Consider the following 72,089-nt stretch of genomic DNA (forward strand, 5'->3'; position numbering starts at 1 on the left):
AATTTTCTCTTATTTTGTTAATTTTCTCTTATTCTGTAACATTTAAGCATTTTATATTAAAAATACTATCACTTTAATTACTTATTAGCCAGTCTCAATTTATTTTAGTAAATGTAAAAAAAGGGGAAATGTGCCACAAGTCAGCCTAGGTATTAGCAACACTAAACATCACTAGCATTTTGTTTTCATTTTCCTCAAGTCAACCAAACATGTGTAACGAATAGGAAGATAGTAATATTGGTACAATCTTACATTCTTTAGCATTCAATTAACACACATGCAACAGTTCGAAGGGATTACTTGCTATTATGGTACTGACATAATAGACAGTACTGAATTCAGTCTCGGGCCCCATAAATTATCCTATACAGCCAAGGCTGCAATGGCCTGGCCAAGAATGTGAATTTGGTAGTGGCCGCCAAGATAAGGGAACGGAGCTCTTAACAAATGAGCACATTAGGGTAGTAGCGACACTTAATGTAGAAGGAAGATATCCCCACATTTCCGGCCATTCATTGTGAGGTTCATAATCTTTCACATACACTACTTGCATTCTCTTCATAGGACTCAGAACTCTGATATATTTATTTATTCCCTAATTTTTAGTTTATAAATAATAATTGTGTATATCTATTTTGTAGTTTTGAAATACATGTGGAATAGCTAAATTGAATTAATATATACATTATCGTACATATTTTTGTGGTGAGAACACTTAAAATCTACTCCTAGCAATTTTTAATAACTCAATACATTGTTATTAACTATAGTCACCAAGTTGTACAATAGATCTCTTCAACTTATTCTTCCTATATAACTGAAATGTTGTGTCCTTTGAGCAATATCTATCTACCCAATCCTGCCCACCAACTCCTAGGCCCTTGGTAACTACCATTCTACCCTCTATTTATGAATCTGAGTTTTTTTAGATTCTTCATTGAAGTTAACATCATGTAGTATTTGTCTTTCTGTGCCTGGATTATTTCATGTAACATAATGTCCTCTAGGTTCATCCATGTTGTCCCAAATGACAGGATTTCTTCTGCTTTAAGACTGAACAGGCCGGGCACGGTGGCTCACGCCTGTAATCCCAGCACTTTTGGGAGGCAGAGGCGGGCGGATCACGAGGTAAGGAGATCGAGACCATCCTGGCTAACACGGTGAAACCCCGTCTCTACTAAAAATACAAAAAATTAGCGGGGCGTGGTGGCGGGCGCCTGTAGTCCCAGCTACTCAGGAGGCTGAGGCAGGAGAATGGCGTGAACCCGGGAGGCAGAGCTTGCAGTGAGCCGAGATTGCGCCACTGCACTCCAGCCTGGGTGACAGAGCGAGACTGTCTCAAAAAAAAAAAAAAAGAGAGACTGAACAGTATTCCACTGGGTATATACACACCATATTTTCTTTATCCATTTATCCATTGGTAGACACTAAGGTTGATTCTATTTGTTGGCTATTGTGAATAATGCTGCAATAAACATGGGAGTAGAGATATCTTTTTGACATACTGATTTCATTTCCTTTGAATATATCCCTGGTGGTGGGATTGCTGGATAACGTACTTCTATTTTTAATTTTTTGAGGAATCTCCAAACTGTTTTTCATAATGACTGTACTAATTTACAGTCCAACCATGATGTGTTTATCAATCATCTATCAAAATTCAGGTTCCATGACATGAGGAATTAACCTGTCTTAACCTGTATACCTAGTATATGACCTAGTAAATAACCTGCATACCTAGTGTCTAGAATAGTAGTACCTAACACATTATAGTTGTGCAGAATGTATTTACTGAGTAATGAATGAGATCTTGCAAGTGGTTAAAAATAAATTACTTTCTCTGTCTGGGTAAATTTTATTGCTAACACCTTGTTGATAGTTATTGTCCTTTCTACCTCTCCACCACTGAGACGAATCTCCTCCTACCTCCATTTACAAGTGTATCTTGATCTGAAGACTCTTCCAGACAATGAGAGACAATGATTGTTTGGTATCCAGCAACCTAACCTGCTCCTGAGCTTGGCCGATGTTCGTCCTCATGCACACACCCTTCCTTCTGGGCAAAAGGCATTTCGGAGTGGTTCTACCTCTCCTTCTGAAATTTCCTGTCTTCTCATAGACTAGATGCTCTCATCTGGCAACATGAACTGTGCACATCTCCGTCATGCTTAGAGTTAGAAGTTTTCTTATGGATTGAGAGACTTGTGTCTCATAAGCATCTTCATCTCTCATTAGGAGATACATACAATGTGCACACTGACAGGTATCAGATGTCCTCCTACCCTGAATCTTTGCTTTCTGAATGAAAACCTGGGTGTCATTCGGTACTGTGAGATGGACAAGCCCACATCCACAACTTGCTTCAGATGCCACCCTCACCACATCCCTCCAGCCCCTGCACAAACCTGTAGTAGGTCTGGCAAGGCCCATATCTAAACCGCGCATGAAGGTACCAGGCTTACCATCAGGCTTTTCTACACTACAACGCCTCGTTTCCCTCCATTTCGAGGTAGATCCCATTGTGCTAAATCTGTGAGGAGGGCACCAGATGGCAACAAGCTGATACTTTATGCTGTAGCATAGTTTCTAAGACCAACCTTGACCTCATACTTTGGGAGTTTGTGAGCAGAAGGCACACGAAGTATCATATCCCTTTGATGGGACATGAGCAATTAAACAAATGGTAGCCCTGTTGCTATCACACTGGATCACCCTAGACTTGGATTATCATACTTCTTAGCCTGGTTATCCCCCCGACCGTATCCTAAATTTCACTTGAGATAATTTGAAATAGGCCTTTTTCTTGACAACTTTGACAAATCCCACCTTATCCCAAAGAAATCTGTATCTAGGCACAGACCTGCGGGCCTTGTAGAGCTCTATGGGAAAAGACTGTCCTTCAGGCACAGGCTTAGTAGTACCTAAGGTGCCTTTAAAATACAGATTCCTGAGCTCCAGTCTCAAGAAATTTTGATTCAGGAAGATTCAGTTGAGGCCTTAGAATCTGTATTCTTCAAAAGTTTATTTACTACTGGCTTTTCCACCCAACCATCACTCAACACTCCACCTCATTATATCTGAAGTATATTCATGTTAGGAGCTCATTGACCTAAACTGCACACCTATGAGCAATGCAGAAAGCTTCATCTTGCTCTCAGAATAAGGAAGGACCCATTCATTCATTCATTCATTTGTGCATTAGACATTATGCTAAAAGTCTATAGTGAAATAAATAATAAAATACAGTTCCTTTGGGCAGGACTGACTACATAATTTATAGGGTACAGTGAAAAATAAAAATGTGAACCGAACCGCCTTGTCCAATAACTTTTTTTTTTTTTTTTTTTTTTTTAAAGAGACAGAGTCTCACTCTGTTGCCCAGGCTGGAGTGCTGTGGCATGATCTCAGTTCACTGCAACCTCTGCCTCCTGGGTTCAAGTGATTCTCCCACCTCAATCTCCCAAGTAGCTGGGATTACAGGCATGTCCCACCACATCCAACTAATTTTTGTATTTTCAGTAGAGATGGGGTTTCACCATGTTGGCCAGGCTGGTCTCGAACTCCTGACCTCAGGTGATCCTCACACCCCGGCCTCCCAAAGTGCTGGGATTACAGGTGTGAGCAACTGTGCCCAGTGAAATTAAGATGCCTTTTCCCCTGTAAAATAGGGCTCAAGAAATATTAAGAATTTCAGGACAGCAACAGCAGAGCATTAAACGAAGCATGGGGCCCATCTGACCTTGGGCAAATCATGTTCATTTTGAGAATCCACTTATCTAAACTACATTCCTAGGAGCAGTAGAAAAGACAAGAAGTACTTCATTTTGCTCTCAGAACAAGGAGATCTCTTAGAACTATATCCATAATGCTGGCCCAGCCTGTGTAGGAAGAAGGAATCTAGAACATTCCCACCCGAGAAATGAAATTCCACTAACAGGCAAAAAGTGATGAGCCAATCAAAAAAAAATTAATGATCATTAAGAAACAGTCTCCATCTCAATCAATTCTCCTAGTTGAACTAGAGTTTGTACTTCTAATGAGTATGCTTAAAATAACAACAACAGAATAATAAATTAGCATTCTCCATTACTTTGCGGTTTTCCCAGGTACTATAGCTTTCTAGAAGCTGTAAAAACAAATCCTTAGAAATAAAATTCCCTCTTTGTTGAGCTGACCAGGGGATATGCAGGTGATATCCATGAAAAGGAAAGAACAACAGGTCTTCATTTCTACTTAACTCACAATAGCTTCTAATATCCTTTCTAATCTTAATAATATGCAAAAAAAAGTATGAAAAATTTCACTGAAGACAGCCAGGTTGAAACTCGAATTAATCCAAAGACACTTAATAAATGAGCTCTTTCATACTACAGAACATTATTCTTGTTAAGCCATTTGTCAAATTCATATGCCAACATTTCACATTAGTAATCATCATGATTCTATAATACAGAATTATGTAGTTTAAGAAGTTGATGGCTATTTTGTTGTATGGATTTGGGGATCTACACACCCAAGTCTTGGTATTTATTCCTATCCTTTTAAGATTAAAGAATTAAAAAAAAAATAAAGGATGCAGGCCAAAAGCATGACAGAAATGCTTGCTCTTCATAAACACAGTGCTTAACAGTTTTTTGTATGGATCATGACTGTTGAGGTTATTATATTAGCTGCCAAAGTGCCAAAGGCTTGGTTCTTCTACATTTACTGTTTCACTGTTGTTTTGCCTTATTCGTATTCAGACATAATACTTGGCTTCAGAAGATTATAAATAGCAATCAACAAAATTAAAATGAGCACAGCCAGCATACAGTATGTCGAAACTGTGGTAGAGGGGAAACAAGTTCTCTAAACAAAAGCACACACAGAGTAATAAAGGCTTTATAATGTTTAAAAAGGTACCGTACTCAGATGTTAAGGGATGTTTTCTCCTTGCACACAGAATAGGAAGAGCCAGGAAAGATGACCTCCCTAGCGCCGCAGCCATTTCTAGACAGCACTTGTACATTTAAGTTTCTTGCTCTGACACCATGTAAGAGTAGCAAAATGTGAGCCCTTCACATGTGACTGTGCAGTCAAAAGAAAATCTCACTGACTTTCAAGGAAAAGTAGAAAAGGGAAGTATCAGGGGAGTATCAGGTATAGAATCACAATTTTACACACTGAAAACAAATTTACAAACGAATGCAGTACTTGTCAAATTTACTAAAGAAAAATAATTTTGCTGAATTGAACACTATACTTTTTGGACTATAGTTTTATTGCAGTCCACTGACAAATGTAATATCCATTCGATAACAAAATTCCAGTTTATAGATTTTCTGAATACTGATAATATAACAAAATCTACGTCGAGTTGTTGTTTCAAACTTACCAAAACATCTCATACATACCTTAACCAGCAAAGCCTATATGACAGTTCTATAAACCATGACAGGGAAGTATTCTTCAGAATCATTCTTTTAAAAATACATTCAAGCCCTGGGACTTCCAAAGTGGTGAGCCTCGGGTGAGGGCCAAGCATGGTCTTAAAATAATTTTAAAACTCTCTGGGTGATTCTGAAACACAGCTAAGGCTCAGAACCACTGTTCCAGACAAATGGTTCTCAAAGTGTGGTCCCTAGACCAGACACGTCTGGGAACATGTTCCAAATGCAACTTTTGCAGCTCCACACACACATACTAAATTAGAAACTCACTGCGGAGAAGGAGGAGTTTAACAAGCCCTCCATGGGATTCTGATTCAACTTTGAGAATCGCTGTTTAGAGATGAGTTAGGTCAAAATCGTCTGTCTTGTAATTACTAAAACAAAACTACCAGACCTTTCCCCAGATTTTCTTGGATAGTTTCTATATTCATCATACAAATCAACATCAACCTTAGACATTTACTACTCCATATAAGGGCCTAACAGCCACTACTTTGGAAATGTTTCTACAGGCAATCACTTTTAGGATCTTAGCCTGCAGCTCTTTCCCTGGGTTAGAGCAGAGGTCAGCAAACTTTTTCTGTTAGGGTTAGACAGGAAATGGCTTCAGCTTTGCAGGCCACATGGTCTCTGCCACAAACAAGTGTCATATACAATACATATATGAATGGGTGTGGCTATGTTCCAATAAAACTTTATTTACAAAAACAGATGTCAGGCCAGATTTGGCCCAAGGGCTGTAGTTCTTAGAAACTCCTGAGTTTAAGAAATGATGACAGACTCGTCGGGAAAGCAAAACAAAACACAACATACCACTCCTCACCTATGAAGGCACACTCTTCTATGAGCACAAAACTTATCCAATCTGGAAGGACAGACTTCCTTCCAGATGAAGGACAGACTAAGGGAAAGGAGAGAAGGAGAAAGTGGTTCATTTACTCACTTATCCACATGGTAAACATTAAGTGCACAGTAATGTTTGGAACCAAACACCAAAGCCCTACCCTCACAGACCCAAGTTTAATAGAAGAAAAATACAGATTGGAGATGAATAAAAAGAAACAATGCTTTAATATTGATCAAATTGTTCTGAGAGTGTAGGGTTGATTGACAAGGTCTGAAGCAGCCATGAAACAGGTCACATTAGGCCTGGATCTTCAGGAATGAAGAGGATGATGCCTCTTGGAAAAAAGGGAGAAAAGTATTCCATGGGGAGACACCGAGTGCAGAGCCACAAAGGTCAGGATTAATACGTTAAAGAACAAACAGGAGATCAACATAGCTGGACCACAGGGACAATGGTGAGAAAGGGGAGACATAGGCAAATTGGAAAATAGGCAAATTGGAACATAGGCAAATTGGGATGTACCTTGTCTAAGAAGTTTGAAGTTTATGTGGATATGCAGTATTATAAAAGCTGAAACTGTCATAATCAGAACCTGTAGGAAAAAACACCCAATAGATCATTCTGGCTGTAGCATAAAGGACCAAATAGAGCATTGTAACTTCCTACAATATTAATTGACTAAACATAGGTCAACTTAAATAACAAACAGAGAGAGGCTCTCTAAAAAAAGAAAGATATTTTAGAAGAGAGCATTGCAACAGGAATACACTGCCATGGTAAATCATGTTTATATTCAGGGAGGTAAAGGAAGACAAAGTTTTAAAAGAATGAGGAGGATTACATAATTGCTTTGACATAATTATCCTTGGCTACAAAGATCAATAACAAGGGTGATGCCAGTCTAAGTTTGAACCGGCAGTTGGTGGGCAGATGTCCTTGCAGAAGTATTTTTTTGTAGAAGGTTTCAATGGCCTTTGTGCAAACTTGTGATTTCTTTGGTCTTTTGTAACTTTTTTTAAAATCAGGCATACAAGCATGAGAACCTTCCCTTCATAGCCTTCTGCAATGCTTAACAGACCCAGTGAAAGATAGAAGTTGATTGAACCGAAGTAGCGACTGGTAGAATGGATGAGAGGAAAAGTTTTACAAGGCTTTTCTGAACTTGCATAGACATACTTTCGTACTGGATGGAAGAGAAAGAGCTAAAAAAGATTCTCCTTGATCATTCGGGAGACTTTAGAAAAGGTCAGACTTAACTGAGACAGGAAATACAGCAGGAGGAGCAAGCTTGGATTACAAATATAAACCCTATTCTGTTATCAGTATGCTGAATTTCAGATGTCTGGGGACAGATAAAGAGGTGGTCTCAAATGTTTATTTCATAAAGTAACTTGTAGGGAAATCACTCTAAAAGCTTGGAAATAGAATGCAAACCAGACTAGTATTTTTAATAATCAAGTCATTACACACCTATTAAATGGAACGTATTTGAAACCAGAGTAAGAGGTCAAATGAATACATTCTTAGACAGTTATAAGGAGACTACTGCAAGATTTCTCCCTTCTATGTTTCAAGTAGTCCCTGTCTGGGGGTCTGGAGGAAGCCCACTTCCTCCTTTACTGATAAGTACGTCTGGAAAGATGAAGACTTATGAGCCAAACAACAAAAAAAAATTTGGTCCTCTCAGCCTTTAGACCTCTTTTGGTCTACTCCAAGTCAGAGTGGTCCTCCCAAGTTCAGCCTCTTCCTAGTCTACCTCTAGTGAAAAGACGCCAATGTCATGAGAGTACTAATACCCACGTCTCTGCTAAAGCAGGATAGTGAACAAGTACAACTTATACAGAAGGTCAAAGGGGAAAATTCAGGCTTCCTAACTGCAAGGAATGTAGGGCTAACAATTTAGGTTGTGAAAGGGGTTGGTTAATTGAGAAAAACAGACACCACATATCACAGAGCCCCAGCATCTGGTGTGCAGTAAAATATTTAATAAATAAATGAAGTAACTCTGTGGCACTTACGCTCACTTTCTCATCCAGTCTTAGAGCAGACATTTTCCATTTATTTAAGCCAGAAGAGATGTTAAATCAGAATAAACCAGTTTCTCTGAAAATGACAACACTGGTGTCAAAAAGGGTTCAAGGACAGATACCAAAAATATTACCTGTAAGTTTGGGTGCTAAGACTATAAAATACTTCATTCCTTTTGAAGACAGATCCCTGTATTTTCTACGTTTTCTGTAGGATACCAAAAATATTACAGCGATTAAGTTTGGGTGGAGGGATTATGATTTAATTTCTTTGGGGACATGTCTGTGTGTTTTTTAGGTTTTCTACAATGAAAGTACATTATGTTTGTAATTAAAAATAAAACATAACTTAGAGAAGGAGGTCTATGTGCTGGCTTCCACCTCCACTACTACCTCCTTAGTGCAAGTTACCAGTGTCTCCTGTCTACAGCAATGACCTCTTTCCTGATCTCCCAGCTTTCCCTCTTGACATTCTCCACATAGCAGACATAGTGCTCCTTTAAAATGCATTCTCCAGTGGGTTCCACTGCACTTTAAAAATTCAGTCTCAGGCCGGGCGCGGTGGCTCACGCCTGTAATCCCAGCACTTTGGGAGGCCGAGGCGGGTGGATCACGAGGTCAGGAGATCGAGACCATCCTGGCTAACAGTGAAACCCCGTCTCTACTAAAAATACAAAAAAATTAGCCGGGCGAGGTGGTGGGTGCCTGTAGTCCCAGCTACTCGGGAGGCTGAGGCAGGAGAATGGCGTGAACCCCGGGGGGGCAGAGCCTGCAGTGAGACGAGATCGCGCCACTGCACTCCAGCCTGGGCGACAGTGAGACTCTGTCTCAAAAAAAAAAAAAAAAAAATTCAGTCTCTATAGCCCTTGCCTATCTTTTTAAACTTCTCTCCTTCCTCCCCATCTCCCTCACACCCTAGTCCCCACCTCACTCCCACCCCCATACTCCATTCCTGCCATTACCCCACCACACACACACCCTCCGGTCCGACCACACTACTAAATATCCATTGGTAGAGCAAACCAAGCAACCAGAAACATGTCCCCAGACTTCAGCTCCATTCCAGGTTCAAATCATACATCATTTCCTCAGAGGAGGCTTCCCTCAGTGCCCTACCAGAAGTCACACTCTATACTATTTCTTTGTCTGCTCTCCATAGCACCAAGAAATGCAAATATTCAGATTCCAACTGGACTTTCACATTTGATAAGATGTCTGCCATGGCCCTCATTTAACCTCCATTGCTGAGCTACTTGGCAGAAACAATATCACAGAGAAACAATACCAGGCTTTGCCTCAAACCTCAGTATGTGTCTGTGTTCTCAAATTGTATTCCTAGCAGTGACGATCTGAAAATCACTGGCTGGGCTAAAAGCTAACTATACCCTTGAAGATGACACAGAATCCCTGGAATTTGGGGCATGAATATATCAATCCTAGAACTAATTTCATTTTTCTGGCATCTTGCCTAGACTACACATAGTTAATGTTTGAGGATTTCCAGTTCTCTCTAGGTACAATTATCCTTTCATTAAATTGCTAAAACCAAAGCTAGGAATCATGTAAGTAATGGAAAATTCCTTTATTACATCAAAACCAATCAGCGATTAGCACTAGGACTGAAACGTATCATGCTATACAAATATAGCTGAATAGCTATTTTTAGACTTATAAATTTGATGGAGGGAATAACTGAGAAAGTTCTCTATTTGATGGTGATGATGATGATAATGATGATTACTTAGAGACAGGGTCCTGCTCTGTCATCGAGGCTGGAGTGCAGTGGCAAGATCATAGCTCACTGTGGCTTGGAAGTCCTGGGCTCCAGGGATCCTCCCGCCTCAGCCTCCTAAGTAGCTAGGACTACAGGCATGTGCCACCACACTGGGCTAATTTTTTAAATTTTTTGTAGACAGGATCTCACTATGTTGTCCAGGATGGTCTCAAACTCCTGGCCTCAAGCCATCCTCCTAGCTTGGTCTCCCAAGTAGCTGAGACTACAGGCATGAGCCATCACACCCTATAGTGATGAACCATATAGTTCATCAATACACTTAATATCTATATTTATGTTATTTTGTTATAGTAGGTATAATTTATAGGAAAAATAATATATAACTTTTATATTAAGATAAAAACATTTCTGATCATGTAGCCATCTACTGAATGTTCTTGGGATATATTCTGGTCCCAGTTTTGAGAATAAACAAGCTATATAGCTGAACTATGTTCAGATCCTAAGCACTAGTTGAGTCCATCTCTAAAATATGTAGTAGAGAAATAAACAGGCACACAAAAGCTCTTAATGAAGCAAAAGGCAGGGAAAACACATTAGAACAGAAGTTCTAGGACTATTTGACTGTTAAAAGGGAATTCATTATATTCCAACCATGTGCATCACAGACTATCTCCCTCTAAGGGAGCTTATAAAATCTCAGTTATTTTCTAACAGATATGGAAGAGATATGGAGGGTAGATAGTGGGGTCTGGGACAGATTAGGGACAGAGGATGGGATGGCCCCACCACAATTCTTACCCCTTAAAATGGGAAATAAAATGACTTGCCCTGGAATAGTTTTACTCCTCATTGTGTCATAGTTGGGTGACAGAGGAAAGGAGGAGAGAAAGGAACAGAACAGTCTCTCTTTCTCATATTCAAATGCAGAAATCACTTTTTCCTGTTTTCTTCTTATGACTGATCATTAAGGCACTACTCTGGGTCACTGCTGAGTGTGGTACTCAGCATTAGAACACATTTTATGTCTAACTAGAATAGGAATGATCATTGCTAGTTAGGGACTTACCATCCCAGACCATGAGACCAGGACAGACAAGGGAATGGAAGACAGGTTTTCCTCAGTAAAATCCTGGGTCTTTGGGAGCTTCTGAGAAGGGCACTTCTTACGTTAATTTCACTAAGGGACACCTGGGTGGGACCTGAGCGGCTAGCAGCATGAACAGGCAAAGATCAGAGGTCAAACTATTAACACCAGAGAGCTCAGACAGCTTTTGTCTTCTCGTGAGTCCACTGAGGGCTCAGGAAGTGGAGTGCTACTAATCATGCTGGGGTGTTGACACCCAAAAAAGGAAGAAATGGGTTTCTCCAAGCTTTTGGGTAAGTAATCAGACTTCAAAGAACTTCATCCCTTTTGTAGAACAGTTTGTTGACTGTATGTGGGTTCTAGTCCCTACAGAACAAACTAGAAATAGGAATTTCTAGCCCTATACAAGCTTGACCCCTCACCCTTTCTTACTAGCGGATGTATCCTCAGGTTTGTCCCCTTCTAGCTTTGTTAGAATTTCCTGACTGGTTCCAATCATCTTTAACTCTTTTCAGGGCTGAGACGCACCTCCCTTGCCTTATGTACCTGCCTGAATTTCATATATCAGGCACGCCTTCATAGACCTGTGCAGATCTGCCACGGCAAGCTACGGAAAACAGCAAGTACATCAGTGAAGACTTGGATTACCAGTTATAAGGCAAATTTTGAACATATTTTACAGTTTGTCTATAAAGATACTGTCACTCATTCATGGTTAAATGGGCCTGCCAGGGTATGTGTCACAAATACTAAATTATGTTTAAAAGAAGGCTTTAAAAGCAATTATCTATCCAGAAATTCCAACTTTTTCAGTGAAGTATTCACCACTCAACAAGTATTTCCTTGTCTTTTTTCTTCCTCTGCATTACTGAAAGATTTTTATTCTTTTTATTTTGGTTTTGATAAGGAAAAATCCTTTGATGCCTCCGAGAAAGAATATTATTTTAAATGAGTTGTTTTTAATAAGTGTATATTTGAGCATGAAACAAGTCTAATACCAAACTAGGAAGAAGACATTTTTTCTGCCCCATTTGATTACAATTGCTAAATATTAGACAATACTTGTAGACCTACTATTATTACCTTGGGATTTACTTGGAAAAGTGCTTTCTCTTAAAACTGCTGGCCAAATTAATAGCAATGGAAATTGTAGCTATGATTACATGACATTTTGGACAGGTTTTCTTTGGTGGTACAGAGTTAGATATGTTTATGCAGCTGCTCTTGGCTTCAGTTCCTACAGACCCCTCTTTCGCTTTTTTTCTTTTATATGAGGAGCCATATGAAGAAGTTGACTTTCCACAATTTCTATCAAAAATGTTATTTTGCCAACACAAAACTACATTTTGAAAATGTTTCTTTACTTTTAAACCGATGCCTGATTGGAGAAGCCATCCTTCTCAGCACCCAAAAATGACGAGTACTAATTTTAAATTTTTGTTTAAATTTGTGTCTCCAATTTCAAGAGTAAATCCTGAACACGTTTGGGGTTGTGTTGCTTTTTCTTAACAAATAACCAGATAATCATAGTGTGACTATTTCCTCTAGTCAGTCTAAGTTCAACGCTGACCAAGGTTGATGTGAATGTCAAGATTAATTTTTCTCTCTTGGCTGTAACTGAAATCATAATCATCTCGAAAAGGCTATTAATTATGATATCAGTTCACCTACAAGCATAAAGTAGCTTTTCCAAGAATATCTCAGGAATTATTTTTAAAAAGAGAAAAGAAAGTACCCCTAACCTCATCTTGCAAATGGAGACCTAAATGTTAGGCTCAAGGCAAAATTCTACCAAGTAAACTTTAGAGTCAAGACCGAAGGTTAGTAAGAACACTAATTCTTGTCTTTAACCCCAACCTGAAAAGATTTTCTAAAAATCACACAAAAAGTCCTCTTCCCCGGTCTTCCTTAAGAACAAACTAGTAGAGTGAGGGCAAGGCTAGTTTAAAGACCTTTCCCAGCTGTACATTTCAAAGCTGATATGCATTGCAAAGAGAAAAGCATGCAAAGCTGCTCTCCTTACCGGAGGTTAAGGCATTGTGCCAGCTCTGTCACTACTATAACCATCTTCCGCAGGTGGAGAGCAGGGAACGCCAGGGTCCCAAGAAGTGATGAAAAGCGATAATCAGAGCTCCTACAAGAATCTTCCCTAAGCACTTTCTTCCGTGACACACTACTTTGTGGCATCTACGCGCTCTTCACGGCTAACCACAATCCTGTCATTTCGGCTCATTCATCCAACAGCTGCTGGAAGAACCGGGCTGAAGCGTGGGCAGGAGGAGGGGGATACCCGTGCGAGCGCTGAGCCGGCAGAGCGGCTGCAGCCCGCGGACTCCTCGGGCCCCGGCTGCTGCGCCGCTGCAGCTGACCGTGCGAAAGCCGCATGTTATTGGGTAGAGATCAGCTTTCCAGGAACAGGCATCAGCTGTGCACGAGCCCGGCAGCATCTCGAGACAAGTGCTAGCCGGTGTTGGTGCAAACCAAAGCTTGCTATGTGCTCAGAAACCGGCCCCAGCTACTGAGCATGCTCGGCTTCTTCCCAGCTGCTGTTATCAGAGCCCCTTAACTGTTGACTTCTGTTGATTTGAGAAAGGGAGAATGAAGGAGTGGGCACGAGGGTGCGATTCGGTGAAGGTAATAACTTAAATTTGCAAATGATCTCTTCCGTATCCCCGCCCCCCTTCCCCATCGCAAAAATAAAATTTAAAAAACAGAGTAAGGATACACTGCTCTGCACTTAAGAAATTTTGTATTGATAGGATGACAGAGATGTTTGAAACCTACCAGTAGCTTTTAGTCTTTAGCTTTCTCCCTGCCCAATTAAGTTGACTCCGGGATCCAGCTTGTGGTGTAAACTGCAAAAGGGTTTAATCCTAACAAATCACTGTTCCTCGAGGATTAAGTACAGAATTGCCTTCTATTTGAAGATCTAGGCAATGTGCCACAAATTAATTATCTCTGTACAATCATAATCTGCCTCCTACTAGACAACAACTTTCTTAAATATTTTATAAAGTAATTGTGCTAGTTTTGAAATTTAAATGTTAACCTATATTATAACATACATCTTGAAATTTAAGTCTTCCAGATGGTAAGCAAAATGCAAGCAAAGAATGCCTGGCTGATTCATGACTGTAAACACAAATCTTTTCTTGGGGGCTTGGTGGATGGCTAGTACCCCATAAATGTTCCTGTGATGATGAGTTGGTGAACGGATGGGTTAGATCATCTGTTAGTGGTGCTTACAGGAAAGCTGAAGTTCTTGAATTTGTTATGGACCCCTATACTAACTCTTGACCTTCTCAGCTATTTTGGGCTGGTCAATTATTTGAAGTTAGAAATACACTATACATTAGGTGTGCAATACGTAAGCAAATGGCCTTTAGGTACTATTTACATTTTATTATTTGTATTATGCCTCCTTTTCTTCTCTTTATTCAGCCCCCTAAGATGCCACTCTCTAAGTTGAGCCTAATTCAGAGCATGCTGTCTCAGCTACTACTGAAACCAGTAACATTAACTCTCTCCATGGTTTGCAGATAACAAAATTATTTCATTTTGAAAAACTTTTACCCAGTCATCTCTGCCAAGTATATGGAGGGTGAATCTGAGAGGCTTTCACAGCTGAAAGGGAGCCTGAAAGCTGGGCCTGTGAGAGCCCACACAGGACACGGGTGAGATGAAGTCAGGTATTGAATCCCTACCAGGTGTCTGTCTGGCCTGGCCCGTGAATCCAGTTCCTTGGGGCAGGAAAGTCCTCTTCTCCCCTTTTTCTCTGCCCCATCCTCTGGCTCTTTTGTTTGTTTTTTTGAGATAGGGCCTTGATCTGTTGCCCAGGCTGGAGTGCAGTGGCAAAAACACAGCTGAGACAAATGCTAGCTAGTGCAGTGTCAACCTCCCGGGCTCAAGCAACCTTCCTACCTCAGCCTCCCAAGTGGCTGGGACTACAGGCACACACCACTATTCTGGGCTGATTTTTTTTTTTTTTTTTTTTGTAAAGAAGGAGTCTCACCATATTGCCCAGGCTGGTCTCAAATTCTTGGGCTCAAGTGATCCTCTCTCCTTGACCTCCCAAAGCACTGGGATTACAGGTGTGAACCACTTACACCTAGCCTTCTTTCTGTCCTTTTAGGACTCAAGTGCTACCTGAGTACCTCCTGACTCCAGAGCAAGCCCACTCTGGCTCCCCTTCCCTGTGCCTTTTCAGTGATACTTTCTTCATTGTCTTCAGTTGAATCATACCCAACCATACCAGCAGCTTTGAATTTCTTAAGGGTAGAGACGATACTGGTTTTTTGGATCTCTATGTATAATTGTACACATACAATTACAACTATAATTGTATAATTGTATACATCTGTGCAGTTACTGGTTTCACATGTTATCAAGATTACATGGAGACACAGGAGGAAGTCCTTCTATTGTAATTACCACTTAGAAAATGGACAGAGTTAGTCTAGGGACATTTCATAAAGGAAGTGATTGCAGGAGGAGAAAGAACTTTTCAGTATAACCAAATCAAAGATTTTATAACTGGAAAGGAAGATGCAGACCTGCTAAGAACAGATAACTAGGGTGGGGCTGTTTTATAGGTTTCAATCCCTATTTCTCTGTCCCGAACAAAAATAGTAACAGAAGTGGGGCGACACAACTGTTCCTCCTATGGGCCCCATGGACTCATTCAAATTCATAGCAGAGATTCCTTATTCTATCTATCTCATTTACCATCTACCATTTCTTTCTTGCTATTTATTATATTGCAATGAACCTGGTTCTCAAGGGTTGCCCAAGGTGTTCTAATCACCAAAGCCAAGAATTTCTCAGTTTTGATGACAAAAATCATAATTATCAGTTATTTGCACCTTATTCTCTGCCAAGCACCACTAAAATCTTTACAACCATCACATTTAATTACCACATGAAGCATTTTTAGCAGCATTTATCACAATCTTACATTTTGAATTTATAGTATATAATAATGTGTTTGCTAACATCCAAACCATACAGGCACACAAACAATAATTGGTAATAGATAAGGACAGAGAATATCATCTTTAGCTGCCGATGAAACCAAGGCTTTGAGAGCCCAAGGTAAGATAGCTAATAGGTGGAACACGGTGTGAATTCCATCCTGTTTGGTACCAAAGTTCAACAGTCCTTAACCAGTCTAAATTATAGCCTCGCTCCACAAGAGCACCTTTTCCAAGAAAATATGGCTAAAGTTGAAGGCAGGGGCCAATTCCAAGTTGACTTGATGCCACTGGGACTCAGAAACCAATACCTCAAAATATAGCACTTCAACATGCTGAACCGAAGAGCCTCAAGGTCTGACCTTTCCCACCCCACCTCTAACCATCTCTCCCAAAGCACAGGATGGATCTGAAGTTCCTTTATCTGTTTAACATCCAGATCCATCAATGAGGATAGTGTTTTTTTTTTTTTTTATTCTCCACCCCTGGTAAGACCAAAAATGTAAACACACCCGAACAGACCCTTCACAAGATAATGTCTGCCTCCCAAGATCATTCAGATTCCAAAGTGAACTATTTACAAGTTAATTTCTGTTCCCAGAGTCATTCCTTCTCCCTCTGATACAGTTTGGCTCTGTGTCCTCATCCAAATCCCCTCTTGAATTATAATCCCCACGTGTCGAGGGAGGGAAGTGATTGGATCATGGGGGCTGTTTTCTTTCCCCCATGCTTTCTCGTGATAGTGAGTTCTCAAAAGATCTGATGGTTTTATAAGCGTCTGGCATTTTTCCTGCTTGCACTTCTCTCCCCTGCCACCATGTGAAGAAGGCCCTCGCTTCTCCTTCATCTTCCACCATGATTGTAAGTTTCCTAAGGCCACCCCAGCCATGTGGAACTGAGAGTCAATTAAGCCTCTTTTCTTTATAAATTACCCAGTCTCAGGGAGTACCTTTACAGCAGTGTCAGAACTAATACACTCTAGTAATCCTATTGCCTCTTAACAGAATTCCTCTTCATCCTGTTCCCATAACCAGTTTTGACAGGGTGGTATATAAGCTTTGAAACCCATTGGACGGTATGTAATCAAGCTGTGGTTCTCCTGTGTACATGTTAATAAATTTTGGATGCCTCTTCTCCAACTAATCTGCCTTCCTTGAGTTGAATTTTTTTTTTTTTTTTAGTGAACCTTCAGGGGCAAAGGGGCTTTCTCTTGGCGCCTACAATGCCAAATCCTGGGCTTAAACTCTGCTATTCTGTCCCACTCCTCTAAAAAATTCTTTCGCCTTTTGAATTCCTTGACATCACACTTTTCTAATTCTATGCCTTTCTTGTTTTTCCAAAAAAGTTAAGGTTTCTTTTCCATTCATTCATTCATCTCATTGTTGCTACTTGTAACAATAGTTATTACTTCTTGTGACTTCTGCATTTCTGTCTAACTAGTCACCCTGTTTTAATTTCTTACTCTTTAATCCTTCTTCCAAAAAAAACCCAAAGTCTCCTCCTAAAATTTCATTTACCATTACAATTGAGAAATAAAAGTAAAATTCTAAGCCATCCAGCTGACTTAATGGACCCCCCTCTCGGCCAAGGGGACCCCAAAGAAACCTTGAAAACTGAGTTTCCAGCCATGATGGGATGGGAGGTCAGACACCTTGTTATATCCTCCCTCACTAACTGCCATTAGGCTTTCATCCATAAGGGTGAAAAAGAAGCCAGCCCTCTCAAAAGACTCCACCACTGATATCAGCCAAATGCCTGGAGCTGCCCTTCGTGGTTTCCACAAAACAACTGACTAGCATGTCTTCCTGATAAGAGACAACCATCTATAGAGTGGTCTGGCCAGTCTACAGAGGATGCACGATGAGGGTTTTGATGTTCTCTGCTTCACCTTTTGACATCAGAGGGCCAGAAACTCTACCCTCAGATCATGCTAATGCTGCCATTTTTTGTAGATGGGACCCATGAAGAGGCATGAAGCTCAATTGGATATGCACATGCTTCTCCTTTCATAAGTATTCGTGACTCCTCCTATGGTTTATTGAATATATTTATACTGAATATATTTGCTCACTCCACCCACTCACTCCACCCAGCATAAATTCCTTTTCCCTTTGCCCCTCCCTCAAGTGTTTGTTTCCAGCTCCTGACCGGAGGCTACACTTCCCAGCCTGTCAGAATGGCCACCTGCAGGCTGCAGCCCTTTATGAAAACTAAAGCTCTCCTTTCTAAATTTACAAACCTCATCATTCTTCAGCTGACACAGTGAACACTGTTGATTGTCTTGAGAGAGTTGGCCTTTCTTCTAATAGATCCCAAATTAAGAGTCTTCATCTGTTCATATCCCCAAACAGTCTGTTTGCTCAAGGAAAAGTTCACTGGTCTGATTCTCATTGATCTAATAGCAATGCCAAACTCTTGCCATTCATTGGTTAAGGAATGGGTATGTAACCCAATTTTAACCGATGAAAAGGCCAGGAAAGTTTGTGGCAGGCTTCAGAAAGCTGCTTCCTTTTTCTTTAGTGGATTTCTGAGATTCCCTCTTATGTCTTATATTTAAACAAGGAAGTGTACAGCCCATAACACTACTAGAAACCATCTTTACACCTTGAAAAGAAGTCAACATTGTACAAAGAGCAGAGATTTAAAAAAAATGGGCAACTGTTGATATCATTAAATTGATCTACCCACCCAAGTGCCTACTTTATCTCTTGATTTATTGGATTGTGAGCCAATAGAATCTGCTTAGAACCACTTGAATTGGGTTTTCTATTTACAGTCAAAAAGCCTCTTGTCTGAGATATGCATTTTTTTCTTTCCTATTCAAAATGCTGAAATGATTAGGAATAAACTAAATTTTGTGGTATAGCATTCGAGAGTTTGTTCCTGGCCCCTTCTGTCTTGGAAACTTTGTCTCCCATTATATTCTGCTATGCACTTGACACTCTGGACATGCTTGGCTGCTTGCTCTCACCATGTCATTTGCTATCCCACAGGCCCCTGCATTTGTCCTGCATTTTCTCCTACTGAAATTCAGCTCTTCAAGATCCAGAGTAAAAGATACTTCCCTCTGAGATAGATTTTCAAAATTAGTATTGCTTCTTTTTATATATTCATACATGTTGCTTGTACTTGTGTGTGTAAATCTGGGTCCTCCAGGAGCCAGAGCAGCCAGGATAGAATTAAACTGCAACAGTGATGTCTGAGGAAATGTGTGGGAGAGAACATGAAGAGAGCCAAGGGAGGCTAGGGGAACTATCAGACTATGATGCAGTGAAGAAGAGAGAAAAGGGAAGGAAGCTGGATGCAGTGTAGTTATCAAGAAAGTTCAGCAAGGGTGGTGGTAAATCCTCAAGCCAGCCTTTCATCAGAGGAGTCTGACTTCTTCCAGAAACAGGCTGCCCTAGTATGGCTGCCACTCTCAGTCGTTGGCTGGGAGCAGCCTACAGGAAGCTTGGTTTCAGTGTAAAAGCTGCGATGCCTGTCATGAGAGGAACTTGTTCACTCCCTGCAGCTTTACACTATCTGCAGCTGGAGGGTAGGAAGGTACTTGCTCATAGCTGCCATACTCTTTATTACTCGTTCAGCTTGTCCTAAATTCTACATGTTATTTACATGAATCTCTTCCCTGCTGTATATAAACTCCTTAAGGGCAGGACCTGGATTCATCTTTTTGTCCCACTGTGTGTTTTCCATAGTATGATTCCAGTAGACTGCTGCTGTGTTACTGAACTGCATTCTGGAATATATTGCCTCAGACCTCTATATTTGCAATTCCTTAAAAAATGAATAGGAATAATACACCCTCTAAAGTCAATGAGAACTTGCTTTCATAAGATGTAAGATATTGTTCCATGATTAATAGTTTTAAAAAGTTTAATTCAGTCATACTCACCTGTCTTCTCCTACAGATCAATGTGTCTCCACAAAGAAGTTTGATTTTGAAATTTCAGCATTGATGAGGTAGTGAAGTAGAGCATTTGCTGATTAATACCCAATTTTTCATAAATTTAATCCCCAAGGCAGGTGGATGATTAAACTTGGAGTTAAATTTATAATGCACTTTAGTTTGGGCTGGAGAAAATTATTTCAGACTGGTATGATACACTCTACTATTTCTTCAACATTCATTTTTAGGCGACATGAAAATGGATCTTTCAGGTACATTTTTTTCAGATAAAAGGAAGATTAATAGTGGTCACTGAGGAATAAAGGAGATTAGAAAAATCTGTGATTATTTAAGGTATAATATGCATTATTAAGCAAGGAGGAAAAGCACGTAAATACAGGTATTTTGGCACTTCGTTATACTTTGTAATGTTCTATGTACTATCAATTTAGGGTCAATCAATTTATCTATGGTTAAGATATAATAAATAGTGCTTGTATCAGTTATGGTCCAATAAGGAGACAGAAACCACATAGTAATTTGAAAAGAGAATGCTTAATATAAAGAATCATTAACTATTTACAGAGAAAATTACAAAAAGGGAATAAAAATAAATTCAAGAATACCCCAAGACTAAGTGAGTTTACCCAAGGAAGGAGGCCCTCTCCAATACTGGGACTCAGAGCTCTTTGGAGTGGTTGCTGTCCCTGGGATGGTGGAGAAGTTCACCGGGTTGCCCAGGCTGGAGCTGGTCCACAATCTGCAGGCTGATACTCACAAGCTGCAAGTCTCCTGCTGAGGTGCTCATGGGCTAAGCTAGTAGGCAGGACACTGCCTTCTGGGATGCTGATGAGATTTTGTGGGGAGCTACCTGCTGGGCTGCTGTTGAACTGGCTGAGAAGAAGCTGGCTGGGTACTGACTGGAATCACCAGAAAACGAGAGTCACCTGCAAGAGGTTTTGTTGAACTCTCTGGGCACCCACAGAACTCACCAGAATCTACCTGCAGCAGTGTGCCACCGAACATACTGATGTGAAACTAGCTGGGGTGACCGTAGAGCTCATCCAGAAGCTGCTGCTAGGAGAATGAGATGCCTGGAGAGCCTGCTAAGATGACTGCAGCCCTCCCCTGGAAACTGCCTTGGGAAGTACTGCTGTATCTCACTCATTACTGGAAAGCCTCCTGGAGCACTTTTGGAACCACTGCAAGACTTCTACAGCGGTGCTGCTGAAACTCCCTGGAAGTGAGCGCCACTGGTTGTCCTGAATGCCAGTCCAGCGCTGCAGAAGCAAGAATGCTGGAATAAAAACACCGGAACCAGGAAGAGACATCCCATCCTCCCGCAGTGTCCCTCTAGCGCCCTCTACTGACAATGCCTAGCATCAAGCCTGCTGGCAAGAGGAATGCTTCAGTGTCAGGCGATAAAAGAATGGATTTGGAGCTGAGAGGTAATAAATTGATAACTGACACAGTCCTTTTGTCAAAATCACAACTTTGTATTAAAATGTTCTCTTTACTCACTTGTCTCTTCCATTAGTAGATGATATGTGTTTCAAAAGTAAGGATACTTTTTATATTTCATGTGTAGCACAGCTCCTGGCACGTATTATGTATTTACCAAACATTTGTGAAAATGTTGTACTGAATACGTAAATATTGCTTCTTGTGCTAAAAGATTCACTTGGTCTGAGAGCACTAGGTCTGTACAAATTTAGATGGCATAAAGGGAAGCTGTTGTTTTCATTGTTTGTACACAGAAGGAAAATGGCAGCAGTGGTGATTGACACATAGCACACCTGTAGAGTCACTATTTTCTAAAAGTGGGATTTTTTTAAGTTACTAGGAATTTCAGTTAGGGTTGACTGATTGGAAATCCTCCACAAATCTCTAGGGGCAAAAAATTCTCCTTTTTTGAGCAGCAGTACATTCTACTCAGAAATGTACTGTGAAAATGAAAAAAGCAGTTATACTAGTAAGCTGAATGATGTCCATTTCACACAAACTTTAATAACATGGAAAAATGAAATAAAATAAAAACTACTGGAATATACAACAAAAGTTTATTGTGCTTAAGTATATATCAACAAGACCCATTCCCTCGACATTTTGATTTAAGGACTGAATTTGTGTTGAAGGTTGAATTACTTGAATGAGTTTGGGAGTTGAAGAATAGAGAGATGAAATTATTTAGTCAATATCAAGCATCAAATAAATGCCTCAAGTAGATAGAATAAGAATAAAAGAGAAAGACAGAGAGATTTATTTTAAGGAATTGGCTCACACAATTGTGGGGGATGACAAGTCTGAATTTTGCAGGGCAGGCTTGCAGGCCAGAGACTCATACCTAATATCTCAGTTTGGAGGCAGAATTCCTTCTCCCTTGGGAGACTTCAGTGCCGTTGTTGTTTTTCTTTGTTTCTTTTTTGAGATAGGGTCTTGCTCTGTGGCCCAGGCTGGAGTGCAATGGCACGATCTTGGCTCACTACAGCCTCAAACCTCCTGGGCCCAAGTGAACCTCCCACCTCAGCCGCCTCGAGTAGCTGGTACCACAGGTGTGTACCACGACACACAGTTAATTTTGCTTATTTTTTGTAGAGATGAGGTCTCACTATGTTGCCCAGGATTGTCTCCAACTCCTGGGCTTGAGTGATCCTTCTTTATTTATTTATTTATTTATTTATTTATTATACTTTAGGTTTTAGGGTACATGTGCACAATGTGCAGGTATGTTACATATGTATCCATGTGCCATGTTGATTTCCTGCACCCATTAACTCGTCATTTAGCATTAGGTATATCTCCTAATGCTGTCCCTCCCCCCTTCCCCCACCCCACAACAGTCCCTGGAATGTGATGTTCCCCTTCCTGTGTCCATGAGTTCTCATTGTTCAATTCCCACCTATGAGTGAGAACATGCGGTGTTTGGTTTTTTGTCCTTGCGATAGTTTACTGAGAATGATGTTTTCCAGTTTCATCCATGTCCCTACAAAGGACACGAACTCATCATTTTTTATGGCTGCATAGTATTCCATGGTGTATATGTGCCACATTTTCTTAATCCAGTCTATCGTTGTTGGACATTTGGGTTGGTTCCAACTCTTTGCTATTGTGAATAGTGCCACAATAAACATATGTGTGCATGTGTCTTTATAGCAGCATGATTTATAGACCTTTGGGTATATACCCAGTAATGGGATGGCTGGGTCAAATGGTATTTCTAGTTCTAGATCCCTGAGGAATCGCCACACTGACTTCCACAATGGTTGAACTAGTTTACAGTCCCACCAACAGTGTAAAAGTGTTCCTATTTCTCCACATCCTCTCCAGCACCTGTTGTTTCCTGCTTTTTTAATGATGGCCATTCTAACTGGTGTGAGATGGTATCTCACTGTGGTTTTGATTTGCATTTCTCTGATGGCCAGTGATGAGGAGCATTTCTTCATGTGTTTTTTGGCTGCATAAATGTCTTCTTTTGAGAAGTGTCTGTTCATGTCCTTTGCCCACTTTTTGATGGGGTTGTTTGTTTTTTTCTTGTAAATTTGCTGGAGTTCATTGTAGATTCTGGATATTAGCCCTTTGTCAGATGAGTAGGTTGCAAAAATTTTCTCCCATTCTGTAGGTTGCCTGTTCACTCTGATGGTGGTTTCTTTTGCTGTGCAGAAGCTCTTTAGTTTAATGAGATCCCATTTGTCAATTTTGGCTTTTGTTGCCATTGCTTTTGGTGTTTTAGACATGAAGTCCTTGCCCACGCCTATGGCCTGAATGGTATTGCCTAGGTTTTCTTGTAGGATTTTAATGGTTTTAGGTCTAACATTTAAGTCTTTAATCCATCTTGAATTAATTTTTGTGTAAGGTGTAAGGAAGGGATCCAGTTTTAGCTTTCTACATATGGCTAGCCAGTTTTCCCAGCACCATTTATTAAATAGGGAATCCTTTCCCCATTTCTTGTTTTTGTCAGGTTTGTCAAAGATCAGATAGTTGTAGCTATGCGGCATCATTTCTGAGGGCTCTGTTCTGTTCCATTGATCTATATCTCTGTTGTGGTACCAGTACCATGCCGTTTTGGTTACTGTAGCCTTGTAATATAGTTTGAAGTCAGGTAGCGTGATGCCTCCAGCTTTGTTCTTTTGGCTTAGGATTGACTTGGCGATGCGGGCTCTTTTTTGGTTTGGCTTAGGATTGACTTGGTGATGCGGGCTCTTTTTTGGTTCCATATGAACTTTAAAGTAGTTTTTTCCAATTCTGTGAAGAAAGTCATTGGTAGCTTGATGGGGATGGCATTGAATCTATAAATTACTTTGGGCAGTATGGACATTTTCATGATATTGATTCTTCCAACCCATGAGCATGGAATGTTCTTCCATTTGTTTGTATCCTCTTTTATTTCATTGAGCAGTGGTTTGTAGTTCTCCTTGAAGAGGTCCTTCACATCCCTTGTAAGTTGGATTCCTAGGTATTTTATTCTCTTTCAAGCAATTGTGAATGGGAGTTCACTCATGATTTGGCTCTCTGTTTGTCTGTGATTGGTGTACAAGAATGCTTGTGATTTTTGTACATTGATTTTGTATCCTGAGACTTTGCTGAAGTTGCTAATCAGCTTAAGGAGATTTTGGGCTGAGACAATGGGATTTTCTAGATATACAATCATGTCATCTGCAAACAGGGACAGTTTGACTTCCTCTTTTCGTAATTGAATACCCTTTATTTCCTTCTCCTGCCTGATTGCTCTGGCCAGAACTTCCAGCACTATGTTGAATAGGAGTGGTGAGAGAGGGCATCCCTGTCTTGTGCCAGTTTTCAGAGGGAATGCTTCCAGTTTTTGCCCATTCAGTATGATATTGTCTGTGGGTTTGTCATAGATAGCTCTTATTATTTTGAGATATGTCCCATCAATACCTAATTTATTGAGAGTTTTTAGCCTGAAGGGTTGTTGAATTTTGTCAAAGGCCTTTTCTGCATCTATTGAGATAATCATGTGGTTTTTGTCTTTGGTTCTGTTTATATGCTGGATTACATTTATTGATTTGCATATGTTGAACCAGCCTTGCATCCCAGGGATGAAGCCCACTTGATCATGGTGGATAAGCTTTTTGATGTGCTGCTGGATTCGGTTTGCCAGTATTTTATTGAGGATTTTTGCATCAATGTTGATCAAGGATATTGGTCTAAAATTCTCTTTTTTGGTTGTGTCTCTGCCTGGCTTTGGTATCAGGACGATGCTGGCTTCATAAAATGTGTTAGGGAGGATTCCCTCTTTTTCTATCGATTGGAATAGTTTCAGAAGGAATGGTACCAGTTCCTTCTTGTACCTCTGGTAGAATTCAGCTGTGAATCCATCAGGTCCTGGACTCTTTTTGGTTGGTAAGCTATTGATTATTGCCACAATTTCAGAACCTGTTATTGGTCTATTCAGAGATTCGACTTCTTCCTGATTTAGTCTTGGGAGGGTGTATTTGTTGAAGAATTTATCCATTTCTTCTAGATTTTCTAGTTTATTTGCATAGAGGTGTTTGTAGTATTCTCTGATGGTAGATTGTATTTCTGTGGGATCAATGGTGATATCCCCTTTTTCATTTTTTATTGCATCTATTTGATTCTTCTCTCTTTTCTTCTTTATTAGTCTTGCTAGCGGTCTATCAATTTTGTTGATCTTCTCAAAAAACCAGCTCCTGGATTCATTAATTTTTTGAAGGGTTTTTTTGTGTCTCTATTTCCTTCAGTTCTGCTCTGATTTTAGTTATTTCTAGCCTTCTGCTAGCTTTTGAATGTGTTTGCTCTTGCTTTTCTAGTTCTTTTAATTGTGATGTTAGGGTGTCAATTTTGGATCTTTCCTACTTTCTCTTCTGGGCATTTAGTGCTATAAATTTCCCTCTACACACTGCTTTGAATGTGTCCCAGAGATTCTGGTATGTTGTGTCTTTGTTCTCGTTGGTTTCAAAGAACATCTTTATTTCTGCCTTCATTTCATTATGTACCCAATAGTCATTCAGGAGCAGGTTGTTCAGTTTCCATGTAGTTGAGCGGTTTTGAGTGGGTTTTTTAATCCTGAGTTCTAGTTTGATTGCACTGTGGTCTGAGAGACAGTTTGTTATAATTTCTGTTCTTTTACATTTGCTGCGGAGAGCTTTACTTCCAACTATGTGGTCAATTTTGGAATAGGTGTGGTGTGGTGCTGAAAAAAATGTATATTCTGTTGATTTGGGGTGGAGAGTTCTGTAGATGTCTATTAGGTCCACTTTGTTTAGAGCTGAGTTCAATTCCTGGATATCCTTGTTAACTTTCTGTCTTGATGATCAGTCTAATGTTGACAGTGGGGTGTTAAAATCTCCCATTATTATTGTGTGGGAGTTTAAGTCCCTTTGTAGGTCACTCAGGACTTGCTTTATGAATCTGGTTGCTCCTGTATTGGGTGCATATATATTTAGGATAGTTAGCTCTTCTTGTTGAATTGATCCCTTTACCATTATGTAATGGCCTTCTTTGTCTCTTTTGATCTTTGTTGGTTTAAAGTCTATTTTATCAGAGACTAGGATTGCAACCCCTGCCTTTTTTTGTTTTCCATTTGCTTGATAGATCTTCCTCCATCCCTTTATTTGGAGTCTATGTGTGTCTCTGCACGTGAGATGGGTTTCCTGAATACAGCACACTGATGGGTCCTGACTCCTTATCCAGTTTGCCAGTCTGTGTCTTTTAATTGGAGCATTTAGCCCATTTACATTTAACGTTAATATTGTTATGTGTGAATCTGATCCTGTCATTATGATGTTAGTTGGTTATTTTGCTCATTAGTTGATGCAGTTTCTTCCTAGCCTCGATGGTCTTTACAATTTGGCATGCTTTTGCAGTGGCTGCTACCGGTTGTTCCTTTCCATGTTTAGTGCTTCCTTCAGGAGCTCTTTTAGGGCATGCCTGGTGGTGACAAAATCTTGAGTGATCCTTCTACTTCGGCTTCCCAAAGTGCTGTTACAGGCGTGAGTCACTGTCCACAGCCAGTGTTTTTTCCTTAAGGCCTTCAACTGATTGGATGAGTCCCACTCACATTGTAGAAAGGTAATCTGTTTTACTCAAAGTCTATGACTGGTTTAAATGTTAATCATATCTAAAAAGAAAAATCTAGATTGATGACTGAATGTCTGGGGACCATAACCTAGCCAAGTTGACACATAAAATTAATCATCACAGCATCTAACTTCATTTACAAAACCACCTTAGCAATGATAACACCAAAAGCTGACAAAGATAATTGAGACAGACAGAAACTATTAGCACAGTGTATTAGTCTGTTCTCACATTGCTATAAAGAACTACCTGAGACTATATAATTTATAAAGAAAAGAGGTTTAATTGACTCACAGTTCTGCAGACTTTACAGGAAGTATGGCTAGAGGTAGGCCTCAGGAAACTTACAATTATGGCGGGAGGCAAAGGGGAAGCAGGCACATCTAACAAGGCTGAAGAAGGAGGAGGAGAGTGAAGGGGGAGGTGCTACACACTTTTAAACACCCAGCTCTCATGAGAACTCACTACCACAAGAACAGCAAGGGGGAAGTCCACCCCCTTGATCCAATCACCTCCCACCAGGCCCCTCCTCCAAAATTGGGGATTACAATTAGACATGAGATTTGGGAAGGGATAAAAATTCAAATCATATCATTCAGAAATCATAAAGGAAATAGTAACATAGAATTTAACAAAGCATTACTGGTATAAAATATTATGACCAAGTGGAGTTCATTGGATGAATGAAAAATTGGGTCAATGTTAGGAAATATGTTTAAACCCCTACATAGAGTGAAAGATTAAACGGAAATTGAACATGTAATTATCATAGCAGAAGCTTAGCAGAACCATTTTTCTGGCCAGAGGAATTGAGAAAAGGGAACTTTAGGAGTCTGAGAATGTGGGGGAATCCCTGAAATGAGAGAGCTGGGCAAGAGAACTCTCTAACTATGCAAAAAAATCTGACACAAGCCCCCACTTATAGCTTATCTCTGCGTGTACAGAACATACCCAAAGAAGCTCAGCAAAGGCTTTGGGAATGGAACTATGATATAAAACAGGGACAAATTCACAGACTGGCCCATGCACAGGGTGGATTCATACAGCATAGCACAGCTTTGAGAAATGAACTGACAGTGGAACCATAGTCTAAGATGGAACTTTTAGTCTGAACATTGACTGATAGCTGACAGCAGTTAACATTCTCCACAGGAGTTTAACAGGACCCAGAGTCTCACAATATAATATTCAAAATGCCTGTGATAAAATACAAATGTATGAACAGTATCACAAAAATCTAACCAATTAGAGTAAATGTTCATCTACAGATGCCGACTCTGAGATGACCAGATGCTAGAATAACTGGACAAAGGCTACTATTCAGGAATCAAATAGACTGAAGTGTTGATGTACTCAACAGAGTGGCTAAATCTCAGTTGCACGTGTTAAGTGAAATAAGCTAGACTAAGAAGGGTACATTCTGTATGATTCCACTTATATGGCATTCCAGAAAAGACAAAACTATAGAGATGGTGATCTGTTAAATCAGTGGGTGTTTACAGTTAGGCATGAGGGGAGGGACAGACTACAATAACAGTCACAGTGGAATCTGGGGGGCAATGAAAAGTTCTGTATCTTGATGATGGTGTGATTACATGACTACCTGCATTTGTCCAAACTCAGAATGTACAGCAAGCCAGGTGTGGCAGCACATGCCTGTAGTCCCAGCTACTTGGGAGACTGAGATGGGAGAATCGCTTGAGCCCAGGTGTTCGAGGTTGCAGTGAGCTGTGATCACACCACTGTACTTGTGGTGACAGAGTGAGACTCTGTCTCTAAGAAATAAAATAATTTTTAAAACTTAGAGTTTATAACAAATAGAGTGAATTTACTTTATGTAAATTTAAAAAGAAATAATAATTTTTTAATTACTCTTTCATGCTTCTGAAGAATGATTGAACTCTATTGATGCATCTCCCATCTTATATATTAACATTGTGGCAGCATTTTCGTATTCCCTTGTTTTTTATAGCTACAAACCAGTCATCACATGTATTATTACTTTATACATTTAATCTTTCATTTTTAAGATTTATCAAGTTGTAAAAAGTTCTTTTCTACTTCTTGCATCTCATTTTTTCCTGAAATTAATGTTCTCCTCTCTGAAGTACCTTTCTTAATAATTCACTCAGCTCCATTTGTAATTTCTCTCATGTTTTGTTTATCTTAATAGCCATTCATTTTGACCTGACATTTGAATGATAGTTTATGTGGGTATAAAATCTGGTTTCTCAGTTATTTTCTCTGAATATTTTGAATATATTATTTTACTGTCTTTTCACTGGTATTGATGCTGTTTATAAGTCATTATTTTACCACGTTGCTTAACATCTTCTCTTTTATATTCAGTCATTTATCTAAGTGTGTATGTAGTTTTGCTATCCTGTTGATTACTTGATTTGACTTATGAATCTTGGGTTCTATCTTTATTAAATTCTGAAAACTCCTATTTTACATCATTTATAAAATTTGCCTCTTTTCAATTTTCTCTAATGTCTTCTTATGTAAAACCAGTTATATGCATGTTGAACTTTCTCATTCTGTCTTTCATGTCTGTTCATTTTTCTCTCACATTATCTATTTTTTATATTGTGTTGCCTTCTGGATCATCTTCTCAGTACAATTTACCAATTCACTAGTTCTATTTATAAATATAATCATATGTTTAATCTATTCAATATTTAAAAAATTCTAGTGACTATAGATTTATTTTCTACAAACCCATTTTTTTTTGTTCTTAAAATTACCTGGTAACTTTCATAGTGATTTATACGTTTCTCATATTCTTGTTTGTTTAGTTTATACTACTTTAATTATTTAAACATAATCATTTTATAGCTTGTGCCTGATAATCTTATTCTTGATGTTATTCTTGGGGTTTAATCATACCTTTTTTTTTCTCTGCTGACTCTTTTTGTGGTGCATTGTTTCCTGTGTGTTTTAGAATTGTAGATTATAAACTTATCTTCCCAGGACTTTATAGTGAGAATCCTATGTGATGTGATTTGACATACCACAGGATTCTAATTAATCCAGGAATAAAATTTATGTTAATGTATACAGTTACCAGACTACAGAGATGATGGAAATTCAAACCTGAAACCTGTGTGATTGGGTTCATGATCATAAATTTATAAGAAATGTTTTTCTTTCTTGATTTTTTTCAACTACAGCCCTGGCTAAGACTAAAAGTTTTCCACATCACCTACCTGTGCTATGGACAGATAATTTTTAGTCTACTCTTCTCTATGTATGTATATAACTTCAATTGCTTATCTTTCTATAGACCCAGTTCCTTACATGCTATCTCAGCATGAAATTATGTTCAGTTAATTTCCAAGCCTCTAGTTTATCGAGATTCACATGCCCCTCTTAGAAGACTGAAGTATCAACTCACACTTAATCTTGTTGTCTACAGTTCTCTTTACATGTTTGTCTTCTGGAGATTTCCCTCACTTTTTTGTTAGGATAGCTATGTGTTTTTAAATTCTATATGCTATCTTTTATCCGTCACTTCTATGTATTTTTATATGAAAGATTTTTAGTTTATGTAGACTGCCCTATTTTCAGAAAACCTTCAACTTCCTTTTTACATTATATTTACATATATTAATTTGCCGACATTTTTATAAACACAAAATATTTGATATTAATTTTGAAGGCATTTTAATGGCTTCAGATCAGGACAAAAATTACATAACATGGCCAATAAATGGTTCATGTTAAAAGACTAAAAGCCTAATCACAGGTTAATAAAAAATGTAGTCATCTAGAATTTTTACAACCAATTTGAAGAAAACACTGAATACAGAAATGGTCAATGGGATAATTGCATAAATAACTTTTCTTGGGATAATTGTGTAAGTAACTCTTCTTCGCGGGCAAAATCTCTTACTAATAGATCCTAATTCTAGCAAGAAAATTGACATAGAATTTTGAACATCTAGTGTACAAATTGATGGTTTTGGATGTTTGCTGTTCATCAATTCTTAGAGACATAAAAGTGATTTAGCGTAATGTTAGCAGGCCTGCACGGAAATGAGTAAATGCTTTTATGGCTGATAGTAATATAAATTGGTGCCATTTTTCTAAAAAGCAAAAGGGCAGTTTGTAACAAGATCTTGAAAATATATTTGTATCATTTGACAAAAAGAATTCTACTTTTGTGTATACAGCTTTACTTTTTATTCATCTGTTTTTTTCTTCCTTTGTTCATTGACCAACGGTATTTAGGGAGCTGTTTGTATGCCAAGCATTATGATTATTCTGTGGATAAAAACATAATTCAGACATGCTTCTTTCGTTGAGAAACCACAGACCTAATTGTGTAACTCACTTCTCCTCCTTCTTTCACACTGCCACCCTGTTCCCCAAAGACATGCATTATCTACAAGTATATGTTAAAACTTGATAGTTTATTATGGCCATTATATTTCACATAAGCTCCTTCAATATTAATACAAAGCAATATAATGGTAACATGAATAGTGAATATGTCAGTCTACTTCTTCTATGAGGGAGTAATACAGTCCACAATTAACCTCTAGCCATAGATATCTAAATAATGGAACACTATAAAGAAAAAATATCTTTTATTATTTATTTTTAATTTAAACATATATATTCATTGAGTATAACATGATGTTTTGAATATGTATACTTTGTGGAATGGCTAAATCAAACTAATTAACAAACTGTCATTTTTTTTTTTTTTATGGTGAGAACACTTTAAGTCTACTCCCTTAGCAATTTTCAAGAATGTAATACATTGTTATTAACTATAGTCACTACAATGGACAATAGGGGAAAAACTATTTTTCAACATTGGAGAACATGCCACACAGGACTGTGAATTCTGAAGTGAGAATATTGATATTAGACCTCCCATCACCTACACTTTCTGCCCAGAGGCAATTCTTTATAGTGTAGATAGGAAAACCTAAACAGTCTGACAATTATTCTGAGTTGAATAGACCAAGGTTGAAGGTATAAAAAGATTAACCAACTAGAATTCATGGGGCAGATTACCCAAAAATCACAGGTACATGGATAAAATGTCCAGAAATCTAAGTATGGAACCCTTGACTTTTTACCTAAATATCAAAGTGTTTTTACATAGAGTGAATACTCCATAAGCCCAGACAAAAACAGCTTTCAAGAAATGAATAATTACTTACGACTTGTAAAACAAAATTTCCAGAGTTCACAGAGCCAGGAATAAAGTACTCACAATCCAAGTAGAGAGATCTCATTGAAGACATGAGGCTTGAAGGAGCTTCATTTCAAACTTACAATAATGACTACTCTAGACACAACTTAAAAGAGCTTAAATGGCCAGGTGTGGTGGCTCATGCCTGTAATCCCAGCACTTCGGGAGGCTGAGGCGGGCAGATTACCCGAGGTTGGGAGTTCGAGACCAGCCTGACCAACATGGAGCTTATAGGCGTGAGCCACCGAGCCCGAGATTGTGCCATTGCACTCCAGCCTGGGCAACAAGAGAGAAACTCCGTCTAAAAAAAAAAAAAAAAAAAGAAAAGCTTAAAAACAAATCTCAAAGGCAATATGCTAATCAAAAGAAACTTGATTGCTTTCCAGAAAATAACTAGAGTATTTTAAAATACAAAATCCAGCAGTCGACAACGTAAAATTCACAACATTTAGCATCCCATCAAAGCTCACTAGATATGAAGAAGGGAAATGTAACTCACAATCATGAGAAAAAAATCAGTTACAAAAGAAATGACAGATGATGAAATTTGCAGAAAATGATGTTAAAATATCTATTATAAATATGGTACATATGCTCAAATATATGAAAGATAGTAGAATCATGATGAGGAGAGAAATTGAAAGTGTAAAAAAATGGAATGTAGCTCCTAAAGATGAAAAACACAAAATCTGAAATGAAAAAGACACTAGAGGGGATGAACAGTATATTAGACTCTGCAAAAATAAAAGATTAGTGAACTTGAAAACCTAGCGACAGAATCTATTCAAAATAAAGTACAGAGACAAAAGACAGAAAATAGTAAACAGAGCAGAGTAACATGTGGAACAGTATGAATCAGGCTAAACACGTAATTAGAGTCCCAGAAAGAAGAAAGCAGACAGAAAAACAAAATCACTAAAAATGTAATTTAAATGCAGGGGAAAAATTATACTACTAACTAGAATCTTTACTCAGTGAAAATAGGTTTCAAAAATGGAGGTCATTCTTCCACAGTTCAGGTCTCTGAAAAACTTCCATCTCCCACTGAAAGTTGTAGTCTAAGAGTGAAGCCATCACATGCAAGGACTTCAGGGCTAACTGTAAAGTCAGTCTGAACACTTGCATTAGTTGATCTTATTTATTATCACAAGCCTGAAAACACACAGCTCTAGAAAAGGTGGCCTCCCCATGCATATATATAATTTTTAAAAAGGAGAAGGCACTTTGTGAGGCTGAAGCAGGAGGATCACTTGAAGCCAGGAGTTCAAGACCAGCCTGGACAATAAAGCAAGACTCTGTCTCTACAGAAATAAAAATTAAAAATAAAAAAAGAGGGCAATAAAAAAGGGAACAATCAGCACAAAGTGGGCTGAAACGTGCAACAAAAATCAGCACAATGAAAACGATGAATAACGAGCCCTAGAATTCAAAGAGATGGGGTACCAGTTTTCATTACATTCTGAACAACACACTACAAATAAACTATTTTTAAAAATAAAAGTGAAGGAAAAAGAAAAAGAATGGCAACCCATTGATTGAGCCCTTCATTTTCTCTTACAATTGTTTTTGATACATAATAGTTGCATGTATTTATGGGGTACATGTGACAGTTTGATACATAGATACAACGTGTAATGTTCAGATTGGAGTGAGATATCCATCACCTCAAACATTTATCATTTCTTTGTGTTGGGAACATTTCCAATCTTCTCTTTGAGCTATTTTGAAATATACAATGAATAATTATTAACTATAGTAACCCTATTATACTATCGAACACTACAACTTAATCCTTCTGTCTAACTGTATTTTTGTATCCATTAACCAATCCCCATATGTTCTTGATAAAGTTCAATCAAATCTTTTGTGAACACACATTCTCAGGTCTTTTGGGATATGATTATCAGCAATTCTCTGACCTTCAAAGAGAAATCTGAGTGAATTCACTGGAACTCCCAACGTTGGCAGTATACTTCTCTGAGTTTCCTGAGATGTGTTGCCATTTCCACTTTGAAGTGAATCTTAACAGCTATCTGACTTTAATGTATTCTCCTTCCTTCTTATTCCCCGACTCCTCGGTTAAAGAATTTGTCTCCTGGTCAGACAAAGTGATGGTGGCTTCACTCAGTGGTCTCCTCTGAACAGTAGGTATCAGCCTAGGATACGCAGAACCTTGCTCCAGGGTTTACAAATCCACCTCTCTTCCTCACAGCGCAATCAGGAAAACATGCTTTTTAGGTGGGCACCAAGACCCAACCTAAGCTAATGAATCTCTTTGTGCTGGGTGTTTGAATCTGCTGTGGAGATACAATAGGTAGGAAAGGAAGTAGAGTGAGTCATTTCAGATATAGGTGTGCATGAGTTTCCACTCAAATGTACTACTGGTGCCTATTCCCAGGAGTATGTAGGCTCTCTTCATCGGGTACTTTCCAGGTATGTTCCTCTTGTAGTCTAAAAACGTGCCAATTTCCAAAATAAAAAAGGTGAGAATGGGGTAGCCCCTTAACTAAAAATCAGATAACACTATTTGTTAAAAATCTAAAATGTAAAACAGGCCATATACACAATCTGTAATTATAACAACTCTACAAAGTTTATATTATGATCTTCCTTGCGGCAGAATGCAAATACTTCATCCCTTCTGCACCAAGAGTCTCATTATTCTCTCTCCCTCTCTCCCTATCTGACTTGATATTCATTCTATGATTTTGTCCCTGTGTCTCTCAGTTACATGTCTCCTGACTCAGAAGTATGGCACATCTTTATATTTTGTCTTGTATTTTGTCTTGGCTTATTCATAGATACTCCTTAATATTGCCCCTCCCAGGTCAGACTACCCCTTGGCTATATTTTTTTCTGACTGCAAGACGCATTTGTTCATTCAATAAATATCCATTAAGCCCCCACAGAATTCTAACTCAGCAGTGAGAAAAGTAGGTCTATGGACAGTACAGTGCTTATAACATTTCAGAATGAGTGCTTCTCCTCTGACCAAGGCCAAAGCCTATTAGTGAGCTTGATTAACTCCTTCACCTTAAGTCAGCAAGAAAAGATGTAGCAGAATAGCATAAGTGAGGCAGATGACTTCAGCGACAGCTGATCTGAGCACATGCTTTGGTTAAATTCTAACTTTATAAATATTTATTGAGCATCTAGGCAGAAGCCGGGAATGGGAGTATGGTGGTGAATAAGGTAGACAAGATCTAGAACTTACTGGAACATACACTTTAGTAAGACACATGGACATTGAATTAGTGCGTGATGAAAATCTTGTAAGTTGAAATGAAGGGCACTTAGCCTAGTGAGGAGTGAGGGAAGACGATTCCAGGCAGAGGAAATAAAACTCACAATGACTCAGAATTAAGAAAGAGCTTGGAATACTGGGTGAACTGAGGGTGGATGGAGGTGGTGGTCTGGAACAGGGATAATGGGTGGGGGGGTGGTAAACAGGTGGAAAGGTAAGCTTGATACTGAACTGGGAGCCTCTGGGGTCTTGTTAAGAATTTATCTTGAAAAACAAGGGAATCTTTAAAGAATTTAAATAATTTTAAGCAGGTGAGTAACATGATTAGATTTACATTCCTAACCAACACAGTGGATAAAATAAGCAGAATAGGGGACTTTGGTTCAAATATGGCAGATGGAACATGTACACCTCTAGCTGCTCCCCCAGTCCTTTCTAAAATAACAGTAAAGGTATTTTTTAAGAAAGCAGAAACCCTAAATGACAAGGAGAAGAGTAAAACTGATCCCATCAATAAGATTTTGGAAGCTGGAGAGCAGATGGCCAAGTGGTGAAGGATTTAATAGGCCCAAGAAAACCAAACCAACAGTGGAAAAGCAGAGAACCAACCTGATTTATACAATAGAATCCCCCAAAGCTTAGCAGCTGGTGCCACCAGCTGCTTCTAAATGTAGACGTGACAGGGACCAAGGAAGGCACCCGAGTCAGGAGCATTGGTCTAACGTCTGTTTAAGAAGCAGTCAATCTCTGTTCCACGTAGCTGGGCTACTGTGTTTCACTCATCCTGGGGAAAGACTGAAGGCTTATTCTCTGGAAAGGAGGTTTCTGGACTAGAGGACACCCAAGCATGGCCAAGAAGGAGGAGTAAGATAGATGTTGTCAACAGACCGGTACTGAGACCTGGCAACTTAATTCTCCACTCCTAGACAGCTAAAAGGCAAGCTTTTGTTCATAAGGCAAGAAATGTGGAATGATCTCCTTTAAAGAACCTTTTCAGCTCAGGGGAAATGTCCTAAAAATACTAACATCAGAGGCTCCACAGCTGCTGTTATTGCAAATGATTTTATTGTTATAAAAGTATTTAGTGAGATTTTATTTTCCCCAAATAGATTCCTTTAAATAATGTTATATTAAAATTTATATTAATAATTATAATTTAGTTTGCATTTTAACATTTATGTCATTTTGAATATTTTAGAATATAACTTTTTTGAAAATAAACAAAATTTTAATTTACATATTTCATGAAAATACAGTCATTTCATATTCAATGAAGTTAAGCTCACTTTAAATATAATTGCATTTTATTTCTTAATCCTTTAGTAAGAATGAGTTTAAATAGAGAAATAGAAAATATAAAATTAGAGCTCAGGGGAAAACTAAAAAGCATAAGGAAATAAGAAATGTTCAATGGGGCAGTCTGCTTAAGTTATTAAAAACTGGAAAGAACAAAAATAAGATTTATATTGAGCACGACCCACATAAAAATGGTAAACCGGCCTGGGCATGGTGAGTCACACTTTTGTAAACAGGGCCTGGGCGTGGTGAGTCACACTTGTAATCCCAGCACTTTGGGAGGCTGAGGCAGGAGGATCTCTTGAGCTCAGGAGTTCCAGACCAGCCTGGGCAACAAAGTGAGACCTTGCCTCTAGAAAAAAATTTTAAAAAATTAGCTGGGCATGATGATGCAAGCCTGTGGTCCCAGCTACTTGGGAGGCTGAGACAGGAGGATCGCTTGGGCTTAGTAGGTCAAGGCTGCAGTGAGCTGTGATTATGCCACTGCACTCCAGCCTGGATGACAGAGTTAGACCCTGTCTCAAAAAAACCCCACAGAATTGTAAACAAGATATTACATATTCTTTATTGTAATACATAAAGATTTAATTACTGACCAAATAATGAAAATGAAAAAAATTATTTTTATCAAGTCCACAACTTAAAGAAGTCAAATGAAATCCCTGCAATATTATATAAATAAAGATTTAATGAAGATATTACTGTAAGAGATGGTCAAAATCGCAACATAAGTGATAGACATATGCTGAAAATAAAATAAAAATTATGTTATAACTATGTTTAAACTTTGTACAATTATTGTTTCACTCCCAAATGTACTTACAGTGGCTTTTTCTTTTTTTTGGGACAGGGTCTCACTCTGCCCATGCTGGATTGCAGTGGCACAATCACAGCTCACTGCAGCCTCAACCCCCTCAAGGCTCAAGTGACCCTCCCACTTCAGCCTACCGACTAGCCGGGACTACAGGCACATGCCACTACGCCCAGCTAATTTAGTTTATTTTTTGTAGTGACAGGTCTTACTATATTGCCCAAGCTGGTCTCGAACTCCTGGACTCAGGCAATCCTCCAGCCTCATCCTCCCAAAGTGCTGGGATTACAGGCATGAGCCACTGCACCTGGCCACATATTGTGACTTTTATTGACAATTTCATTTACTATTCCTCAGGTAAGCAGCTTCACCAAATGTAAATTAATTAAAAAGTCTAAGAACTACACTGACCTAATTTGACATTAATATTAATAGAATACAAATCATGAGAAAATCCTAATTTTAACATAAGCAGTATTTTTAAATTTTTAAGTGTTTAGTTATTAGATGGCCTTTTGGCATCTGTTTATACTCTCTCACAGACCATCAAGTAGTTAGCAATGGACTTGAGACTGGTCAACAGTTGCTAAATCAGAACCCATCAACTTAACCAGGTGTGGACTCATTAACTTAACCGGAGGATACTGTAGACCTGATAACCACCCTTAATACTTCACTGGGATCATTTGGCAAGCAATAATGCAAGCAAATTAACCTGAAGAGATTCAGCTAGGGTGAAAGAAATCAGAAAGTACGCATGAAAGGAAGATGGTCTCTAAATCACTGGTTCACATCAGAATCACCTTCACGAAACATTGAATAGAGTAGACAGGGCTAATAAAATTTTTCACCCGGAAAAGGTTTGGCCAAATAGTTTCCAGACTATTTGCAAAACTGGAGTGGTAATGAGTTGCTTGTTTACTTTTGTTATTATTTTTTTCTTAAAAAATAGTGATTCTAATGTGTGGCAGCAATTGCAATAAAGTACTCTAGATGTGACTTAGTGGCATCATCTTCTCATTGAAAAAATACTCCAACCTCATCTTATCTGCAATGGAAATAGAGTGTTTCTTTAGTGCATATAATGAAAAAAATTACAACTGTCAGAAATGATAGCCTAGACTACTTGTAGAAAGCTTCCCTTAAAGCTGTAAATCACCAGTGTTAGCACAATTGAGTAAATTTCCTTTTTGTTCCTTTTTTATTCTTCTCCCTGTCTATATTTCCACCTCTCTTTATTTCTTTAATTGTCCACCTTGTGTTTCCCCATGTTGACATTTTGAGTAACGCTTCTCATTAAAAATTTAAAAATATTTTCACATTTTTGAACATATGAAGCATCAAAAATATGTGGCCTTTGTGATATAATTCTTTAGATTTGTGACAGATTTGGGAAGAAGATATTTTTAGTTTTGACATTTGAGAAAGTTTTTACCTGTATTAAAACATATGTTATAGTCTTCATTAGAATTCCTATTTGAACACAAAAAAAATCAGCAAGAAAACACAAATAGCAGCAACAGTGAAGAGCACTGGCTTAGGTCAAACAGACTTCAATTTAATCTGAGCTTCCCCTTTGCCAGCTGTGGGACATAAAACAACTGGCTTAACCTTCACTCGTCTAAATGTCCTCATCTGCCAAATGGGTGTAATAGTAGCTCCTATCTCCTAGAGATGTGAGAATAAAATAATCTGTGTGAAATCCTTGGAATTGTGTGAGGCACACAGACAAGCTTGTGGACGTTATTATTCATCCCACTGTTATTATTCATTATTTTTAACTGACTCTGATTTACTTTTATAAAATAAAATAATAAATGCGTGATATGGTTTGGCTGTGTCCCCACCCAAATATCATGTTGAATTATAGCTCCTATAAATCCCATGTGCTGTGGGAGGGACCCGCTTGGAGATAATTGAATCATGAGGGCAGTTTCCCCCATACTCTTTGTGGTAGTGAGTAAGTCTCACAAGATCTGATGATTTTATAAGGGGTTTCCCCTTTTGCTTGGCTCTCATTCTCTCTTGCCTGCCATCATGTAAGATGTGCCTTTGTTCTTCCCTCACCTTCTGCCATGACTGTGAGACCTCCCCAGCCATGTGGAACTGTGAGTCCATTCAACTTCTTTTTCTTTATAAATTACCCAGTCTTGGATATGTCTTTATCAGCAGTGTGAAAACAGACTAATACAATGCCCACAATAGAAAAATGTAGATTGTAGAAAAGCACAAAATAAAGAGTCTTCTTCTGACTGCTACCACCCACCTCTCTGTTAATGGCTTCTTATGTATCGTCTCTCAAATTATTTTAGGAACCAGCTTATATATGATCCTTTCTGAAGCTTCATGCAGAGCAATCAGACCTTGCCCTCTGTTTGCACTTTTGTCACTTAACATTTTATCTTGAATGGCTTTCTCTATCCACACATCTACATCACTCTCATTCTTTATAATAGCTGTACCATATTCCATTGTATACACGTACTACAATTTATATAAACATTCTTTTGCAGTTTTTTTTTTTTTTGCAATATGTCTGTTAGGAAATGTCCTAGTATAGTAGAATTTCTGAATTAAACTATGTGTATTTTCTACTTTGGTTTATTTTGCTGAATTACCCTCCCAAAAAGTTTGTATTAATTTACCTCAGTGGTATTTAATGCATTTGGGTATGGCTCTGAAAATATATATGTAAATAATCTGTTTGAAGTAGATTTTTAAATTAAATTCACTAGGGATATGATTTGCTTTAGCAGGCTTCATGACCCTTTGTGATAAGTTTTGAAAGATGTAGATTCTTATTTTTCTGATGATGTGCATTCAAGAAAGTGCTCAGGTGTACACATTTTTAGAGGAAGCATGTCTTTGGGAGAGTGAACAATGGCCAGCCAATAATGTTCACAACCCAATCCTTTGATTTCAGCCCAGTGAAACTCACACCACCAGACTTCTGACCTCCAGAGCTAAGATTATAAATGTGTGTTGTTTTAAGTCACTAAGGTTATGGTAATTTGCTACAGCAGCAGTAGGAGACAAACCATTCATGTATCCCAGATGAAGATTCAGCTGTGTGGGCACATGCCCTCTGTAAGAATGTATGAGAGCACAGCTTTAGAAAACCAAAAGCTGGCCAGGTGCAGTGGCTCATGCCTGTAATCCCAGTACTTTGGGAAGCTGAGGCAGGAGGATCACTTGAGGCCAGGAGTTTGAGACCAGCCAGGCCAATATGGCAAAACCCCATCTCTACCAAAAATACAAAAATTAGCTGGGCACGGAGGTGCATGACTGTAATCCCAGTTACTCAGGCAGCTGTGGCAGGAGAATCACTTGAACCTAGGAGGTGCAGTGAAACAAGTTGATGCCACTGCACTCCAGCCTGGGTGACTGAGGTAGACTCTATCTCAAAAAAACAAACAACAAAATCCAGAAAACCAAAAACCTTTAGTACACAAAGTAGAAAAACATTGAACCAGTCACATTTGGAGCAATACAACGGACCTGGAGGTCAGGATACTAAGCAAAATAAGCCAGACATAGAAAGACAAATACTGTATGATTTCAATTATATGCAGAATCTAAAATAGACAAACTCACAGAAGCAGAGACTGGGTGGTTCCCAGGGGCTGAAGGCAAGAAGGGGTAAATGGGGAGGTGTTGGTCAAATTGTACAAAGTTTCAGCTATGCAAGATAGATAAGTTCTGGAGCTCTTCTGTACAAGATAGGGTCTATGATTGACAATATTACATGGTATACTTAAAAATGTTCTAGGAGGAGAGATCTCACATTAAATTCTGTTACCACAAAAGGAACAACAAACTAACAAAAAGTAAAACGAACAGGAGGAAATTTTGTAGGCAGTAAATAAGTTTGTTGCATTGATTATTGGTAATGGTTTCAGGGGCATATCCTTATCTCCAAACACATCAAGTTATATACATTAAAAATCTACAACTTTTTGCCTGTAATCCCAGTTACTGAGGAAGCTGAGGCAGTAGGATCACTTGAGCCCAAGAGTTCAAGGCTGCAGTAAGCTATGATAGCGCCACTGCGCTCCAGCCTGGCAATAAAGAAAGACTGTCTCCAAAAGAAAAAAAAAATTTACAACTTTTTGTTATGTCAATCATACATCAATAAAGTGGTTCAGAAAGTGTTGAGCAGGCCACTCCACCTCTCCATCCTCCACTGCCCTAGACTCCAAGTGTCTCCATGGAGCACCCAGTGTTCCAAGAAGCAGATTGAAAACTATTCCTTCAGTAAATGAAACAAGCTTTCCTTTAAAATTTGGGCATATATTCATAAATCTGATCTTAAAAACAAACATTTATTTCACTTGGTAAGTTTGTTTTTGTTTTTTGAGACAGTCTCGTTCTGTCACCAAGGCTGGAGTGCAGCAGCAAAATCATAACTCACTGCAGCCTGGATCTCCTGGGCTCAGGTGACCCTCCCACCTTAGCCTCCTGAGTAGCTGCAACTGTGGGTGCATGCCACCACACTTGTCTAATTTTTTATATATGTATATTTTTTAGTAGAGATGAGGTCTTGCTATGTTGTCCAGGCTGGTTTCAAACTCCCAGGCTCAAGCAATTCTCTTGCCTCAGCCTCCCAAAGTACTGGGATTACAGGCATGAGCCACCATGCCCAGCCTTGGTAGGTATCTTTTTTTTTTTTTTAACTTGGTAAGTACTATTTTTTTTTTTTTCTATTTTCAGGGACGCTATAGTATGCTAGGCTCTGTGACACAGCAGTATACAAGACACACTTACTCTCCCTCCCACAACCCCCGCACCCCCCCCACCCCGCCCCCCAGCACAGGTTAAAGTGCAGTAAGGAATGTAGCCAATTCCAATGTAACATGACAAATGTTTTGATTGATAGGGAAAGAGTAGGGAGCTGTGTGGATGAACAGAAGGGGTACTGTCCATGGTCTCATATGAGGAGCAGGTTAACAGAGATCTTCCTGAAGATGTCCAAGCTGAGAACAAGCAGAGTGACCCAGCCTAGAATGACCCAGTGCAGGCATAGAGGAAGGGACTGGGTAAAAGAAAGAGGGTGGAATGCAGATAATTATTCCTACTGAAAGAACAGCATTTCCAGAGACTTAAAAGTGAGAGTCGGGTAAATTTGGAAAACCAGAAGTAGTTTGGCATGGCTGAAGCACAGAATGCCATGGAAAGATGGAAGAAAGTGAGGCTGAAGCTTCTGAGGGGCCTTGCTGTTTCTATAAAGGTACTTCCGGTTTATCATCTTGTCCAGGCAGCCCTGTAGGTCTGGGGTGGAGCCTCCTTTGCATTTTGAAGAATTACTCTGGCCAGAATGAGGAGGACAGGTGACAAGGAGCAGTACCGGAGGCGGGACAAGCAGTGAGGGGGCTACTGCAGGAATCAAAGCTCATCTCGGTGGATCTAGACCCAAGAGAATGACCGGAAGAGATGTTTAGGTCACATGCTTGGCAGGACCTGGTGATGAGTGGATATATAGAGAATGTGGCAGGAAGAGAGAAATTCAAAAAAGACACCCAGATTCTTGTCAGGTAACCTAGGAAGCTTCTATCCTAGAAGCTGAGTTTGAGAACTTGGAGGAGGGTATTCTCTCATAGAGGTCTAGTAAATCGATGCATAAATAGATCTGAAGGCCCAGAAATTAATTTGGGATGGAGCTAGAGACTTACGAATTACAATTCATTCCTGTTATACTTGTTACAAGCATAACAAGCGTAATGTAACAAGTTATGCCTGGTAAGTGTTGAGCAAAGCATGGTGGCTCATGCCTATAATCTCAGTACTTTGGGAGGCCAAGGAAGGAAGATCACTTAAGCCCAGGGGTTTGAGACCATCATGGGCAACATAGTGAGACCCCATATCTACCAAAAAAAATTAGCCGCTGTGGTGGTGCACACCTGCGGTCCCAGCTACTGGGAAAGCTGAGGCAGGAGGCTCACTTGAGCCCAGGAAGTTGAGGTTGCAATGAGCCATGATCATGCCACTGTACTCCAGCCTGGGTGACAGAGCAACACCCTGTCTCAAAACAACAACAACAAAAGCAAAGACAGTGAATTAAATTACCTAGGGAGAGGGTGTAGAATGGGAAGAGAGTTTAGGACAGAATTCTGGGGAAACCAAAGAATAAAGGACTAAAGGAAGAGAAGCCACCGTGAGGCTGAAGAGAAGCAGCTGCCAGGGAGGAGGAGGAAAGGCAGTCAAGTGTGAGGAAGTGGTTAGCAGAGCCAGATGCGGTGCTGTGGAGGGTTAAATATGATGATCACAGAAGATGTCTCTTGAATGTAGTACTGAGGGAGGTCTTGGTCTTCACTCAAATAGTTCCAATAGTGTGATGGGGGCAGAAGGGTGACCACAAGATTTGAAAGTGACTGGGAGCTGAGATCTGGTGATCAGGGAATGCAATTCAGAGCACAGGTGGAAGCACTAACCTCAAATGAGGGAAGGGAAACACTCAACTGTAAGAGAAGGAAAAGATGGGTGCATTTATATTTCCATTAAGACGAGATTTTGGCAAGAATTCAAATATTAGGGAATGACCCTCTGATATCCAAATTATAAGAAAGTGCAATTTGCATTCTTTTTTATTTTTATTTTGTTGAGATGGGGTCTCACTCTCTCGTCCAGACTGGAGTACAGTGGTGCGATCTCAGCTCACTGCAACCTCCACCTCCCAGGCTCAAGCAATCCTTCCACCTCAGCCTCCTGATTAGCTGGGATGACAGGTGCATGCCACCACGCCTGGCTAATTTTTTGTATTTTTGGTAAAGATGGGTTTTTGCCATGTTGCCCAGGCTGGAGCAATTCGAATTTTTGAGTTGTCTTATAGAGAAAGGACCAACAAAGATTAATTTTGGCTTTACCTAAGGAGGAACTTGTTAATAATTATAGCTACTAAAAATGGAATGCTTATGTTAGTAAATTGCGAGTTCCCTGTCACTGGTATGACTGAAACAGAGGCAGTAGCTTCTTTAAGAAAGAGTAAAGAGTAAAATGGGGATGGCAGGTTGGGGGTTGGAAAACAGGATTAACCACATGCTTTCTAATGTCCCTTTCTGTCTTTGACATTCAACCCTGCAAACTACAGCAAGCATGTTATGTATTGAGTCTCATCCCTCCTGATTCCTTTTGGCTGGTGGTTAACATTTCATCCTGCAGATCCAGCCTTCAGATCCAGAAGCAGTCCCAAATATTTCAGATGTAAAAACTGCATAGTCTCCAGGATGGGGACTGGAATTAGGCCTCTGACCTATGCTTAGTTTCCAGAGTGTCCAAGTTGAGCCTTGGGACTCCCTGGATGCCCGCAACACTGCAGCTTTCCTCCAAATCACCACAAGTGCCCATTCCAAGTGGCGTTGTCTCACTTATTGTTGAGCACCTGCTGTGTTCCAGATGCTGTGCTAAATGCTAAATATATGATGATGAAAGCACATTCCATGAGGACACGATTTTTGTCTAAAAGCAGTTCACTGATGTATCCCCAGCACCTAAAATGGTGCCTGGTACAATGCAAGTCTTGATAAGTATTTTTTCAATGAATGCCACAGACTGTCTTCTCGAATCCAGTGTACAAGACAAGCATATATACTGATAACTGCAGTATAATATGGCAAGTACTGTTATGGAAGCTCATAGGAAGCACAGAAGGGGAATACTTCCTTAGCCTGGGGATTTTTTTTTTTTTTTTTGGTATTTTGGTTCCCAACTAGCATTGGAGCACAAGCCTGAATCAAAATCTGCCTGCTGACTTGCCAGCCTTTGGCACAATTGTCTACCTGTAAAGCAGAACCACGTCACTCTACCCTAAACCAGTAGCTTCAGTCAAGGCACCCCTCCGCCATTGAGACACTGCCACCATCATGACCACGAGTGGATATTGCTCCTGACCAGAGGTAGGCACTCATACCTACCAGGTCAGATCACACCTACCGGGTCAGAGTCCTTAGAGAGATGAATGCCAGTCTCACTTGCAACATATTAGACATTGTATCTTGGACAGCTGGCCAAGCTCTTAGAGGGCAAGGCACATTGCCAGGAAAATGCCTCTAGCAGCAGCCACATTCCTACCCCTGTGCTGCCTACCTTAGAGTCCCAGTATGATTCACAGGATGTTCAAACAAGTTCTCTAGGAATTAACAATCCAGCCTCTAGCCCAGCTCATTTGCTTTCCAGCATGTGTTACTAGGAACACTGAAGTGTCATCATAAAGAGAGAGGGACATGGTGGAATGAGCATGAGCTTGAGACCCAGACAGCTTCTTTGCCTCCTTTGTATGACTTTGGGCAAGTCACCTTAATTCTCTGGTTCCCCATCTCTCCCTTCTTTTTTATTTTTTTTCCCTATTTTGATATATCAAGCGTACAGAAAAGTTGCAAGAATAGTAAAAAGAATTCCCAGAAACCCTTCATCCAGATTCCCAAAACAGCAACTGTTTCTGCAATTGCTTCATCCTTTCCTCAGTCGCTATCTGTGGGTGCTTGTGTGCACATATACCATGCATCTCAATTTTTTTCTGAACCACTTAAGAATAAGTTGCAGACACCCTCTTTCCCCTACATACTTCAATATGTATTTCTAAAAACAGGGAATTCCTCAAGTAACCAGAGTACAGTTTTCAAAATAGAAAATTAACATTGAAACAAATACTATTATTTAATCTACAGACCTGTTAAGGTTTTGTCAATGTTTCAAAAGTGTCCCTTATAGCAAAAGAAAATCCCAGATCATGCATTTCATTCAGTTGTCATGCTCTTTTTTTTTTTTTTCCACTCTTCTGCTGAAAGAGAAAGTTGTCATGTTTTTAAAGATTCCTTTAATCTGGAACATTTTCTGAGTCTTTCTTTGAATTTCATGATATTGGCATTTTTATAAAGTATAGCACAGTGATTTTGTAGAATGCCTCCAAGTTTGGGTTTGTCTGATGTACCCTCAAGAATAGATTCAGAGGCTGGGCGCGGTGGCTCATGCCTGTAATCCCAGCACTTTGGGAGGCCACGGCAGGTGGATCATGAGGTCAGGAGTTCAAGACCATCCTGGCCAACATAGTGAAACCCCGTCTCTACTAAAAATACAAAAAATTAGCCAGGCGTGGTGGCAGGCTCCTGTAATCCTAGCTACTCGGGAGGCTGAGGCAGGAGAATCACTTGAACCTGGGAGGCAGAAGTTGCAGCAAGTCGAGATTGCATCACTGCACACCAGCCCAGGAGACAGTGGGAGACTTCGTCCCCCCAAAAAAGAATAGATTCAGATTATGCACTTCTGGCAGAATGACACAGAGGTGATGCTGAGCTCCTCTCAGTGCATTGTGTAAGAGGTATGTATCAGTTTGTTTTCACACAGCTATAAAGAAATACCTGAGACTGGGTAATTATAAAGGAAAGAGGTTTAATTGACTGTGGTTCCACATGGTTGGGGAGACCTCAGGAAACTTACAATCATGACAGAAGGTGAAGGAGAAGCAAGCACCTTCTTCACAAGGCAGCAGGAGACAGAAGAGCGAAGGAGGAACTTCCAAACACTTATAAAACCATCTGGTCTCCTAAGAACTCACTCAATGTCATGAGAACAGCATGGAGATAACCGCGCCCATGACCTAATCACCTCCCACCTGGTCACTCCCTTGACACATGGGGATTATGGGGATTACAATTCGAGATGAGGTTTGGGTTGGGACAAGAGCCAAACCATATCAAGGTATACACTGCTGGTTTGTCCCATTGCTAGTAATGTTAACTTTGACCATTTTCTAATGTGGCATTCTGTAGTTTTCTCAACTGCTATATTTTACCCTTTGTATTTAAAGAAAGATCGTGTGGGGATGCCCATTACTCCTTAAACAAGATGAATCAGTTATTATACTGGCTGGCAAATGTTGATTTTTATAATTCCAACACTCTTTCTAGATGTATGAGTTGGCAGTCCCTTGTAAGAAAGAGTTTACCTTGTCCCCCAGTTGGCTTGTTTTACTTGAGACTCATGAAGTTTAATTTACTAATAGAGTAAAATCCTTTAATTTACTATCTTTATTTTGATACTCAAATTGTCCCTGGTTTTGCCAATGGGAGCCCCTTCAAGCTGGCTCTTTTATCTTTTTGGTATGTCCTCATCATCCTTTGGTATGACGAAATGTCCCAGGTTTTTCTTACTCTTTCTGTAAACTACCCCTGCTTAGCCATTTTTTTTTTTTTTTTCAGAGAAACCTGGCTGTTTTTAGTGAAGAATGGTATTTAGAAAACAAGATCTAGGGCTAAGAGGTGAACCCCATTGTTAGTGGGATTTCATCTTTTCTAGATACTCTCAGAGGACAGACCTGAGTGGGAAGGAAAAGGGGGAGTCTTGGAGTTGGGGGAGAGAGAGACAGAATATATACATACATACATATATACATACATATATATGTATGTACATACATATATACATACATATATATGTATGTACATACATGTGTAGGTCTGTATATGTGCGTGTGTGTCTTTGTGCACAGTATATATAGAGACAATATATACACACATACATACATACACATACATACATGCATACATACATGTATTCTGTACATACATGTGTATGTGTGTATATATTCTGTTTATATACATACATATATGTATATATTTTGTACATATGTGCATGAATATATATATTCTATCTACTGTACATATATACACACAGATATGCTTGTATATGCATATTCTATCTACTTTGGATATATGTATATACAGATATGCATATATGTATATACAGATATGCATATATGTATGTATATATTCTGTCTCTACTGTTTGTATATATTCTGTCTCTATATATACTGTGCAGTTATATGCACAGAGGCACACACACACATATACAGACCTACACATATATATATCCATTTGTACCAATTTGTCTATGTCCCTATGAGTCACACTGATATCTACAATTCTAGTCCCCTCTTCAGATTTATCACTATCTTCTCCAACAGTGAGAACTCTGGATCCCAATATCAACACTGTTTGTATTTATTTATTTGTTCAATTCTAGAATATACAAGTAGTTCCAGAATTACTAACCTATATTTCTGGAAAAAAAAGAGGTCTACTAATTAGAGTTCAATATTTTTTTGTTTTGTTTTGTTTTGTTTTGTTTTGTTTTTGAGACGGAGTCTCGCTCTGTCGCCCAGCCTGGAGTGCAGCGGCGCAATCTCGGCTCTCTGCAAGCTCCGCCTCCCGGGTTCACGCCATTCTCCTGCCTCAGCCTCTCCGAGTAGCTGGGACTACAGGCGCCCGCCACCACGCCTGGCTAATTTTTTTGTATTTTTAGAAGAGATGGGGTTTCACCGTGGTCTCGATCTCCTGACCTCATGATCCGCCTGCCTCGGCCTCCCAAAGTGCTGGGATTACAAGCGTGAGCCACCGCGCCCGGCCCTCAATATTTGTTTAGAGGTCTTTTTGCCTTTAGCCTGAAGGCAAGTAATCTAGATATTGTGTTCACCATTTGCTTGAGTTAATTTTTTCTCCCTTCTTGAGTGTGATTATTCATTTGATTTATGTAGGTCAATTCATCTGTTTCCAATTGTATTCAGTTTTATGCTATCCTCCCCTTCTTTGTGGGTTTTTACATTTTATTTATTTATTTATTTATTTGAATGTGGGAAACAGTAATATTACGGGTTAAATTGTGTCCCACCTCCCATCCCCTAATTCATTATTGAATTCCTAAGCCGCTGTACTTCAGGACTCACCCTTATTTGGAAATAGGGTCGCTGCAGGGGTAATCAAATAAGTTAAGATGAAGTCATACTGGAGTAGGTGGGTCAATATGACTGGAGGGACACTAATATGACTGGTGTTCTTATAAAAAGGGAGAATTTGGACCCAGAGACATCCGTACAGGGAGAACATCATGTGAACTGATGTTATGCTGCTATGGGCCAGGGAAATACCAGAAGCTAAGACAGAGGCCTGGAACACATTCTTCCTAGTGCCTTCGGAGGAAGCATGGCCCTGCTGGTGCCTGGACGCAGACTTCTAGGCTCCAGAACTGTGAGGCCACAAATTTCTGCTGTTTACGCCATTTAGTCTGTGGTACTTTGTTATGACAGCCCTAAAAACTTAATACAATTAATATAGTTCCAGAAGTCAGGTCTATGAAAAGAAGGTGTATTCAGAGAAATGACCCTTTCCGATTTTTTTCTTTACTTTCTACCCAACTCTCACCATGCCCAGTAGCAACCAATATCTTTATCTAAGTCTCAGATTTTTTCTTCTTGTGTTTCTTTTCACTCAAGCTTATAGTTAAATGTATATGTTTTTATTTTTTTCTGGAAATCACTCTATATTACTTCCCACAGATCTTATTCATTCTTTTGTATAGCTCCATAGTAGTCCATTTTGTAGATATGGCATTTTGTGTGTACATTGTGGGGAAATCCATTTTGTGTGTAGACGTGTCCATTTTGAAGAATAGTTCCTTCAACTATTCTCCTATGTGTGGGCATTTAGGCATTTTCAGTGCAAACAATGCTGCAACAAATAACCTTGTGCATTTATATTTTTGTATTGGTGAGGGTATATCTTTAGAGTAGATTTCTAGAAGTGGAATTCTTTGATCAAAAGGTAAATACATGTGTAGTTTTTTAGGTATTGTGAAATTCTCCTCAAGAAGGCTGCATTCCCTTTAGCAACATATGAGAGTTCCTGTTTTTCCATAGCCTAACAAATAGAGTGTGTTATGTATTTTTAAATGTTTCCTAATCTAATAATAAATGATATATCAGTATAGTTTTAATTTGCATTTTTCTTATCATGAGTGAAGTTAAACCTTTTTTCATCCATTTTATACCCTTTTGCGAATTGTTTCTACATTTCCTTACATTTTTCGTTTGGATTTTAAAAATCTTTTCACTCTCAATTTTGAAGAATGTTCTATACATTACAGAAGTTCACCCTTTTTCTGTGTGATAGAAGTGTTTTCATCCAGTAAGTCAGTGGCTTTTTTTGACTTTGTTTATGATGCTTTTTGCTGTCTAGGTTTTCTTTTTCATTTTTACATAGTTAAAATCATCTTTTTTTAAAAATTACATCCAGATTTGGAGAATCTGTTAGGCCTTTTCCAGCTTAAAGAGTAATTTATCCAGATTTTCTTATTGTACTTGATGGTTTCATTTTTTTTTTTTTTTTTTTTTTTTACCATTAGGTTCTTTATCTGTTTGGGGTTTATTCTTTTCTGTCATGTGAGTTATGTATCTGATGTTATCTTTTTTTCAAATGGCTACCAGTTGTCCCAGAACCATTTATTAAAATTCGTTCTTTGCCTTTTTGATGTAAGATGCTCCCTTTATCATATACTAAAGTTTCAAATATGCTTGGATTTGTTTCTGGACTTTTGTTCTATTCAATCTATCTGTCAACATCTAGTAGTAATATGCTTTTTTAATTATAGAGGCTTCATAATATGTTTTCTTTCTTGTTTTTTTTTTAGAGTAGAATGAGGCAAGTATGTTTTAATATCTAGTAGAGCTAGTATTCTCTCAAAGCTTTTTAAAAATGTTTTTCTGGATATTCTTGCATGTTTATCATATGAAGTTTGTGAAATTTTTTAGTGATATTGCATTAAATTTATAAATTTGCTTAAAGGAATGACTTATCCTCATTTTTATGATGTTGAGTCTTCCAATCCAAAAATAAGGATGTTTTTCTGTTTGTTCAATTCTATTTTTATATCTTTCAAGAGCGTTTAAAGTTTTGCACTATAGACTTTGTACATTAATTGTTAAATTTATTTCTAAGTACTTTATCTTCTTTGTTGCTAATGTTAGTGGGGCTTTCTCTGCCCTTGCGTTCTCCAACTGATTATCCTTTATGTAAATGATTGCAGCCTGCCCACACCACTGAGGCTGGCCCTGTGGACCAGTTGGCCTTATTTCTTCAGTGGAAACCTAGTCACTATGATGTGATAGTTGGCATGTTGTCACCTTGCTATAACCATAAACTTCAAAATGTGATAAGCAGCTGGCTGAATCATTGGATACAACATCCTGCATTAAGTCAACGTGTGCTTGTCAAGTTCATAATAGGTGCCCATGGCTGCTAAGTGCCTGTGGAAGATCAGGAGGATCCCTACTACTCAACATCACAAATCCAGCTTTGAATCAGGAAATTGAGGCATTCAGTCTTTCTGAAGACACTTCATCAGGGCTCGCTGAGGACCGAGTTGTCAGTGTGAATTTCCAAGTTCTCTATACGATCCTTATTACCAGTCTTGGGGTGTTCTACAATGCCTAGGATGCAGGTTTCCAGAGGAATGTCATTCTCAAGCTTTCTCAGGCAGAACAGGAAGAGGCCCCCTTCATTGTTCACTAGAGTCCTCCAAGCCATGGTGTGCAGGTGAACAAGTTGTGTACAAGCACATGAAACAATTCATCTTACCAGAGAGCTTTGAAGGTACAATCGTATGGGAGAGAGAAGACCTCCACAGCTTTGTGTTAAGAAATCTTCACAAAGTGACACTGAACATGGAGGGGGGATTCTTGGAGTCATTACAGCTGGGGAGGGTGCATTGCCTCATGAATTATTGGAAGGTATGGAGGGAGTTGGAGTGGTTTTAGATGCCTTATTGAAGGAGGAAAACAGCATCTATGATGATATTGTTTTTGTGGATGTTGTCAACTCTCATTTGAAATGTACCTGCAAAATTATTGAACTTTATAGATGGACTGTGGAAACAACCGACTTTGATTTGTTGCTAAGGACAGATGATGACTGTTACGTAGGCTTGAAAGCTGTATTTAATAGAATTCTCAAAAGAATCTGAATAGGTCTAATTTTGGTGGGGATATTTCAGACTGAATTGGGCAGTCGACAGAACCAGGAAGTGGCAGGAGTTGGAGCACCCTGGTCATGCTTACCCTGCCTTTGCTTGTGGGTCAGGGTATGTGATCTCCAGGGACATCATCAACTGGCTGGCAGGCAACTCCAGGAGGTTATAGACCTGTCAGGCTGAACATGTATGCATGGGCACTTGGATGGCAGCCACAGGACCTAACAGATATCAGCACAGCATGTGACTGTGTGAGAAGACTTGTCAGACAGGAATGTTGTCTTCCCCACAGTATTCTCCACAGGAGCTGACAGAACTGTGGAAACTGAAGGAATTCTGTGGTGATCCTTGTCAATCTGAAGCAAGATAACAGGATTTGAATTAGCAGTGTCTAAACTTGGGGTAGGTGATATGGTTTGGCTGTATCCCCACCCAAATCTCACCTTGAATTGTACCTCCCACATTTCCCACATGTCGTGGGAGGAACCTGGTAGGAGGTAATCAGATCACAGGGGCAGGTCTTTCCCGTGCTGTTCTCGTAATAGTGAATAAGTCTCTCAAGATTTGATGGTTTTAAAAATGGGAGCTTCCCTGCATAAGCTCTCTCTCTCTCTCTGTCTGCTGTCATCCATGTAAGACATGGCTTGCTCCTCCTTGCCGTCCACTATGATTGTGAGGCTTGTCCAGCCACGTGGAACTGTAAGTCCATCAAACCTTTCTTTTGTAAAATGCTTAGTTTTGGGTATGTTTTTATCAGGAGTCAATTGGTACCAGTAGAATGGGGTGCTGTTGAAGATACCTGAGACTGTGGAAGCAACTTTGTAACTGGGTAACAGGCAGAGGTTGGAACAGTTTGGAGCACTTAGAAGAAGATAGGAAAATGTAGGAAAGTTTGGAACTCCCTAGAGACTTGTTGAATGGCTTTACAAAAATGCTGATAATAAGGCGGACAATGAAATCCAGGCTGAGGTTGTCTCGGATGGAGATGAGGAACTTGTTGGAAGGTGGAGCAAAGGTGACTCTTGTTATGTTTTAGAAAAGAAACTGGTGGCATTTTGTCCCTGCCCTACAGATTTGGGGAAACTTGACAGAGATGATTTAGGGTATGTGGTGGAAAAAATTTCTAAGCAGCAAAGCATTCAAGATGTGACTTCGGTGCCCTTAGAGGCATTCCATTTTATAAGGGAAGCAGAGCATAAAAGTTCAAAAATTTTGCAGCCTGACAATGTGATAAAAAAGAAAATCCCATTTTCTGAGGAGAAATTCAAGCCAGCTGCAGAAATTTGTATAAGTAATGAGGAGCTGAATGTTAATCGCCAAGACAATGGGGGAAATGTCTCCAGGGCATATCAGAGGTCTTCATGGCAGCCCCTCCCATCACTGGCCAGGAGGCCCAGGAGGTAAAAATTGTTTTGTGGCCAAGCCCAGGGTCCCTGTGCTATGTGCAGTCTAGGAACTTGGTGCCCTGTGTCACACCTGCTCCACCCATGACTAAAAGGGACCAAGACATGGTTTGGGCTGTGGCTTCAGAGGGTGCTAGCCCCAAGCCTTGGCAGCTTCCATGTGGTGTGGAGCCTGCAGGTATACAGAAGTCAAGAATTGAGGTTTGGGCAGCTCTGCCTAGATTTCAGAGGATGTATGGAAATGCCTGGATGCCCAGGCAGAAGTTTGCTGCAGGGGTGGGGCCCTAATGGAGAACCTCTGCTAGGGCAGTGCAGAAGGGAAATGTGGAGTCAGAGCCCCAACATAGAGTCCCTACTGGGGCACTGTCTAGTGGAGCTGTGAGAAGAGGGCCACCATCCTCCAGATCCCAGAATGGTAGATCCACTGCTAGCTTGCATCATGCACCTGGAAAAGTTGCAGACACTCAATGCCAACCAATGAAAGCAGCCAGGAGAAGGGCTATACCCTGCAAAGCCACCGGGGGTGGAACAGCCTAGGGCCATAGAAGCCCACCTCTTGCATCAGCATGACCTGGATGTGAGACACAGAGCCAAGTGAGATCATTTTGGAGCTTTAAGATTTGTCTGCCCCGTTGGATTTCAGACTTGCATGGGGCCTGTAGCCCTTTGTTTTGGCCAATTTCTCCCATTTGGAATGGCTGTATTTACCCAATGCCTGTACCCCCATTGTATCTAGGAAGTAACTAACTCATTTTTGATTTTACAGGCCCATAGGTGGAAAGGATTTGCCTTGTCTCAGATAAGACATTGGACTGTGGACTTTTGAGTTAATGCTGAAATGAGTTAAGACTTTGGGGGGCTCTTGGAAAGGCATGATTGGTTTTGCAATGTAAAAAGGATGTGAGATTTTGGAGAGGCCAGGGGCAGAGTGATAGTGGATATGGTTGGGCTGTGTCCTCACCCAAATCTTATCTTGAATTGTAACTTCCTCAATTCCCACATGTTGTAGGAGGAACCTGGTGGGAGGTAATTGAAACATGGGAGCAGGTCTTTCCCATGCTGTTCTCATGATAGTGAATAAGTCTCACAAGATCTGATGGTTTTAAAAACAGGAGTTTCCCTGCACAAGCTCTCTCTTTCTTTGCTTGCTGCCATCCATGTCAGATGTGGCTTGTTCCCCCTTGCCTTCTGCCATGATTGTGAGGCTTCCCCAGCCATGTGGAACTGTAAGTCCATTAAACTTCTTTCTTTTGTAAATTGCCCAGTCTCAGATATGTCTTTATCAGCAGTGTGAAAACGGACTAATACAATAGGCAAATGATCATCCAAGTGTAAGTCTGAGGAAGCCCAAGGTTTAGCAATAGGTTTATGGTCTTTTGGGAGAGTTCTAGACTGGCACTTTCACCTGGAATCAATGTATTTCTTAATGTTTGAACAAATTTCCTTTTCAAAAATCAACTGATATTGTAGCATAAGAAAAGTTTTTATGTATCTATTGGAAGATGATTTGAAAAACACTAACTTGTTTTATAAACAAAAAAATATTTCTAAAAATAAAAAAATTGCTATTGGTTTCTGTATGTCAATTTAAAAGCCTGCAACATTATAAAGTTTTTGATTGAGGTTGCCATTGATTCTCTAAGATTCTTCAGGTATATGGTACATCTGCAAATACAAAAATTTTATTTCTTCTTTTCAATTCTCCTGGCTCTAATTGATTTCTTTTGTCTGATTGTGTTGGCTGACATTGCCAGTAGAATGTTGAGGATAGTGAAAGTAGTGGTCATCCTTGCATTGTGCCTCTTATTCAGTGTTTTCTCATTAAGTAAGGCACTGGCTTTAAGACTAAGGAATATGTATATTTTATCATGTTAAAAATGTATGCAACAATTCTTATTTTCTTGAGTTTCTTTTTTAAATCAGAAGAGGGTACTGACTTTTTTCAAAGGCTTTTTTCAGCATTTATGGAGATAATCATACTATTTTTCTTCTTTAAAATCTCAACATGGCATATTATACTAATGAATTTTTTATTTTTGAAACAACCTTGCATTCCTGAGATAAATTCTACTTGGTTGTCCTGTATTTTTTAAAATGTGAAGTTGGATTCTTTTTGCTAATATTTAGAATTTTTCCAACAATAAGTGAAACTGGGCTGCAATTTTCTCTTTTTGTACTGTCTATACCAGGGTGAAGTGTTAATTTTATACTTGCTTCATGAAAAATGAGGATGTTTTCCTTCATTTTCAATTGCCTGTAACATGTAACAACAGAGCATTGGGACTATCTGATCTCTGAAGATTTGGTAGTGATTTTCAGTCTCTCTAGCACAAAATGGGAACAATTATAATATTTCCTTCTAGGGAGTTGTCAGAACAATTGAGTTGATGGACTTGGAAGTGCTTTACAAACAGCACATCTCTTGTCATGTGTTGATTACTGTAACAGAGGCAACAACAAAATGTAGTGCAGAATGGGTAATTAAATCACTCTCAATTGGGAAAAAGACAGATACTGAGAAGGTTTCATAGAAATTATCTTTTAGTTCAGTTTTGAATGAGGAGCAGGATTTTACTGACCCAAGAAGTAAATATTCCAGATAAAAGAAAGAGCTTCAGTGGAGATATTTAAGCTTATGATTGCAAAATTTACCATATCCATGCAGTGATGTCCAGTTGACACTTTGACATAAATTTGTTTCTTTGATTCTTTGAGAATAGTACGTGATATGGTTTGGCGGTATCCCCATCCAAATCTCATCTTGAATTGTAACTCCCAGAATTCCCACCTGTCAAGGGAGGAACCTGGTGGAAGATGACTCAATTATGAGTATGGGTCTTTCATGTGCTGTTCTCGTGATAGTGAATGAGTCTCACAAGATCTGATGGTTTTAAAAATGACAGCTTCCCTGCACAATCTCTCTCTTTGCCTGCTGCCATTCATGTAAGATGTGACTTGCTCCTCATCGCATTCTATCATAGTTGTGAGGCCTCCCCAGCCATGTGGAACTGTAAGTCCATTAAACCTCTTTCTATTACAGATTTCACAGTATCGGGTATGTGTTTATCAGTAGTGTGAAAACGGACTAATACAGTAGGATAGATATTATCCCCATCTTAAGGTCAGAGAGGGCAACGACTTCACAAGTAAGGAACAGATCCTAGCACAGACACAGAGAGTAGGTGCTTGATAAATATTTGGGGCATTTTCTATTGATACAAAACCACAGTTGATTTTGTTTCATTTACCCTTCCTTCTGTTCGTCTCTTATTTTTGTGTATTATGCAATTAAACATGTATTACCAATGGCTAGTGTTGTTTTGCATGATCACATACTGGCCATTCATTACTTCATTTATGTATATTTTATCTTCACAACTAAACTATAGGTAAATTTGTGATACTGTTTGATAGATAAAGTAGACATTTGTTGCTTGAACTCCTTGTTGACAGAGACCTAATTTTTATTCTTGCATTCTGTTTCTTCAAAGAGCTCATGGGTTTCAAGGGAAGCTGACACTGTCTTCCACCCTTCCACTCTCTAGTCACGGGCGAGCTCAGGTTGTCTCAACACTAACCAAAACATTCCACTGCTCTGGTATGGCGATGGGCAGAGGATCCAGTGTGAGCTAGTAACAACAGAACTTTTTGGGAAAGAGACATCCTTGCCCTTTTTTCACTGGCTCTAACAAGAAACATGAGGAACCAGACAGAAAACACAAGAGGTGAAACCTGCCCCAAATGGAGCTCCTAAAGGGGAGCAGATTGAAAAATAGACATAAGCCAAATCTTTTTAAAAATTATTATTATACTTTAAGTTCTAGGGTACATGTGCACAAGGTGCAGGTTTGTTACATGGGTATACATGTGCCATGTTGGTTTGCTGCACACATCAACTCATTGTTTACATTAGATACTTCTCCTAATGCTATCCCTCCCCCAGGCCCCCGCTCCCAGACATGCCCTGGTGTGTGTGATGTTCCCCACCCTGTGTCCATGTGTTCTCATTGTTCAATTCCCACCTGTGCATGAGAACATGCAGTGTTTGGTTTTCTGTCCTTGTGATAGTATGCTGAGAATGATGGTTCCCAGCTTCATCCATGTCCCTGCAAAGGACATGAACTCATCCTTTTTTATGGCTGCATAGTATTCTATGGTGTATATGTGCCACATTTTCTTAATCCAGTCTATCATTGATGGACATTTGGGTTGGTTCCAAGTCTTTGCTATTGTGAATAGTGCCACAATAAACATACGTGTGCCTGTGTCTTTATAGTAGCATGATTTATAATCCTTTGGGTATATACCCAGGAATGGGATCGCTGGGTTAAATGGTATTTTTAGCTCTAGATCCTTGAGGAATTGCCACACTATCTTCTACAATGGTTGAACTAGTTTAGACTCCCACCAACAGTGTAAAAGTGTTCCTATTTTTCCACATCCTCTCCAGCATCTGTTGTTTCCTGACTTTTTAATGATTGCCATTCTAACTGGCGTGAGATGGTATCTCATTGTGGTTTTGGTTTGCATTTCTTTAATGACCAGTGATGATGAGCATTTTTTCATGTGTCTGTTGGCTGCATAAATGTCTTCTTTTGAGAAATATCTGTTCATATCCTTTGCCAACTTTTTGATGGAATTTTTTTTTTTTCTTGTAAATTTGTTTAAGTTCTTTGTAGATTCTGGACATTAGCCTTGTCAGATGGATAGATGGCAAAAATTTTCTCCCATTCTGTAGGTTGCCTGTTCACTCTGATGGTGCTGTGCAGAAGCTCTTTAGTTTAATTAGATCACTTTTGTCTATTTTGGCTTTTGTTGCCATTGCTTTTGGGGTTTTAGTAATGAAGTCTTTGCCCATGCCTATGTCCATGCCTAGGTTTTCTTCTAGGGTTTTCATGGTGTTAGGTCTTATATGTAAGTCTTTAATCCATCTTGAGTTAATTTTTGTATAAGGTGTAAGGAAGGGATCCAGTTTTAGCTTTCTGCATATGGCTAGCCAGTTTTCCTAGCACTGTTTATTAAATAGGGAATCCTTTCCCCATCTCTTGTTTTTATCAGGTTTGTCAAAGATCACATGGTTGTAGGTGTGTGGTGTTATTCCTGAAGCCTCTGTTCTGTTCCATTGGTCTGTATCTCTGTTTTGGTAGCAGTACCGTGCTGTTTTGGTTACTGTAGCCTTGTAGTATAGTTTGAAGTCAGGTAGCGTGATGCCTCCAGCTTTGTTCTTTTTGCTTAGGATTGTCTTCGCTATGCTGGCTCTTTTTTTGGTTCCATGTGAACTTTAGAGTAGTTTTTTCCAATTCTGTGAAGAAAGTCATTGGTAGCTTGTTGGGGATGGCATTGAATCTATAAATTACTTTGGGCAGTATGGCCATTTTCATGATATTGATTCTTCCTATCCATGAGCATGGAATGTTCTTCCATTTGTTTGTGTCTTCTTTTATTTCATTGAGCAGTGGTTTGTAGTTCTCCTTGAAGAGGTCCTTCACATTCCTTGTAAGTTGGATTCCTAGGTATTTTATTCTCTTTGAAGCAATTGTGAATGGGAGTTCACTCATGTTTTGGTTCTCTGTTTCTTTGTTACTGGTGTATAGGAATGCTTGTGATTTTTCCATGTTGATTTTATATCCTGAGACTTTGCTGAAATTGCTTATCAGCTAGGCTGAGACAATAGGTTTTTCTAAATATACAATCATGTCATCTGCAAACAGGGACAATTTGACTTCCTCTTTTCCTAACTAAATATCCTTTATTTCTTTCTCTTGCCTGATTGCCCTAGCCAGAACTTCCAACACTATGTTGAATAGGAGTGGTGAGAGAGATTATCCTTGTCTTGTGCTGGTTTTCAAAGGTACTGCTTTCAGTTTTTGCCCATTCAGTAAGATATTGGCTGTGGGTTTGTCATAAATAGCTCTTATTATTTTGACATATGCTCCATCAATACCTAGTTTATTGAGAGTTTTTAGCATGAAGGGCTGTTGAATTTTGTTGAAGGCCTTTTCTGCATCTATTGAGATAATCATGTGGTTTTTGTCATTGGTTCTGTTTATGTGTTGGATTACATTTATTGATGTGAGTATATTGAACCAGCCTTGCTTCCCAGGGATGAAGCCGACTTGATTGTGGTAGATAAGCTTTTTGATGTGCTGCTGTATTCAGTTTGCCAGTATTTTATTGAGGATTTTCGCATCGATGTTCATCAGTGATATAGGTCTAAAATTCTCTTTTTTTGTTGTGTCTCTGCCAAACTTTGGTATCAGGATGATGCTGGCTTCATAGAATGAGTTAAGGAGGGTTCCTTCTTTTTCTATTGATTGGAATAGTTTCAGAGGGAATGGTACCAGCTCCTCTTTGTAGCTCTGGTAGAATTCGGCTGTGAATCCATCTGGTCCTGGACTTTTTTTTGGTTGGTAGGCTATTAATTATTGCCTCAATTTCAGAACCTGTTATTGGTCTATTCAGAGATCCAACTTCTTCCTGGTTTAGTCTTGGGAGGGTGTATGTGTCCAGGAATTTATCCATTTCTTTGAGATTTTCTAGTTTATTTGCCTAAAGGTGCTTATAGTATTCTCTGATGGTAGTTTGTATTTCTGTGGGATCGGTGGTGATATTCCCTTTATCATTTTTTATTGCATGTATTTGATTCTTCTCTCTTTTCTTCTTTATTAATCTTGCTAGCGGTCTATCAATTTTGTTGATCTTTTCAAAAAACCAGCTCCTGGATTGATTGATTTTTTTAAAGGGTTTTTCATGTCTCTATCTCCATCAGTTCTGCTCTGATCTTAGTTATTTCTTGCCTCCTGCTAGCTTTTGAATGTATTTGCTCTTGCTTCTCTAGTTCTTTTAATTGTGATGTTAGGGTGTTGATTTTAGCTCTTTCCTGCTCTCTCTTGTGGGCATTTAGTGCTATAAATTTCCCTCTACACACTGCTTTGAATGTGACTCAGAGATTCTGTTACATTTTGTCTTTGTTCTCGTTAGTTTCAAAGAACATCTTTATTTCTGCCTTCATTTCCTTATGTACCCAGTTGTCATTCAGGAGCAGGTTGTTCAGTTTCCATGTAGTCGTGCGGTTTTGAGTGAGTTTCTTAATCCTGAGTTCTAATTTGATTGCACTGTGGTCTGAGAGATGGTTTGTTGTGATTTCTGTTCTTTTACATTTGCTGAGGAGTGTTTTACTACCAATTATGTGGTCAATTTTAGAATAAGTGTGATGTGGTGCTGAGAAGAATGTATATTCTGTTGATTTGGGGTGTAGAATTCTGTAGATGTCTATTAGCTCTGCTTGGTGCAGAGCTGAGTTCAAATCCTGGATATCCTTGTTAACCTTTTGTCTCATTGATCTAATATTAATAGTGGGGTGTTAAATTCTCCTGTTATTATTGTGTGGGAGAGTAAGTCTCTTTGTACATCTCTAAGAACTTGCTTTATGAATCTGGGTGCTCCTGTATTGGGTGCATATATATTTAGGATAGTTAGCTCTTCTTGTTGAATTGATCCTGTTACCAAAGAGACACTTTTGATCTTTGTTAGTTTAAAGTCTGTTTTATCAGAGTCTAGGATTGCAACCCCTGCTTTTTTTTTGTTTGTTTGTTTGCTTTCTATTTGCTTGGTAGATCTTCCTCCATCCCTTTATTTTGAGCCTATGTGCGTCTCTACACATGAGATTGATCTCCTGAATACAGCACACTGATGGGTCTTGACTTTCTCCAATTTGCTACTCTTGTGTCTTTTAATTGGGGCATTTAGCCCATTTACATTTAAGGTTAATATTGTTATGTGTGAATTTGATCCTGTCAGTATGATATTAGCTGGTTATTTTGCCTGGTAATTGATGCAGTTTCTTCATAGCATCGATGGTCTTTACAATTTGGCATGTTTTTGCAGTGGCTGGTACCAGTTTTTCCTTTCCATGTTTAGTGCCTCCTTCAGCAGCTCTTGTAAGGCAGGCCTTGTGGTGACAAAATCTCTCAGCATTTTCTTGTCTATAAAAGATGTTATTTCTCTTTCACTTATGAAGCTTAGTTTGGCTGGATATGAAATTGTGGGTTGAAAATTCTTTTCTGTGAGAACGTTGAATATTGGCCCCCACTGTCTTCTGGCTTGTAGGATTTCTGCCGAGAGATCCGCTGTTAACCTGATGGGTTAACCTGACCTTTCTCTCTGGCTGCCCTTAACACTTTTTCCTTCATTTCAACCTTGGCGAATCTGACAATTATGTGTCTTTGGGTTGCTCTTCTCAAGGAGTATCTTTGTGGTGTTCTCTGTATTTCCTGAATTTGCACATTGGCCTGCCTTGTAGGTTGGGGAAGTTCTCCTGGATAATATCCTGAAGATTGTTTTCTAACTTGGTTCCATTCTCCGCATCACTTTCAGGTACACCCATCAAACGTAGATTTGGTCTTTTCACATTGTCGCAGATTTCTTGGAGGCTTTGTTCGTTTCTTTTTACTCTTTTTTCTCTAATCTTGTCTTCTCACTTTAGACATAAACCAAATCTTGAGCCACCATTTTAAGCTGCACCTGAAGCCAGCAGACTTAGTTTTCAAGCACAGAAGCCAATAAATGCCTTTATTCTCAAAATCAGTTTCTGCCATTTTCAACCAAAGGCTTTAAAACTAATACAATAAAATAGACATGCTGTATATATCTGATATATCTCATTAATAGTAAGGAAGCAGGCAAATAATCATTTACTGAGTTTTTGTGAGAATATAAATGTAGTACAGTGTAGCCATTCATTTCTTCATTCAATACACACTAAGCATCTACAATGCCACTGGGTAATAGTTTTTCATGCAGAAAAATATATGTGAACTACCATTAATATTTTTATTAATGTAAAATAAATGTGCCGTTAGTGTTTTAAGATTTTTAGAGCTTTCTATGAATGATAGTTTATTCATTCATTCTCTCAATTCAACAAAAATATTTTCAGCACTTACCATGTGCTAGTCCGATATTTCTCAGAGATGCTTCCCCTTGTGATTAGCAGAACTCATTTGTAGAAAAGCATGTTAATAACTATGAAAATGAATGCACATTACCAGTCCATATTACAAAACCAGAACTTTGTACCACTTGCCCAATCTTGTTTACTATATTAGTAGAACCATGAAAAGAAAAATAAACTTATTAAGTTTTTATATATTTATCAAATTAGATTTAGTTTTGATTTTGTTAAGTGGTAAGAAAAATAGCATATTCTTTCAATATTATATTCCTTTATTATACAAATATATCCTGTAAAAGTTGAAGTATATTTAAGCCTGACTTCATAAGATCAAGTATATTGGTCAACAGAGCATTTGTCCTCACAGCACAAAAAAACTGTGCAATATTGACTGAGCTTCAGAAAATGAATCTCACCCATGTTTACTTTATATAGTATGATATATAATCCATCTTATTTGTACCACAACATTTTGAAGCTACATTTGGAACTGAAATTTCTAAAGATGAGATTCTTCAGTGAGTTTATAACTTTAGTTAACTCTTCAAATTATAATAGATACCTACAAATTGTCTTTTTGTTACACTAGTTTGATCAGTCATTAACTTTAAGTTCACAAGCAGCATTAGAAATGTTCTTTAAAATAGGCTGCCTGAATCCAGGACTTTGGGAGGCTGAGGCGGGGTGATCACTTGAGCCCAGGAGTTTGAGACCAGCCTAGGCAACATAATGAGACTCTGTCTTTATAAAAGATGTTAAAAAATTAGCCAGGAATTGTAGAATGCCTGTAGTCCCAGCTACTGGGGAGGCTAAGGTGGGAAAATCGCTTGTGCCCAGGAGATTGAGGCTGCAGTGAGCCATAATCGCACCACTGCACTACAGCCTGAGTGACAGAGCAAGACCTTGTCAAAAAATAAAATAAAATAAAGTGAAAAACAGGCTGCCTGATTCTTCGATTTGTACATTCCACTGCCATAAATGGATATTTCCATTTGAAAATCCTACTGTCAGCTCAAAAGCAGCATGCCCAGTGCTTAATCTTTCTCTGTTCTATTCCCAGCCATTCTCACCTTGCACCCCAGGCCATTCGTATCATGAATTTGATGCACATCACTGTATCAGTCCTGCCATACATCTATGTACCCACATATAATACATAGTAATATTTATGTGCATGTTAAAGTATCCATACAGAGATAAAAATGTGTTTCGATTTTTTCACCAACATGTTTTTGAGATACATCATGTTCACTTACAACTCCTTATTAATTTCTTTTAAGGACTATGTAGTATTTCACCTATTGATTCGTTTTTAAAATCTACCTCATATCAATGGACATTTATGTTGCTCTAATTTATCTCTATTGGAAACAATGTTGTAAAGTACATTTTTGTACAAATGTCCTTGTGCATGTGTTTTTCTGGGGTATTCACCTGTAAGTTGACTTGCTGGTTATGGGATACCACAGAGGCGCAGTTACTAGATACTGCTTTCCAAAGACAGGCTAATTTATCAGTGTTCGAACATTCTCTTTTCTTCACGTTCTTGACATTTAGTAGTTTTATCTGCATTTTCAACTTGAAATTCCTTAATCTCAAGCTACCTTTGACAAGTCCCCAAAATAGCTGCAAAATAATTTGATGTGCCACTAGATGCCTCTGTAGTGTTTGGCTAATTTCTACTAAAACTCTTTGCTACAAGACACCTTCATGACACACAGTCAATTTTAAAGATTCTAATTCCATATTCAACTGCTAAACTTCCTCTCAGAATTCCATCACCAAATTTTGGCAAATACTTTCAGTCCAATATAAATCTAGTCACTACAGAACTTTAGTTAGGCATGTACAACCTTTTGTGTAAGCCCCCAAAGGTCATTCTCCATGCAGTACAATTAACAGAACAATGAAGAGGAATATGTATTGGCCAGGGTGTGGGAACACAATCACTTTTACATATTTCTGATGGGAGTACAAAGTGATTGCTATATGAGCTTTGGTGTACCATTGACAACATCTAGTAAAACAAAAAAATACATGTTGATTGTACTGAGTTTTTATTTCAGCCAAATTCATTTGGTAAAAAGTAGTATTTTATAATTATGGAAAATTAACTTTTCTTCACAGGCCTATTGGCATTTTGTATTTCTTTTTAATATAATTTCTAGTTTGTATCCTTTGTTCACTTTTCTGTTAGGCTGTTTGTATTTCCTTATTCATGTGTAACAGTACTTTCTATATTCAGGATGCTATTATTTCATATAATTTTTTGTGTATTTACATAAATTGCAAGTAACTTCACACTGTATTGCTTGTCTTTGAACTTTGGTTATGATGTCTTTGTTCTTTTTTTGGTCTGAAACTTTCTTCTTCTTATAAAATATTGCTTAATCTTTTAAAAAGTTTATGTTCCTAATCCACTCGTAATTTTATTGTATTTTATTTTATTTTTGAGATGGAGTCTTCCTCTGTCGCCAGGCTGGAGTGCAGTGGCCCAATCTTGGCTCACTGCAACCTCCACCTCCCGGGTTCAAGCGATTCCCCTGCCTCAGCCTCCCGAGTAGCTGGGACTACAGGTGCAGGCCACCACACCCGGCTAATTTTTTTGTATTTTTGGTAGAGATGGGGTTTCACCATGTTGGCCAGGATGGTCTCGATCTCCTGACCTCATGATCCACCCACTTCAGCCTCCCAAAGTGGTGGGATTACAGGTGTGAGCCACCTCACCTGGCCACTTGTAATTTTTTATGATGTAAAGAACCCTAATTTATATTTTCCATATGGAAAGTCATTTATCAAATAATATATATTTTCTCTACCAATTTTTAATGTTACCACTGTCTTTACACTAAGTTCCAGAAGCTGCTTGGGTTTGTGCATACTTTATTCTGTTCCATTGATCGATTTATCTTTTCCAAAACCAAGATCACAATATTTTAATTACTGTAGCTTAATACTAAATCTTGACATCACGTATAGCAAATCCTTCCCCTGAACTCCTTTGAAAATTACCTGGACTATTCTTGGACTTCTACTTAAATATCAATTTTAGAATTAGTTTGGTAGATTTTTTTCATTGAAAAAATATTGATTTAAGAAATTAATTCACAGAGAATTGACTTCACAACATTACATCTCCTAGTCTATGGACATTTGCAATTATTCAGTGACTTTTTAACATGTTTCAACATAGTTTAACAAGTTTTCCACATATAATTGCTTAGTTTTATCATGATAATTTAAGATTTTGTTGCTAATTTAAGTAAGATCTTTATTTGTTTGGGATATTTTCTAATTATTTATTAAAAAGGGACACTATTAAATTTTGTGTGTTTATCTTATTTCCCACAACTTTATTATTTCATTGATTTTAATTAGATAGTTATTTATTTTTATTTTATATGTCATGTCATCATATACTCTTTCAATAATAGCCTATTAACCCTTTATTTGTTATTTTATCTCTTATTCAATTGGTTAAGATTTTCAATAGAATATTGAATCATGGGCAAGGGATGTTAGCTTTACTAATTTTGTTATTGACACTATTATTTACAAATCAGTGTGTGACCATTAAATATATAGTTTGCATTAGGATTTTATACCAGATAAATAGATTTTATTTGGTGTTTAGAATGAATTTTTTTTAAAAAAACATGAATCTTGAGGTGTCTGTTATTCTTTTTATAATGAGTACAGTTTTCTCCTTTAATCTGATATATGTTGACTTGTATTGAGAGACTGTCAAATGCTAAACTATTTTTATATCCTTAGGATAAAGTTTATGATAATGAGTTAACATTTTTAAAAGTACACAGTTTGGATTCATTTAGAAATATTTCATTTTTTATATTTTTTAAATATATCATTATAAGTTAGGTTGGTCTATTATTTTATTCTCACTTACATTTGTCAAATTTTGGTATCAATGTTAGGCCAAACTTGAAAACTAATTAGACAGCTTTTTCTTTTTCTGTTATGATAGAGATTACCTAGTCCTTAATCATTTCATACGATTTACAATCTGAACCAGATGTGCTTTAGGGAAAAGATTTTTTATTTTTACTACCAAATTAAGTTCCCCTAATAATTATTAATTACTTAGACTTTCTATATCTTCTATTATTAAAAAATTGTCTATTTTATCAAAATCTCAATTTTTAATTATATGACTCTAAAATCCTCTACTTCATTTGAATTATATCTACTATTTTATTCCAAACATTGTTCGTTTACATTTTTTCTTTTTCTTGGTCAGCAGTGGCACTTTCCACACAAGGTAGGGGTTTGACAGGTCTGGAAATATGAATTTATTTTAATGCCACTTTGCTTTCTTATTAAGAGATTTTGGTTTATTCACTATAAATGTATACTAAGTCTATTTGCTTCCTTTAAGGAAATTATTATAAACACCAGCCTTTCTGTTTTATTAACCAAATTCAGTGTCAGCAAGGCCAAATTCTCACCTGATCATGGGGAGGTTGGGACACAGAAGGTCAGGAGAAAGAGTCAGTCCCCAGATATTTTTGGACAATATATTTGCCTCAAGTTGACTAGCATTCTGAATAGTACCTTTTCCTCCATTGGATAACTTTTTAAATCTGGTTGTTTTTAAAGATTTTTATCTTTATCATCATTCTTCTTCAATTTCTGTATGTCTTGATCCAGGTTTAGGTTCTTTCATTTATCTGACTTGACATTTGGCACACCCTTTAACCTGGAAACACATATGCCTCTGCAGTTTCAGAAACCCTTCAGCTATTACATCCACATATTTTCTCTTCTTTATTTTTACTGGCACATGCTTGTAGACGCTGATTAAATGGGTGTTGAAGCGTCTCAATCTAGCTTCTGTGTTTCAACTTATCCATATTTTCCATCTCTTTTTCTGTAGTGAATTCTGAGTGAGTTGCTCAATTCTTTTTTCATGTCATTAATCTTTTTCTTCAGCCATATTTAGACAACTAATTATCTTGTCCACTTAGCTTTTTATAGCAATGACTATATTTTTCATTTCCATGATTTCTAAATCTGTTGCTTTTGTATGATTACCAACTGTTCTCACTGAAGAAATGGTGTTTCCTATTTTTCTGTTTGAGGGAAAATATGGACTATGTATATATTTGTTTTAAACTTGCTGCCTTCTTTTTCTCTCTGTGATTCTTCCATATCTTGAATATGCTCTCTTCCATAGAGGTATGTTTGCTCAATTGATTTGTCATTTTTGGAAGAACTATGTTGTGTAAAAAAAATGTTGTGCATGTTGTGCTCTGATTTGTGGGTTTGTGTTTTCCTTGGACCATATCTCTGTGTTACATAGGTCAGACCAAGTCTTTCATTAGAGCTTTTTGAGATGGCTCTTCTTCGTTGAGAGGGATAGGGGTGCTATCGGATCAGAGAGAGGCGAGGGGACACCCCTTAGGGACTCCTTTCCCAGGAGGCCACATCTGAGATCTCACTGCTTCCTGAAGACTCTTATTTCCTTCCAAACTATGTGGCTCCTCGAAAATGGAAAGCCCTTTATTCACTTTAGGTCCTTGGGGAATTCCCAGGCGACACCCAGGGCTGGGACCTGGGGTGATGGGAATGGGAGGAGTTAGATCATCCCCTCCACAGGACTGAGGCAGGGAGGCAGGTCAAGGCCGTCAGAGACTCTCTGCCCACAGCAGCACCTAGGAGGACCCCACATTCTAGATAAAGTGACGCTGTTGAGATGAGAGGCAATTGGATTTATATGATATCTTCCTGTGACCTTTGCCTGAGACCTTTGGTCTGAGGGGAGTTTGCTTAAAGATCTGCTCCTGGCGATAATATTCTCTTTTGTGAGTGATAGCTTCCAGGTGGCTGAGATCTGCTGCTAGCTTTAGCACAAAGCTTCCTGGCCTTTGGCAAGGCCAAAAGCGGGCATTACACTACCTTCCAAGGAATAATCTTTCCTGAACACTTGGCACACAAGGATGGAGGAAAAGGAGGTGGGAGAAGTAGCCAAAGGATTAGAACAATTCCGTAGTGGAAGGATGCTAACAGTAGGGGCAGAAACCTCACCATAGTTCTTTGTGCCAATCTATAAACAAATACTTGTGTCTCAATTACTCAGTTGTACAATGGCATGCTATACTTATTCAGTGCTTACCATACTGTACTATACTATGGTTATCAAAAAAACTTCTAAGTTTTTCAGAGGGCACCAAATAGTAATTTTTCTGCCTAAGGCCAACCTCTCATTTTATCTGCATCGTGGTCATTTTGTGACAGCAGTTTCCTAGAAAGAGATGCTGATGATTCATAATCAGGTACCACTGATACGCTCATTAGAAGACTTGCTAACTACTTTAAATTTGATAGAAAATTAACTGCAAGTCTAACTCAATAACTCATATAAATCTTAATTTACTACTTTTTTTCAGTGTTGAATAAAAGAACGAAAACCTGTAATCTTCAGAGAATAAAAGCACAGCAAATTAAAAAAAGATTATAAAACATTTTGGGGTAAGGACTAGGGGTAGCTATTATAGGATTAAATATATTTGACATTGTCTTCTGGAAATGACCACTTAAAACCTAATTCATTCTCAGGGTTACTGAAAATCATAAGTTATTTTCATGTTCTCAAACCATTCAAGATATAGAATGGTGCTCGATGGTGAAAGCCACCGTGACCATAAAAATAGTCATATAACGCAGGGCCAGGCACGGTGGCTCACGCTTGTAATCCCAGCACTTTGGGAGGCCGAGGCGGGCGGATCACGAGGTCAGGAGATCGAGACCACGGTGAAACCCCGTCTCTACTAAAAATACAAAAAATTAGCCGGGCGTGGTGGCGGGCTCCTGTAGTCCCAGCTACTCGGAGAGGCTGAGGCAGGAGAATGGCGTGAACCCGGGAGGCGGAGCTTGCAGTGAGCCGAGATTGCGCCACTGCCCTCCAGCCTGGGTGAGAGAGCGAGACTCCGTCTCAAAAAAAAAAAAAAAAAAAAAATCATATAACATAGCAGGCATCACTACATCCAATTCTCATTTATTCTTCTTCCTTGATGCCACTAACCCAACTGGATGCTGATGGTTTGGAACACACTGCCATTTAATACTCCACTTAGACTGTACACATAGTGTTAGTTCCAGGAGACAACTGGGAGGCCTATAAAGGAAAGGGAAAGAGGAGCTGGATCGTAAGATTACGTATTTCTGAGATTGTTTCTGGTTTGTTTTTAAAGCATGGCCAGCACATTTTCACATTTAAGACCCATTGATACTAAACACTCATGAAAGAGAGAAAAAAAAAAAACTTTCAGTCCTAGCTCCAAGGTAGAAGTTAATTTTTAAAAAATTGTTATTATTATTATTTTTTGAGACAGGGTCTTGCTCTGTCACCCAGGCTGGAGTGCAGTGGCTCGATCTTGGCTCACTGCAACCTCCACCTCCCAGGTTCAAGCAATTCTGCTGCCTCAGCCTCCCAAGTAGCTGGGATTGCAGGTGTGCGCCACGATGCCTGGCTAATTTTTGTATTTTTAATAGAGAAGGGGTTTCACCATGTTGGCCAGGATGGTCTCAAACTCCTGACCTCAAATGATCTGCCGACTTCAGCCTCCCAAAGTGTTGGGATTACAGGCATAAGCCACCACGCCCAGCCACATTTTTTTTAATATGAAAGGAAATAAAGACACCAACACATTGTACATTACTGCACAATGTACACACAGCCTTTATGCATGATGTCTCTGAGATTTGTGTACTTTTTCTTTTGGAATGTCCTGAGTTCTGGAAAGCTGGAATGGAGTTCATTCCTAGTCCCACTTGGGTTTTTGCCCACTTGATTGTCCTCTGGTGAATGTTATCCATGGCAGACAATGACTTTTTACAAGCCACTTTGAGATATAGCTCAAGTGCTTGTGTGTCCATGCTACCCCGTGCTATGGAATGGACTCTGCCCCCACTCCAAGACAGTGTCCAGTTTGTGCATCTCCATGTGGATTTTTTTCTGTCACTGTGTAACTGATGGATTTTTTCCCTCTCATTTTCCACTGCAATCACAAACAGTAAGTAGGTGCCCAGAGAAGAGGGAGATTAGATCTAGTTTTGACCACGGAAGGAAGCACGTTGATTACCGCCGATGCTTCTTCTCCGGGGTGGATCTTTCTGCCCTTAAAAACTCAGCCTCGAGCTCAGCCTGATTGGGAATTCTAATATCTGCAGATGCTACTATCTTTTCCTTGTAAAATGACAAGGAGATCCTCTAGATCTGCATTGGCAAATGCAGTAGCCACTGGTTTAAATTTAAATTAAATTAAATTAAAAATTCAGTTCCTCAACCACAGTAGCCACATTTCAAGAGCTCAATAGCCACATGTAGCTAGTGGCTACTGTGTAACACAGCATAGATGTAGAACATTTTTATCACTGTAGAAAGTGCTATTGGATAGAGCTGTTCTGCAACATACATAGAATATTTCCATTTCAGCAGCAAAATTTGGCGCTGAGAAGAGACTTGATATCTTTGGATAAGGTGACTATCTTAGAAGGTCCTTTGGGATAGGACAAAGTGATACCCTGAAGGAACAAGATTGGAGAACAAAGAATAGTTGTTCTTCGGTCAGCTAAGGATTTTGCTTTGATTACCTGTGTAAGTTAGCTGTGGTCTGAATCTGATTGGCTTAGAACATACAGGTGTTTTTTGGAGGCTGTGTAGAGTGAAGGCAAGGAAGGGAAAAGAGATCTGGCAATTAGCAGCGGCTAGGGGAGAGAGCCAGGATGTCTAATGAAGGGATAAAGCGGCATGCTTTGTCAAGTGCAATGCAATCCCTCCTCCATCTCCCCCGAAAAACTGTGTAAAATATTCTTTACTCACTAATGAGTTGAAAATTTAAAATATTGTTTTTGCTGAATCTGCTGTCAACAGGAGTATTGGGAATGTACAATGTGTCCAATTACATTGAGTTTAAACATTTTACTCCCTTGCTACTTGGTATCTTCTTTCTCCAAGGCAATCTGTGCGTGTCTTTTTCTTAGGACATTAAAGACTTTTGATTGGCTGGGCGCGGTGGCTCACGCCTGTAATCTCAGCACTTTGGGAGGCCGAGGCGGGCGGATCACGAGGTCAGGAAATCGAGACCATCCTGGCTAACACGGTGAAACTCTGTCTTTACTAAAAATACAAAAAATTAGCCGGGCGTGGTGGCAGGCGCCTGTAGTTCCAGTTACTCGAGAGGCTGAGGCAGGAGAATGGCGTGAACCCGGGAGGTGGAGCTTGCAGTGAGCCGAGATCGCGCCACTGCACTCCAGCCTGGGTGACAGAGCGAGACTCCGTCTCAATAAAACAACGACAACAAAAAAAAGACTTGTGATTGGC

At 39.0% G+C, this 72,089-nt stretch overlaps 1 pseudogene; it reads left to right on the forward strand.

The window, feature by feature from the left end:
* Positions 1 to 3,371: 3,371 nt before the first annotated feature.
* Positions 3,372 to 52,760, forward strand: LOC129462316 (UDP-GalNAc:beta-1,3-N-acetylgalactosaminyltransferase 2-like; annotated as a pseudogene).
* Positions 52,761 to 72,089: the final 19,329 nt, after the last annotated feature.

Source organism: Symphalangus syndactylus, chromosome 2, assembly GCF_028878055.3.
Source record: "Symphalangus syndactylus isolate Jambi chromosome 2, NHGRI_mSymSyn1-v2.1_pri, whole genome shotgun sequence".
Taxonomy (NCBI): Eukaryota; Metazoa; Chordata; class Mammalia; order Primates; family Hylobatidae; genus Symphalangus; species Symphalangus syndactylus.